Below are 72089 nucleotides of genomic sequence, written 5' to 3'. Positions count from 1 at the left end.
CCTGGAAATTAGCACAGTGCCTGCTGTTCTCCATGAGTGACCCGGCCTCCGGAGCTTTCCCCATCCCTCCAGGAAGGTTCTGTGACCACCTCATGGTCACTGCACTAATGGCAACAATTACAGAATGGCCCTTTCAGCAAGACCCGTGTGCATCAGCTAGGGACTAATTTCATTTGAGCAATGACAGGACTCCCAGGAATGTCCATTGAGTGACCAGCACCTCAACGTGGTTGGCTGGATGTGGGTTGCACATCTCGTGGAAGCAGAAGGATGCAGAGGAGGACGTAATGCTGTGCCTGGCTGCAGAAACCAAGTTTGGGATGGCAAGTGAACATCCAAGCAGACAGCCCAGGACAGTCAAGGCCCTTTTGTGCTTCTGACTTCCAGTTTACAATCTACAAATACTTGAGGAGGAAGCACAAAGGGACAAAAGACAGAAGAACATCAAGGAGTTGGGAGTCCGCGGAAGGCTGGTGAGTAAGACTTAAACCCAATTCCTGGGTCTGGAGGTGTATCTCGGTGTTAGAGTGTTTGTCCAGAGTGCCCAATGCCCCAGATTCCATTCCCAGCACTACAAAAATAAAATGAGACTAAAGATATCTTGAGGAAGTGAAGTGTGGGTCAATGACCTTGATCTGATCATTAAACATCGTATGCATGTATTGAAACGTCACTGTGTCTTCTGCCTATGCACAATTATTATGAACCAATTAAAAATTTAAAAAATACTTTAAAAATAATAACTATTTTGCTACCACAGGTCTCAGAACACATGTGGCAGCGTGGGTGTAGTTAGCTCTTGCCTGGGAAATCTTATTTTATTTTATTGTTTTGCTTTTTCGAGACAGGGTTTCTCTGTAGCTTTGGAGCCTGTCCTGGAAATAGCTCTTGTAGACCAGGTTGGCCTCGAACTCACAGAGATCCGACTGCCTCTGCCTCCTGGGTGCTGGGATTAAATGCGTGCGCCACCACTGCCCAGCTGGAAATCCTATTTTAAAGTGACAGGAAGGCTCCTGGTGACCCATGCAGTGTGACTTGACTTTATTTCATGTGTTAGAATTAACCAATCCTGTTCACTCATGGCAACAGTGACTGAACCCCAGAAGGGCATGACTCAGGTGACTGGAAAGGCAACCCACGTACAAAGAGTGAGGGACTCTCTTAGGGATGTATATGCAGGTGGTGGATCCCTGAGAGGGGGCCTCTTAGATCCTGCACCTTGATATCTCCCTGGCCTCATCCTCGTCTTGACACTAGGAAGAATCTTGCATTATTTATCTACCAGAATCATTTCTTTAATGGTGTGTTTAAATTATTTTTCACTGAGTTTAACATACTACTACATTTAGCATAACAATGGACACATAGACTGTCTTCTGTGTGGAAAGATAGAGGTAGGTGAATGAATTGCAATGCATGCAAGTGTATTTCTCTCTCTCCCCCCCTCTCTCTCTGTCTCTCTCTCTGTCTCTCTCTCTGTCTCTCTCTCTCTCTCCTCTCTCCTCTTCCTCTCCCTCTCTCTCTGTCTCTCTCTCTCCCTCTCTCCTCTCTCCTCCTCTCTCTCTCTCTCTTTCCTCTCTCTGTCCTCTGTCTCTCTCTTCTCTCTCCCTCCTCTCCCCTCCTCCTCTCTCTCTCCATTCCGCTCTCTCCACTCGTCTCCTCTCTCTCTCTCTCTCTCTCTCTCTCTCTCTCTCTCTCTCTCTCTCTCTCTGTGTGTGTGTGTGTGTGTGTGTGTGTGTGTGTGTATTTTTTCTTACTGTGCCAGGATTGATCCAAGGGCCCTTTGAATGCCAAGCAAGTATTCTACTACTGAGTACCCAGGCATACAAAAAATATTTCTGAGTAAAAACTGCAATAGGAACAAAGTTAAGACAATTAGGTGGAGTCTAAACTAAGCTGTCTTTATTTTAATATTTTTAGTTTGATAATTTCATACTATGTTTGCATCATTTCACTCTCACTCATCTGCTGTCTCTTCCAACTCCTCCTGTGTCCTCCCCAACTCACTTCCAAATTCTGTCATTATCTCTTCTTCTATAGTGTTACTGTAGCACACCTACTGAGATAACTTAGTGTTACTCGTACGCACAAGTGTATAGGGCTGACCAATTGGGGCTGGACATCTTATCAGGGTGGGATAGGACCATTTATGGGAGGGCAGGCTCAGCCCAGCAGAAGACTGATTCTCTTTCTCTCAGGGTGCATTGATTGCCTGGAGCTTGTCATCTAGGGGTGGGGGCTTGTGTGAAATTTCCAGCCTGTCAACTGGTGTCATTATACAAGTCTGGTTTAAGCAACCGTATTGAGATTCCATGGGGGTAGTGTTCCTGCTGCATACGGAAGTCACTATTATTTATTGCCACAGCATTCTCCAGGCCCTTCCAGTCTGCCTGCCCCCCCTGTGACGCTCTCAGAGCTTTAGGTGTTGGGGTCATATTGCAGATGTACCAGATGGCATTGGGCACCCTGTGGCCATTTATTCTCTGCATTCTGACCAGCTGTGAACCTCTGTGGCAAAAAGGAGCTTTTTTGATGAGGGTAAACAAAGTCTCACCCATTACAATAGTGTTTTTCTTTGAGAATAATTGACTGGCTCAACAGATTTGGAGTCAGCAGAAGAAACAAGAAAAGTTGTTTGGAATCTATATGTATGATTGATGTTGATTTACAGTCTTAGGAGGGTAAAGATTAAAATTGGAAGGTGAAGAATCAGATGCATTTAGTGTCCTCGATTTGCTTCGGTTTTTCCACAGTTCGAGGGTCCAACCCAGGGCTTTGTATGTCCTAGGTAAGCACTCTGCCACTGGGCGACAGTCCCGATCCTACTGCCCTGAATGTTAAAGAAAACTTTTGCGGTCATTTGTTGTATTAAACGTTTGTCTCAGCTAAGGTTTGCAGACGCAGAAATTGCTTGTAAAATATAATTTCGCTAGAAAATGATCCCTTATTCGTTCAAAATGAGGAGCCAGTGCTGGATTCAGCTCACAAATGACCAATTTAATGTATATTATCAGTGCATGGAAATAATTGTAGGTGTAAAAAGGGAGTCACCCTTTTCAGCAGCTGCCTCAGGTATCCCGGGCCAACAGTGCCCAGTCAAGTTGGGTCCTGTAACATTTGCCCTCTGCTTCGGCTGCCCTCTCTGTGGTGTGGAGCTTTAAGAGGAGGGCGGACAACACCAGCCTCTCCTTATTTCTAGGAAGAGCTCTCCCCTGACTGTGTCACTCTTATATCACTGTTTAGAGACAGCAAACAGTTCCTGAGGTACCCATTTCAAGTGTCAGGTGTGGGTTATAATTTCCTGCTCATTTGCTGTGTATATCTTTAAGTCTTGTTGCCTAAGAATTGGAAAATGCTTGTTTAGGGGGGTTAAATTCTTTTTTTTTTCTTTTTGTGGAACTAATTTTTCTCCCCAACTTGAATGAGAGTTTGCTTAAGATTGTCGAGGATACCTTTGATAATACATCAATCACAAGTAGATTCAGGGAGCCAAGTCTGTCGCTTTTGCTTGATTTCTAGGTTAAGAAGCAAATTGTGGGGCTGCAGAGGTGGCTTGGTGGTTCAGAATATTGGTTGCTCTTTCAGAGGACCTGGGTTCGGTTCTCAGCGCTCATGGCAGCTCACAACTGTCTGGAACTCAGTTCCAGGAAATCTGAGGTCCTCTTCTGGCCTTCAAGGACCCTGCATGCACTTGGTAATCTACATACCTGCAGGCAAAACAGTCAGATGCATAAACATAAATAAAAATAAGTATTTTTTTAAATGAAGCAAACTGCTCACTTTGAGACCTCAAATGGAAACATTTCTTTGGAAAAATACAGAAAAAGTCAATGGTTTTGGTAAAAGTTCCCAGCCAGCCCTCACGCAGAGAGTAGAATTGTTCTGTAATTTTAATGGCACCAGTGTGAGGTGATGCAGGGAGTTGAGGACCATGGTCCATTGGAAACTTCAGCATTTTGAGTTGGATAGTGACTCCTGGCAGCCACCATCTATGAGAACATTGCGCCAGTTACTGGGACAAACAAACAGCAGTTTCTATACCCCCATCAGGAGATATGAAAACCAGAGAGTATACATTTTTTAATTTAGTGCATTTTTGCTACTCAATAAATGTATAATAATAATAACCATCACATTTTTATTAGACACCACACATTTATGAGCAAGCTTGGTGGTCTTGTTGGGCCTCTGCCAAGTTCTAATGGAGCCTTCATAGTTGTTCAGATTTCTCTGTTAGGGTTCTCTCATTTTTGCATAATTTAAAGAACAATGGCAACCTTACCCAAAATCTGGAGAAAATGGACGAGGTGACATTTATCTTATCTGAGAGTCAATCTACTCTCATGTCTCCAAGCCAAGGACATTCTTCTAGAGAGCTCGGTGCTGTTAATACAAAGTTGAGCAGAAGATAACCACTCACAATGAAAAATAAAAAATGTTAGCTTAGCCCTTAGTTCAAAAATTGGTCTCTGATCCAAGACTTAATAGTCATTGACCTCTGAAGCCAAATCGTATGCTTACTCATCAATAATAGCCCAGCTGGGACTTGGCACAAAAACAGTGCCTAGCTTTTTAGAAACCAGAAATGAAATGTGGTTGAAGGCAGAGTTATTGCCATAACATCAAGGCTCATGAATATAAAATGTCTTGAGAGTGAGAAGGATTTGGAAAGTAGCCACACAAATTGTTTTATAGAACTTGAAATTTTTCTCCTTGTTCTCCAGCAGAAAACTCTGAGGTGTAGTCACACATCCTGATAGCCATCGAAATTGGGATTCATTTTCTGGCTTTTCACCTTAATTGGTACACTCATCAGGTAATCTGATTTCAGACATCAAAGGGCGATGCAAGGACGTTCTGTTCGTTTAGTCTATTGACAAATCCTCGCGGAGCACCTAAGGAGACTTGGCGTATCAGTGAGCAGGACGAAACCCGGTCCTGGCAGCTCTGCTGCTCCAGGCCTGTTGAGGAGCACATCCTGCTGCGTGTAAGTTACAGGAAATCTGCAGCACAATTCAGGTTGAAAGGTGAAGAAAATTCAGTTGAAACAAGGAAATCGGTGTCACTCTGCTCGGAAAGACAGTTGACATGAGACCCATCGGTGACACTCAAGTCTCTGAAGAGTTCTTACCCACTCGAGGAAAAGTACAAAATAAACCAAGTCAAATATGGGTGAGTGTGGGGGGAGAATCTACATTTAAATAGGTGGCAGGGTAACTGTGGGAACTGGAAGGCAATGTTGATGGAAGAGAAAGCAATTCAATGAATTATTGTCTTGCTTGACAGTGGCAGTGCGCTGTCTTCCCCAGAGGATGAAAGTGAGCAGGGTTAGTGCTTACGTCAGTCACTCTCCTGATTGCCGTAACAGAACACAGGGCAAGTGCAGCCTGAGAGACGGGCTTATTTCAGCCACAGTTAAAGGGCACTCTTCACCATGGCAGGGCAGTCATGGCAGCAGGTGGACACGTGGTATCCACAGAGAGTCACGGACACCGATGCTCAGTTGCTTTCTCCTATGTCTGGTCTACCACGTAGAATGGGTCTTCCCACCTCAGTTAACTGAACCTGGAGCATCCCTCACTAACATTCCCAGAAGCTTGCCTTCTTCCTGATGCCAAATCCTGTCAAGTGGATATTGTCTGTCAATGTTCCTTATACCTGAAATTTGGGGAGCAGAAAGGTTATGGATTTTGTAGTATTTTCATATATACTTCATATATGTATATCACCTATATAATATATAGTTAGTTAATATTTCATATATATAGAATATATCTTAATACCTAATATAGATGTGTATGGTATAACTATTTCACATATATAGTATTTTAATATATGTACATATATACAGCATGAATATATATTCACACACATATTATTTATATATTATATAGTATATATCATATATTTCATATGTACAGAATATCTATCTATCTATCTATCTATCTATCTATCTATCTATCTATAATCTATCTATCTATCTATGGGGTGGTATCCAAGTATAAACACTAAATTCATCTATGTTTCATACATATCTTATACAAATATCTTGAAGGTAATTTAAAAACAGCATTTACAATAATTTTATGGAGAAAATAAGGTGTCACAGATTTTCTACTTGGGCATCATTTTGGGATCAGAAAGTTTCAGATTTTGGAACACCATGGATTTAAGATTTTCGGTTGTGGGGTGTTTAATCCTCCTCGCCTTACAGCGTATTCTTTACCATTCGTGTACCACTGGCTTGTGTGGTTACAGGGTCTGAGCAGTCTTACAGCGTATTCTTTACCATCCATTTGTGCACCACTGGCTCTGGCTCATGTGGTTACGGGGTCTGAGCAGTCTTAAAAGCTGCATGTGGGGTAGTGGTTCGAGGGAGCTGGCATTACAGTTCCAGCATGAACCAGAGGACTGGGGATTCTCACATTTGAGTTCCCAGGCAGGACAGCAATGCCAACTCAAGCCTGGTAGTCAGTCAGCCAGAGGGAAATCTTTCTTCCTCAACTTTTTGTTCTGTCTAGGCCTTCCTTCAATACATGAATCCCACCCACATAAGGGAGGGCAATCTGTTTTCTTCTGAACACCAATTAAAATGTCAAATTTATCCAGAAACACCCTTAAAACATATGTAGGAACAGTGTCTGACCAAATATCTAGGTACTTCATGGTTCAGTCAAATTAATACATAAAATTCATCATCATAGTTATGGAGAATATCTTTAAACCTTGTAGCAGTCATAAATGTATTTAATATAAGTAAATCATAAATCTTTGTTTTAGTTAGATACGGGTAGAATAGCACACAGCCTTGGGTGTCTAGGAAGTGAATGAGTTTATCTGACTTGCAGGCTGATGGGGAACTTATACAGAAGTAATTTTTGTTGTCTGATGTTAATTGATTTAACATTCTTTTATGAAGCTGATTCATAACTTCTAGGTATGTTGCATGTGCACACACACAATGTGTAAGTATTTTCCATATATATAGCTAATATATATACATATATACAATATTTTCCATATATATAGCTAATGTATTTTTCCAGAAGAAATGCTCTTGAATGTCTTCAAGTTACTTTATCTTTTAAAAGTTAGTCAGGTATTGAGAGAGCAGCCACGTTGGTTAGGGACAAAGCTGGCGAAAGTGGAAGCATAGGCTTACAGCGTGGCTTAGAGAGGTATTCCATACACCTGAATCCACACTGATGATTGACACTTGGCATATAAAGTTAGGGTGAGGAAGCTGAGGGCAGTGACTGTATCCCAGGCAGCACTGAGTCCTTCTGACTGAGCTCTAAATAGGAACTCAATCTGTGGCTTTATTTTTCCATCTGAACTAAGTATTATAAACAGGTAAGAAGCATCTCCTTATGCAGAATGATGTCATGACCAGTCATTGTCAAGGTGGCTGATTTAGAATCATCACAGACCCATACTTCTGGGTCTATTTATGGGGGTGTTTCTGGAAAGGTCCAGTTGTGTAGGGAAGACTGTCCTTGAATGTGAGCATCACCGTTCCAAAATGTGGGCCTCAGAATGAGTAACAAGGAGAATGGAGCCGAGCAGCCGCTTTCGTCACTGTTTCGAGATTGTGGTCTCAATATGACCAATGGCCTGTTGTCATGCCTTCCCTGACATCAAGGACCGCATCCGCAGACTGAGTGCTGCTCTTATTTTCTGTACTTCTGATTGCTGGGGTGTTGTACAATTAGCTTATATTGCTTTTCAAAAGATTTATGCTTACATATGTGTATGTGTATTGATTAAAAAAAGGGGAAACCCTTTCCACTATAAGAACTGTTCTGGTTTAGGTAACCAAGGGTAAAATGGTAAACAAAGAAAAGAGCATCTGAAACATTCATTGTGCTTTAAATAGTAAATGTACCTCATAGGCTCATGTGTTTGAACACTTGGACTCCAGCCAGTTGTACTGTTTTGGAAGGTTGTGGAACTTTTAGGAGGTGGAACCATGACGGAGGAAGTGAGTCACTGCAAACAGGCATTAAGGTTTTATAGAGTGACCCTTCTTCCTGTCCACACACTGCTTCTTGTTCTACCAAGGAACTTAAGAGGCCAGCTGTACACTCCTTCCACCACCTGCTTCTACACCTTTCCTTCCATGATGAAGGAAAACCCCTCGAAGTGTAAATGAAAATAAACCCTCTGCCCTCTATGTTGCTTCTTGGCAGGTATTTGGTCATAGCAAAAGAAAAGTTACACAGACAAGTGACCCTGAAGAAAGGGACTATGGCTGTGATGAGCTGGCCATGTGGCTCATGGACATTTGATTTCGTTTTGCCGGAGGAATGAAAAAGAGTTTGGGGCTGCAAGCTTGAGAAATTCTAGAATGACAACAGCAGAGCCTACTGGGTCATCCTAGTGCGAGTTGGAAGACTATGATGCTTAGTGAAATATGAATAGTAGTTTCAGTGGGGAGTCAGAACTCTTTGGGGAACTGGATTGGAGGCCATTTATGTTAAACTCTGGCAAAAGTCTGAATTTATTCTGCCTGTGTCCTGAGAACTTGTGTGAAGCCAAGCTAAGAGTAATAGACTAATTTGTTTGGCAGAAGGAATTTCAATATAGGATAATATGAATTCTGTGTCATGATTGTTGCTTCCTACTCTTATCCAGTAAGAGATCCTAACAGCTAGAGCAGAAACATATGGAAACTATGTATCTTGGTGAAGGAAGAAACAGGAACATGTTAAAAAAAAGATCTGCAGTTGTTACAGATTAACACCTTTAAAAAGAAACATCTTGCTCTGATTGAAACAATGGGAAAGGTTCTTTGAGGGTAAGGCCTCCCACCCTTGAAATAGTCAGCTTGTTGAAATGCATATTCACTGGAAGGGACAAGACAAGAGCTTGCCTGAGAGTGGTATTGAAGGGATCCTCCTCGAGGAGGGAGACACTTAGAGAAAGCATTTCCCAGAAAAACACACAGGGCCTCTTGCAGCTATTCCACAGGGTTCAGATGACATCCCAAGTTGTCAGTAGAAGTTGTCAATATTGTCTACAGGGTGCTGTTTTTTTTTCTTCCAATAATGAAAGATGTAAGAGTGTGTGGATCGTGGAAAGTTGCACCAAGGTCTAAAGAACAGGTGATGGACGGGCAACGTGTGGCAAGGTTGGGTTTTCTGAAAGGAGGCCTTGACAGGTCACTGCATGAAGATGGGAAAGAGGAGCTTATGTTGCAATGCACGCCCTGGAATGTTGGAGAGACCTGGACCACCAGGCATTTACTGAGGAAAACTGCAGGTTGCAGAGTAGAGCTACCCCAAGAGAAAGTGTACTTGTGTTGCAACTGGAAGAAGCTGAGGAGTGGGACCATCCAAAGCTGTGGAGCCCGGATGCTGGACACAGAGCTATAGGAATTGGTATTTGCCCCACTGGGTTCCAGTCTTTCTTTGACCCAATGTTTCCTTGCTATGCCTCCATTCTTCCCTTCTGGAGTAGGAATGTTTACTCTGCAGCATTGTATACTGCAAGCTTATAACTAGGTTTTGCTCATTTTATTTTACTTTATCAGGGACTCAGGGTTGAGATATTGCCTCCATCTTCAGAAAAGACTTTGGACTTTTAAGCAGTGTTGGAACTGGCAAAAATCATGGAACTTTGAAGTTGAAATGACTATATTTTGCATAATAAGGGGGCTGTGACCTTATGGGGGCCAGAGGTGGAATGTCGTGGTTTCGGTGTGAAATTCCCTCTACAGACTCATGTGTTTCAACACTTGTTTCCTGAAGCTCAGCTCTAGTTTCTGGTCACTTTCTGCTTCTTGATGGTCACTGCAGTGTGACCCGCCACCTCATGCTTCTGCCACCTGTCTTCCTTCCCACGATGGACTGTATTCACCCTCCTTAAAGGCATTTTGTCACACCCGAAGAAAAGTAACACATACATTTATTAAATATTTAGTGTCTATGAATTTATTTACTATTTATCTACTATTGGCTTACTAAAGCAAAGCATTTTTTCTTGAGTGAGTCAGCCCCTTCTTAGTGGGAAAAACACATGTTCTGTGACGGAAAGCCCTTCACTGCTTTGAGCTTGTATTATTCTTCCAGGGAGCATCTTAGGGTTTTATTGTTGTGAAGAGACACCGTGACTAGCACAACTCATAAATGAAAACATTTAATGGGGGCTGGCTTACAGTTCAGAGGTTTAGTCCATCATCATCATGGTGGGTGCAGTACTCCATTCAGGCAGACGTGGTGCTGGAGAGGTGTCTGAGAGTGCTACGTCTGGATCCACAGGCAGCAGGAAGTGACAGTGTCACTCACCAGGCTTGAGCTTCTGAGACCTCAAAACCTACCCCCCTAGTGATACACTGCCTCCATCAAAGCCACACCTACTCCAACAAAGCCACATGTCCTTATAGCGCCACTCCTATGGGCCTATGGGCACTATTTTTATTCAAACCGCTATAGGGAGTAAGGGACAGGTTTCCTTCCCAGCTTTTCAGCTTCTCTGAGAACCAGTTCAGGATGAAAATGCTTCAGTTCAGAAGGACTTCCTTCTACTTAGCACCAAAGTTCTCAATCTCTATGACCTCATTGTCCTCTGGAGTTGGAATTCTGGCCGTGGGCTCCAAAGGTGGTGCTGAAGTAGCTGAGTGGACGGGAGGCTGCCTACAGTTGACTTAAGCCAGTGGTCACCTGGGAAGGTAGGTTGGGCCTGAGCCCGTCTACACAGCATCTTTGAGCATGGGGTCTGGTAACCAGATAACTCAAGTGTAGCCAAATTCGAAAACCCCTGAGTTAAGAAGAGAAGATAAATCCTGCTCAGGCAATAAAACGGCGACATACTGAGTACAATTGTTGCTTACACATCATGTGTGTCAGGAACCTTCAAACCCTTCTAGTGCTTTATAAAATAGAGGCGCTATTCTGAACTGGAGACCCCCCCCCCCCACCGCCGCACTGGGGAATGTGTATTTTCGCTTTTTTTGAGATTCCTGTTTATTTTTATTTTATGTATATGAGTATTTTGCCTGCATATATGCCTGTGCACCACGCACGTGCCTGGTACCCACAGAGGCCGGAAGAGGGTATTGGGGTCCCCAGAACTGTAGTTGTAGATGGTTGTGAGCCACCATGTGGGTGCTGGGAATTGAACCAGGATCATCTGGAAGAGCAACCAGTGCTCTTAACTATAGTACTTTTCTCTAGCACTAAAATGTGCATTTTAAATAAAGTTTATAAGTGGGTGCTCAGAGAGCTCAGTGAGGCTCCAGAATTCCCTGCCCATGCACCATTGATCTAGTAGCAGCAGCACATTTGCCCGGTGGTTAGTGATGGGGGTGTTTTTGTGGTCCTTGTTCAAGAACAACGGATTCATCCCCTCGACCCCATAGACACGCCTTTTGGTGCCTGACAATTGTGTCAGTGTTGACTTCCTCCAGCTGCTGTAACTCAGAGTCTTCAGGGTTTGTGGTTATTTGGTTCCTTTCTTTCTGTTTTTGTGTGGTGGTGAGTTGAGCCAGGGTCTCACTATTCATCCCATGATGGTTTTGAGCTCCTGGTGTTTCTCCTGCCTGAGGCTCCTGAGTGCCGGGATTCCTAGTGTTTTTTTTCTGTTTTGGCATTTTAGCCTGTTTTGCAGGCGCTCTTCTTACAGTGGCTCTGTTGGGGTTTGTCCTGGCCTCAGTCTCTAGAAGAGGGACTGCTTCATAAGCAAAGCTTAGATCCTGAAAATAATCAGGACTTCTTTACATTTTGGAGCAGGTCACACATTAATGTGGTATACAATATATATACAAAAATGTCATTAATATCAGAGAGGTAAGCTCAATGAAATAGTACTTAAGAATGTGTGTATCATTAGCAGATAGATGGATTGTAAATGGATAACCAAATTCTGAAAATCTTTTCCTAGACATTGATGAAATTAAAATTATTACTACATATTTTTGCTTGATGATTACCTTGAAAAATAACATTAGTAAGACTTTGTTTGATTCAAAACTTTATTTTGAATCAGAGCAGAGAAAATACTTATGGAAACCTTGCCTTTGAAATTATAGCCTTATTATTATTATTATTATTTTATTAACCATACTTTACATGTCTTGTACTTTTTTTTTTACTGTTTATTTGGGACTATTTAAATAAAACAAGCCAACAGTTGAGTAAAAGTCTAGGTCAGCACTCTGCACTTTAGTTTATTGTTTGAGAATCTCATGCACGTGCTTTGATGGAAACCTAACCTCTACTGCTTCTCTTTCAACCTTTCTTGTGTTCTCCATTTCTCCTTCCCAGCTTGTTGCGCTCTTATTGACCCACTGAGTCCTTTTAGCACTGCCAGTTTGTTTACAGGTGTAAGGCCATTCACTGCAGCACGGGCAACCAGCCTACCAGGGACTGTGTCCCTGAAGAAAACTGTTTCCCCTCCACTAGTAGACATCAGCTTCCAGTGGCTCATCAGATAGGAACTGGACTCCATGAGCCCTTCTGCCGCTCCTGCGGGATTTTCCTGGCTTGACTATGTCCAGGTCTTGTGCAGTCAACCACAGTGCAATGAGTTCATGTGCAATAACACTGTCATATCTGGAACATACCGGTTTGCAGTGGTCTTCTCTAAACTGGCGCTTACATTTTGTTCTTTTGTCTTCTCGCCTGAGATAATCCCTGCATCGCAGGAGGAAATAAATGATTACCCTCACTGGAAGGGAAGGGTCACCAACCACTCTGATTGGATGTAAGGCAGAACTCGTGCCCAGTGCTGTTAACTGGGTCAAGAGTCGTGGATGGGTAGGTAACAGGCCCTAGAGGAAAACCTACTATTATCTTCTAATCAGACATGGTATCAAACTGCCCACCACGTGCTTTTCTTTACCCTCATGGATTAGAAGAGCTCTCAACTCTCGTCAGAGCAGCTCTTTTTGTAGTAGGTGGAGAATAATTCAGAGATTTACAACTGATCAGAGGACAGAGAGTAAGAGGCTATAAAGTGGGACCATGGGATTAGTGTTCTTAACCAAAAGGGAAGAAAGTTCTAGCAATAACCCTGAGATGCAGTCCCAAGCAACTGTATTATGTTGCCAGTCTACAACAGAATCCTGAAGTACAGCCAGGACCAGCCCCTCTTCCCAGGGTTCCATTTGATAGTGGCAATCAGAACATCAATCAATCAATCAGTCTCTCCTAAGCACTCTTGACTTTCAGTAAAAACAGCCGAAGGGGAACATCATTTTACTAGCATAGGTTTGAACTTTCTCCATTCCTCTTAGTGGTTAACGTGGAATCCTAGCTTGCTATTTAATTGCTCAATATTTTGAGTGTCTAAATAAAATGAAGGTTTCTTAAATAATTTAGAATGTCTTTTTTTTTAGAGGATATATAGTTTGCAATTGTGAATTTCGCAAGTTAATCTGTTCTCCCCCCCTCCCCCCAGTGACAGAGCTCAAACCATGGCTCAGGCATGATAGGCAAATGCTCTGCCCTGAGCTTCACATCCAGCCCTGCTGGTTTTCACTCTTAGGGTCTTGCATTATTTTGATCACAAAGGTTCCTTCCACACTCTTGATTTGGCTTCTTGGTTCTGGCAAAGAAAGGCACGAGAGCCCTAAGTGATTATGAATTCTGATGTGAAGTGTGTTACAGTTCAAGGTTCTAGAAGAATCATGCATATGACTCCAGAGCCTTGACCAGAAACCTTCCTGTAGCATTAACTGATTATCTTCCACGATAAAAGTAATAATTGATAATATTTTAGCATCAGTCTTTCGATTCCTTGTTTATTAGACATTTAAAAGAACTGAGGCAGAGTCATGCTATTCAGCCCTGGGTGACCTGGTACTTGCTGTGCAGCTCAGATAGGCCTTGAACTCTGTCTCTTAAGTGCTGGGATTATAGGCAATTACCACCATTCCTGTATTAAACATAAACTCCTGATCTTCCTGATGTTTCCTACTGTCCTCGGGTGTGTGGTGCTTAATTTTATGTTCAGTTTGTCTGTTCCCAGAGGTTGCCTAGATATTCGATTAAATGTTACCCTGGGTATTTCTGAGAGGATGTTTTGGATGAAATTAACATTTAAAACTACAGATTGAGAACAGCAGATGGTTTTCTCGAATGTGAGTGAGCTTTATCCAATCAGTTGAAGAGAATGAAAGCCTGTCTCACAGGATCCCACCATGGTCTTTCCCAGTGACTTTCTACTATGGCTTCCTTTATTTTAAAAAAATGATAATAAAAGGCTGACCTGAGGTTGAGCAAATTTTCCTGCCTGGTGACCTTTGCACCTGCCTGGTGACCTTTGTACCTGCCTGGTGACCTTTGCACCTGCCTGGTGACCTTTTCACCTGCCTGGTGACCTTTGGAGTAGGACTCAGACTCTTCCTGGCTCGACAATTGCTTCTTGCCTAAGCCGTGAACTGGGACTCTGGCTCTAAAGATTTTGGATTTATCAACCTCTGTGATTAAAGGCCTGTTCTTTGTAGTAAATCTCTCTCTCTTCATTGTTTTGCATCTATATCTATATCTATATCTATATCTATATCTATATCTATATCTATATCTATATCTATACCTATATCTATACCTATATCTATATCTATATCTATACCATCTATCTCTATCTCTATCTATCTCTATCTCTATATCTATATCTATACCATCTATCTCTATCTCTATCTCTATCTCTCTCTCTCTCTATCTCTATCTCTATCTCTATCTCTATATCTATACCATCTATTTCTATCTATCTCTATCTATCTCTATCTCTATCTCTATATCTATATCGTATTGATTCTCTTCATGTAACAAAACCAATGAGTACAGGTAAAAACCCCCATGATGTTCATTATCCTTCCAGCCTTTTTAATTATAACTTCCTTCATAGATCTAGAGTTAGAAAGTAATTGAAGTTTGTGAGAGATGTCTCAAATTTGTGGTCTATATTAGAGTGTCTCAGGATGAGCACTACAGACATTTTAGGGAACAGTGGTCTGTCCTGTGCACCAGAGGACGTTTGGTGTCACCGCTGGCCTCTATCTTCATGATGCTCCCAGTCGTGAGACCAAATGTACCATCTAGTCAGTGGTTGGATTTCCTTGGGGGGGGGGTGGGTAAAGTAGCCCTGGTTAAGAACATTGGCAAACAGCCGATGGCACAAATGAGGTCAGTTATGTAAATCAGGAGGGGCTGAAGATAAAATAACTTTAAACAAGAGAATGACCCATGAAAACAAGGGTCACAAAGAATTTGGAATCCATAGTGTGAAAATCAAGGCCACGCTCCACACTTTGCCTCCTCCCCTTTGAGGTTACAGTCAATAGGACGCAAAGCTTGACTCTGCTGTCACCTTTTCCAGCATCTGTTATGGATTCTCTTTCTAAAACCAGGATTAAAAAAAAAGCCTGCGCAAATAAGGAATGCTGCCCTCATTTAAGGTGTTCTCTGCCAAGGGAGGTTTTTGTTGTGGTGGTTGTTGTTGTTGTTTGCTTTTAATGATGGAATATTGTGTCAGGCTGCCCTTAGGAGGAAAGAAAAAGCTGAGTAAGCATGGCGTCTATCCCGAGAGGACTGTATTCAGTGTGGCCTGAAACGAAGTGCGACATGGGTGGCTTTCATTGGTGTTTTCTGACCTTTCGAGTTAGGGTCTTGCCATGTAGCCCTGGCTGACTCTTGCCTCAGCCGCCTGAATACTAGGCTTAAAGATTTATGCTACCATTTCTGACTTTAGATAAACCAGGAAACAGGAGAAAATAATGAAGAGACATTGAGTGGCTATCAGGATTTATTTGATGTGTCTTCCAGTAAAATGGCAACCCCAGTGATCCAATCAAACGCATGCTTAGTTGGGGGCAATCAACATGGATAATCAATTGGCTTTAGGTAAGGTAGATCATTCTGGATCAGTGGTTCCCAGCTTTCCTAATGCTTTGACCCTTTATTACAGTTCATGTTGTAGTGACCCCTAACCATAAAATTATTTTCATTGTTAGTTTATAACTATAATTTTGCTATTGTTATGAATGGTAGTGTAAATACCTATGTTTTCGGATAGTCTTAGGCAAACCCTGTGAAAGAGTCATTTGACTCCCCACAAGGGGTTGAGATCCACAGGTTGAGAACCAATGTTCTAGATAAACTTCTGGGCACATCTTCTCACTTGAAAGATATTCTGCTTAGCTTTCTTTCATAAACACAAGATCTCTAAGAAAAACAGTTTCAAGTAACAAATCTTTATGTTTGGCTCATGGCTTCAGAGTTTTCAGTTCGGGGTCATTAAGGCTAACTTGTTTCTGAGCCTATGGTGAGGCATAACACAGTGGCAGCGAGCAAGCTGTTCTCAGGGCCTGGGAGAGGGTGGGGCTGGAATCCTGAGAGCCAGTTACTCCCTTTCAAGGACTTGCCTGCAGTGATGCACTTCTTCCAACTAGACTTCTGTGGTGTCTCGACGAAGAATGTCGCCCACGGGCTCAGTTACTTGGAACACATGGTCCCCAGTCTGTGGTGCTGTTTGGCTTAGGAGGCTTAGGTAGTGTGGCCTTGCTGGGGGGGCTTATGTCACTGGGGGTGGGCTTTGCGAGTGAGAACCTGGGGACAACTGTCAGTTCTTTCTGAGAGCTCCTGCCATCCTGCTCCGCTTGCTGTGTCCCCTGCTTGCTGCCATGCTCTCCTTCCATGATGGACTCTTAGCCCTCTGGACCCAGACACTGAAAACAGACTGCTTTATCTAGAACGCCTCGATTATCAGCCGTTTGGCCCTGGTATTTTATTACAGCAACAGAAAAGCAACAGCCACAACTTTCTTCACCTGTAATAGTGTCACCAGCTTTAACTGATACATTGTTGCGGGGGACAATCTGCTTTCAAAGGACACCACAAAGAGAATGGGAGGTTTTCTGAGGAAGGAGAAATTCCACCCGTGGATGGCAGGATAGGGTCCTGTCTCCAGTTGCCAACCCTCAGACTGACCCTATGGACATTAGATCTACCTAGTCAGGACTGCCTTCAGCAAATCTGACTCACTTGCCCTTCCCTTGCCCCTGTCCCTGCTACCCTGGTAGAAGTCCTGATGCAGTCACCCTAAATATTCAAAGGGGCTTAAGCTCACATCGATGTGAGCGCTTCCACCATCCTTATGGTCACGGGACATAATGAGGGCAGGACCCTCTCATTTGTTTTGCTTTCCTTCTGGAGGCAGGCTCTTGGCTCTTCAAAAATGATGAGTTGAATAAAATCATTGTTTCGGGTCATTGCGAACAGCTCTAGAGGATACGCAGCAGGATCTTTCTACTAGGAAGTGGGTAAATTACTATGAAAAAGGTACCACGTAGTTTCAGAAACGCTATTATCACCCTATTGAAAAATCTAGGAGATGGGGGGACAAACGCAGCAATAAATTCATGATCTGTTGTCTCCTTTGGACTTGAGTCCTGAACTATATCCCAGGCTTCCGTGGGATTTGTGTAGTGTTATTTGTACTGTATTCAAATGACTTCTCTACTTTCTTCCCCGTTATTAGTTCATCTTCATAAATAACATTCCCTCTTTTCTCTACTAAAACTGTTTACTGTTTTGGTAAAATTAACGTGTGCTTATTAATAAGTTGTGTCTTCACAAAACATTTTTGGAACAAATTTGGGACTAGACACTTTAGTTTATACTCATTTTCTTTCTAATCCTGGAAACAACCCATTTTACAGGAGGGGAAATGGTTTTGGGACTATTTCCCTTCATTTACACTTTTGTAGTGCCAGGGATGGAGTTCAGGCTTTGAGCACATCTCTGGGCTAGCCCTGGTTCCCACGTTCCTTGGGGCTAGTTTAGTCTGCCTGGTGGGAGGCTTTCTGAAGGACACAATCCAGTTCACTCTCCTCTTTTTACTGATTTCCCTCCCTGCCCTTCATTATCTTCCTCTTCTCCTCCTCCTCCTCTTCCTCCTCACTCACGGTTATTTTTCTTTTGAGACAGGGTTTCACTATGAAGCCAAGGCTGGTCTCAAGCTCTGTCCTTCTGCTTCAGCCTCCTAGGGTTAGAGTTAGAGGTGTATCCTCCATTCCTACCTGCAGGGTCTTTCCTTTCTCCGAGCCTTCGGACTGCGGAGGCCATTCTATTTCATCTTGTTTTGTTGCTGTTGTTTTTCTTCAACTCAGCACAGTGGATCATGTTTTTTTTTTTTAAATCTCCTAGGTACAGTTTAATTGACATTGTGCTGCTGTTTCCATTTATTTCAGAGGACACTAATTTTTGTTGGGGAAAAGGTCATGGAGTTTGATTCTTTGCTTTGGCCGTTGGTTACTGTAATGTCTGAAATCCACAGAAGTGAGTACTTGGACACAGGTCACCTAACCCAAGCTGAAAGGCGCATCCACGCAAGCAGCTGAGCCATCATCAGGGAAGTATTTAAGGATTAATAATGGGCACGGCCTCTTGGATCTTACAGCTTTTTTTGGGGGGGGAGGATGACTCAAAATGCACACTTTCCGTCACATTTAGGTGGACTTAGGAGCACTGGGAATATCTTGATGCCTTTTCATTGTGTAGTCAACACAACGAAGCACACAGTGTCGCACCAAGGTCAATTAGTGACAGGCCATTTACATCATGTAGGGTCAGGCTGCAATACTGTGGAGAACAGGAGAAGGGGCATCACTGTTGGCATTTCCAATCCCGTGTCACTTCTTCACCTTCCAGAGGTCCCTGTGCACTGCAAATAGCAATATCCTGGTGGCGTCTGTCCGCCATGGAACAGTACACTGGGCATGGTGTGTTTTCTCACATGTCTCTGAGTCCATGCTACTCAGTAATTCCTGACCGGATACTGTAAATGGCTCACTAGGTAGCTCCCTGGTCTGAAGAGACTCCCTTCCTTTCCCCTTGACTCCCGTTTCCTCTCTTTAAATCATAGCCAACTTCAGGGAGTTTGGAGGACAGGCACTTTCTAGATCTTTTCCTGGCTACCATATACATTGTGGTGACCAGTAGAATGAAGGCCATATGGGACAGATAGAGCTGCCTTTCCCCAGCCAAATGGGATTCGTTAAATTATAAAAGCTATTTAGAAGAAGATACAGAAAGGTGTTATATGTTCTTAGTGGGGTGCTGCGCACACCAGAAATCCATACTTCCTGGTGATCAGGATGCAGAAGTTTTAAGAAAGAATTCCAGATGAGCTTGAGCTGTGTAGTGAGACTCTGTGTCAAAAAACCCAGCCCGACCCAAACAACAAAGTTGTGCAGTCTCTTTAAAAGACCACCTTGGTAAACCGTGCAATAGTTCTGTAACACCGAGAGGCTGGGATAGTTATTGAACTGAGTTACCATGATAGCATAATTAATAGAATTAATGTACTACTTTCATTAGGCAGCCACGCAGTACAAAATGGTGCCCGAGGTCGTGTGGCTCTGTCTTTGTCACATTCTAAAGTGGCTCCCCCACTGTGACTTTATTTCTCCACTCGGTATTCATGAGCTTCTCCAAGATAAGGCTGGAGAGCGCAAGCGTGCTGAAGCCTGTGTTGTGTGGCCTGATGAGTAATTTTCTACTTATTTTTATGTCTTTAAGTTAGGGGGAGTGTAGAGACATATCAGGCCCTGGGAGAACTCAGAAGGGTTCTCCCAGCTCTCTGGAGCACATCGTGTTCAGATGACTTGGGGTCAGGGAATCTCTGCTGATTCAGGTGCCCCAGTTCACCCAAGCCCCTTGCGGGGAATGGAATAAATTTGATAGAGAGTGAAGTACAAGTCCTTTAACACCATGGCAGCACTGCACAATGGCGTAGAAGGCTGACTCTAGAGGACAACAGTACACGACACATTGGGAAAAGCTTGAAGAAAGACTTCTTTTTGACGTCAGCCTGGTGATGGAACCGAGGGCCATGTACGTGTGGGCTGAGCCCTCCACCACAAAGTTATACCTCCTAGTTTCAAGGCCTCCGTAAGGTTTTACTGTACAGAAATGCCCGGGGTGATGCCGGGTTGTAGCTGTGCACGTGTTCACAGAGACACCGATCACAAAACCAAGACCTGACATAGGAATCTTCAAAGGCTGCCCCTGCTGTCATGCTTCTGCGAAGGACTCACTTCCTCACCGTTTCATGGCCTCTCCACAACTTCCAGCTGTAGAGGGGACATTTCAGATTCAGACGGGTGTCATTAAGCTTAGGACGTCATTACAGTGTTAGCAACACCCAGAGTTGGAAACAAATGAAGAAAATACTATTAAATATGTCAGTGGGGCCTGAGAGGAGATTAATGTTCTGTTGGGGAAAGACGAGAATGGAAGGAAACAGGGATGAGGTGTTTTCTTTGGGAAGGAAGCATCCAGAGGGTAAAAAGCACTTCTTCCAAGGAGTTGCTGGAGTTTCAGACATGGGGCTCCGCTGCTGTTAAAGGCTGCTCAGCGTTTGCTGGGTTTGAGAAGCGAGGTGGCTGCATTGTGCAGACTGCGGGGGGTTTCTTTTTATGTCGTCAGCGTTACTAATACCTACTCTCTAGACCTCATTTCATATAGGACTCGAATCTAGATTGCGTTACACTGATGATTACAACTAGCCATCCCAGGCATGGAGGAGGGATGTCTTCAGTATTGCTACGGTGAGGCCTGTCTGTTTAATGAGTCTGATGTGGGGATTTGGAGAGCAGGGGGTGTTAGCATTGGGTGTCTCCCTTCCCAGCTGAGGTAGGCTGGGGTCAAACAGTTTCCCCAGACACAGAAAACTGGAGATCCGGGTATATTCCAAAATGGGCTCTCTCTCCTCCAAGGCAAGCAAGAAGGATTCTTTTTCCAACCTCCACAGTGGGAACCTGCGAGAGCATCTGGAAATAAGGAAAAGGGGGTGGGTCCTCTGAGACTAGGCCCCATACGATGTCTTAACTCTCACACGTATATTCATACTGAGCCTTCGGGAATTACAGTTTGAAGTAACTCTACTTATCTTGGCTCCAGGTGTAGGTTGCTTCCCTCTCTTCTGCTTTGGAAGTATTGACTCTATGTTTGCCTGGCTCCCAGCAGTCTGTCTCAGGACCTCAGTTCTCTGGGGCCTTAAGATGAGTTCTTGATTTTTAGTCTGCTCATCCTTTTTCCTCTGTGGATGGGAGTGATGACTTCCGGATTCATGTATCACACACACACCAGCCCATCATTGTCATTACCACCTCCACCACCACCACCATCTTCACACCAGACGTCATTGTTATTACCACCTCCACCACCACCACCACCATCTTCACACCAGACGTCATTGTCATTACCACCTCCACCACCACCACCATCTTCACACCAGACGTCATTGTTATTACCACCTCCACCACCACCACCACCATCTTCACACCAGACGTCATTGTTATTACCACCTCCCCCACCATCGCTGTTACTATTATTAGCCTTTGAAGAAAGGGTCTCATCTGTCCATCTGGTCTTGAACTGCTATGTCAGGCCTTGAACTCCTGATCCCTTTACCTCCACCTCCCATGTGCTGGGATTCCAGGCAAGTGCCACTGTGCCCAGCAGAGGCTGCTTGCTTCTTAATCATTTTTAGGTCGTTCATAGAGAGGAAAATCAGTTCTTAAACTTAATATGCACAGTTTGTTCTATTCTACCTATTTTATTTATTTATTTATTTATTTATTTATTTATTTATTTATTTATTTTTGGTTTTTTTGAGACAGCGTTTCTTTGGATCTTTGGAGCTTGTCCTGGAACTACAGACCTCTTATAGACCTCAAACTGGCCTCGAACTCACAGAGATCTGCCTGCCTCTGCCTCCCTAGTGCTGGGATTAAAGGCGTGCACCGCCACTGCCGGGCTCTATTCCACCTTTTAACTTCTGAATTTGGTTTCCTCTTGTGGAGCTATGTTTTTTTGTGTGGTTGTATTTTTCAGCATTCTTTTTTGGGCATTTGAATTCTGCAATTCAATTAGAAAGGCTTTCCCACTCGGAGTGTAAAGGGATTTCTCCATTGTTTCTTTAGTACTTGTTACAATTTAAATTTCCACTTAAGCATTTGATCCATTTGAACTCTAGCCTCATTTCAAGTGTGAAGGAAAACTCTCTTTCTCCCAGACACCTCTTCAGTTCTTTTAGAACCAGTTACTAACGAGTTCATTTGCTTCATTAATTGTCTTATATTAAATTCTAACGTGTACTCAGATTTTTAAGAAATTTATAGAATATTGCTGCTCTCTCCAGTTATTTATAAGGTAATGCTCTGTTTTCTTTACTGGAATTTAAAAGTACTTGAAATTATTGCATGACTAGTTAACCTCAGTTAACTTCTTTTTTTTTTTGTCAAAAATTTGCCAGTTGAATTTTCAATATTATCTTTAGCATCAATGTGGCTAATAAAACAATGTGTTGACATTTTTTATTGTAATCATGGTAAGCCTTTAAATTAGGAAGGATTATATATTTTCAAAATTGGGATTTTTTTCTATTTAAGAATACCATGTCCTTTTATTTATTCAAGTCTTTTGTGTCCACGGGGAGATTTGAAAACATTCTTCAGATGGTTCCTGCACATTTTTAAAAACATTGTTTCTGGGGCTCTTCTCGCTCTTATCCTTTCCCTCCTGTTGCAACTGGGTCTGTTTGTTTGTTTGTTTTTCTTTCTGTAGCCCTGGCTGTCCTGGCACTCACTCTGTAGACCAGACTGGCCTCGAACTCACAGAGATCGGTCTGCCTCTGCTTTCTGAGCACTGGGATTATAGTTGTGTGCCACCACGCCTGGCTGTAACTGTATGTATATATATATATTATATATTATATATAATTTATCTAAGTGTGTTATATATATTCAGAATAACAGGTTGTTAAGTACATATACTCATTATTTATGCCTGTATATTTACTTTGTTACTCACAAGGTCTGATTTTTGTTCTTTTTAAGATATAGGGTGGCTTTGAAGTCACAATGATCTAGTTTCAGCCTCCTGACTGCTGCGATTATAGGTGTGCACCATTATGCCCAGGAAGTCATCTCTTATCATATATGGTAGTGTTGTGCCGTGGGGCTCTAAGGTGTATGAACTTGGCTTGACCATTTGTTAGCAATGGGATGATATATTACTCAATCTTCATAAATCACAACCTCATTAGGAAAAATTTGACAAAGCCAGGCATAGTGGAACATGCCTTTAATTCCAGCAACTGGAAGGCAGAGACAGGCAGATCTTTGTGAGCTCAAGGCTAGTATGGTGTACAAACTGAGTTCTAGGATAGTTAGGGCTTCACAGAGAAACTCTGTCTTGAAAAACCAAACAAAAAAGTGAGAAAATAGTATTGACATTACAAAGTCAGTTTTGAGAGTAAAATGGCTAAGGCATGAGAGCACTTGGAGTGTCTGTTCCCCTGGAAGCAAGCCAGGGCTTGTTGCAATGGTTCCAGGCCCTACCAAGTTCAAACTTTCCCATGAGGTCAGTCCAGGAACCCAAAGCACCTGCCTTTCACCCCATGCCATGAGTAGATGGCAGGGTTGGAGGCTGGGGATGAGAGAATGGAGGAAATAGAAAGTGAAGGCTTGTGGCCTGGATATGCATTTACTGTTACTGGAAGGGAATGAGAGATTCTGTGCTGATTGGGCGTGTGTGTGTGTGTGTGTGTGTGTGTGTGTGTGTGTGTATGTGTGTATGCAGGTGTGCACAAAAGCAATATAGGACACACAGATTAATGAACAAAACAAGAGCAGGTGAAGAGGACAAATGGCCACTTGAAATGTGTGGAGCACTTACAGCACATAGGCCATGTTTCCATGCATGCCAGGGTGCACAGCAGCAGTGAGGGGAGGTGTGTTGGATACCGGTAGTGTTAGAGATCTGTGGACTCTTGGGGTGCTCATTCATTGTCATAGTCCCCCTGACTTCTTCTCATCACTTACTCCAGTCTGGGCCCAGGCGCTACAGTGATAGCAGAAAGGCAAATGCCAAACCTGATAGAGTACAAGGTAAGGGGATGAGGGGTGGGGGAAGAAACGACAAAGGGGAGGGATTAAGGCCCTTGGAGGAGAGAGAGCATCAGAGAGTTTGGGGTTTAGAACTGACTCTGTGTGCAGAAATGCACGGAGGGCTATAGGAGGCACAGAACGAGGGCACCCGTCTTGAGTATCTGTTGTCTGTGCCTGCTTTATAACAAGTGTGCCTAGAAAGCCACAGCACCATTTTATTGTAACGATTGAAGAGTGCTGGTAAAACATTCTAGAACCTGAATGCAGCTATGGTGTAACTCTGAAGCAACCTTGAAGAGGTTAGCCACGGGCGTGGGGTGAGTGCCTGGAAAAAAAATGTAATAAGGTCAGGGAGATAGCAAGGTCATCCTTTCTATTACTAGTCAGGGAAAGGACCGAATGTAAGCCGATGGTCAAGCGAAGGGGCAGGGGGCCAAGAAAGGGCTTGCCGCCCAGAGGTAGGAGGTAGGGATGCAGATGAGAAGGGTGAAAAGGGGACTAAATGACTGCAGTGGGAACGAGAAGGAAAGAGCACACTGCAAAAGTGCTGGGTCAGCTTCTTTACTCTTTCTCACTGCTGCATCACTGTTAAAGGGACAGGATGCTTCAGGACCCAGAGGCGGAAATGGTCTTTGCGGGTAGGAGAACAGGCTAAATTCAGACAGAAAGAACGTGGTTGGAGACAGCTGGTGGAAAGCGACCCAGTTCAGTCCTCTGCAAATGCCTGCTCCCTGTTCTCCAGCCCTTTACACAACAGCACCTTCTTGCATTTCATTCTCTCGACCTCGATCTCTCCCACCACTTTTTTTTTTTTTTAAATCAACCTGGCACTTTGTACCCAAGGGGTCTAGCAGAGTCCCTGCTTAACACAAGACTGTTGGCGACCTGGGGTGATTAATGCAAGCTACTCTAATAGTTTATGAGAAGTGTCACTTCCTCCCAGCTTCTTGTATCCACCACCGAGCAGTTAACGTTACAGTCAGCTCTCAAACACCGAGGAAGAGACTGCTGTAAATACCACACAGCAGGGTTCTTCTGCAGTGGAAACTTGCAAGCCAGACGCACGAAGCCAGTGCCGGGATTCCGGGTGACCCCGGTCTGCGGCAAAGAGGTGTGGGAGTGGACAGAAGGGAGGGTCACCTGGCTCCTCTCTTCTCCTTCGGGGGGCCCTGCGCGAGCGCCTTCTACCCCGGGGGCAGGGGAAGGTCGCTCCAGGGACGGGCACCTCCAGCATCTGCGAAATCTGCAAATTCATTGCTACCTTCGTCTTTGGGGCGAAATCCTCTGGTCCCAGTAGGACCTGCCCTAGGGCTTCGCCGCCTTAGGTTGACTTTTCCCACAGAAAAAGCCTTTTATTTGCTTCCCTACTGCTGGGCTGCAGTCTTTGGACTTTGCATCTCTCTGGCACGCCGTCAGGAGCTGCGCTCAAGTCTTAGCAACTTTCACCATCTTGACCTGAGAGTCTAAGACAATGTGAACAAAGAGGAGCAGGGGGAGAGAGACCGGGCATTCGGGCGGGCTGCGGGGGCAGAGCTTGTGTTGGGGACGCCGCGCTCGCGGTACGGGGCGCTTGTGGGTGGCAGGGCGCGGACAGCGCCACCGGTGGGCCCTGCCCCTGGTGGCCCCGGGCAGTGCGTTTCTTTGTCCCTGCCTGGAGCTGGGCTCGAAGGCCGTTGGCCGCGAGCAAAAGCCTTGGCCCGGAACCAGAGCTCAGCTTCCAAGTGCACCCGCGGCGGCGAGCGAGCACTGAGCAGCGAGCAGCGCGGGTACCGGGCCGGCGGCTCCCGCCCTGCTCTATGGCTATGCAGAGAGCTTCGGGCCATGGAGAGAGACCGTGGAACTTGTGCCTTTCGCTTCTCCCACGCAAAGTAGAGCTCAGGATGGCAAAGACCTTCTTGAGTAGCTTGGCTTGGGAGCGAGAGGGAACTCAGTGGAACCTTCTCCCAGAAGATGCACACTCAGATCTGGGGCGTGAGTCGAACTCAAGGACAGAGGAGCCCCGGGTGCCCTTTGCTCCTAGCCGCGGGACCCTGGGAGGCAGAGGCAGGACCTAAAGCACCCGAAGACGCGAGTCAGAAAGACCCTGAAAATCCAAGTGTGGGTGCACCAGTGTGTGTGTGTGTGTGTGTGTGTGTGTGTGTGTGTGTGTGGAGAGAGAGAGAGAGAGAGAGAGAGAGAGAGAGAGAGAGAGAGAGAGAGAAGAATATGACTCCACACCTAACTGTCTTACCTGCAATATAGTTTGCTCTTCTCTGAGTCTGCCTGAAGAATGAAAGAGAAACTGCCCTGTCCAACCAAGCTCCTTGCACCAACCCTTCCCTCCAAGTCTATTTTATAATGCGATGCAAGGTTACAGAGTCCATGCGAAAATTGCTCTCCCAGTTCCCCTCTGCCCTTGCGTCTCTAGCGAGCTAGATTTCAGGGGACCGAACGTCTCCCAGCTGCTGATTCTCGCCTGTGGCACCGCGTCTCTGGCTTTCTCTCAGAAAGCCGGATTTCCTAGGTCTTCCACCCGGAGAAGTCCCGCGCTCTGCCTGCCTGTGCCCGGCCTGCGGCAGAGCGGTTCGGGCGTCAGGGCGGGCGCTAGGACCGGGCGGAGCGGGGCGGCCGCCGCGCTACCTTAAACCCGGCCCAATGCCGCCGCCTGCGCCACTCTGCGCGCCGGCGGGGGCTGCGCAGGAGGAGCGCTCCGCGGCCACGGCGCTGCGCGGCCCGCGCGGCGACACCTGTTCGCGGCAGCCCGGGCAGCACGCGAGCTCCGGGACGCGGTCCTCGCCCGCCGCTTGCCGCTCGCCTCATTGCAAGCCGCTGGACCTCCGCAGAGCCTCTGCAGCGTTCTGGATACTAGCTTTGGACGCCGAAAGTTTTTTTCTTCTTTTTGTTATATTATCCTTATTTTTTAGAGGAGGGACTGGGAGGAGAGATTTGTCGCCGCCGCCAACGTGAGGTTTTTTTTCCTCCCCCTTGAAGGATTCATGCTGATGTCTGCAGAGTCGGTTAGAGAGTAAAAACAGCGCATGCCTTTCTGGAGTCAGGATCCGTAAATTCTGACGTAGCCCGAGCATCTTAAAAATCCCTGTAATATCGCCCAAGCACTTACGTTGCTATGGTCATTCTGATCTCTAAGCAAATGGAGAAACTACGGATTTTTTTCCCTTATTACGGTCGGATGGGGTGAAGACCTTTCTGCCTGCTGAGAGCCGAGGCTCCATATGTAGCGATGCATAGCTGTGTTGATCAGTGTCAGTGTGTGAGTATAAAGTGGTGGCTTCTTAGACTATCAGTGGTTTGACCTTGAACCTGTGCCAGAAAAACAGCAGATTACTTTTATTTATGCATTGGATGGATTGAAGAAAAGAATCCCTTTTTCCCTCTCTCTCTGCAACTACGGCAAGGGAGGGGAGTTGGATATACCTCGCCTAGTGTCTCCTGGTTGATACGATCATTATTGTTTATTCTTGTGCTTAAAAGCCGAGTCCTCTGATGGCTCCCTTAGGTGAAGTTGGGAGCTATTTCGGTGTGCAGGACGCGGTACCGTTCGGGAACGTACCGGTGTTGCCGGTGGACAGTCCGGTGTTGCTAAGTGACCACCTGGGTCAGTCTGAAGCAGGGGGGCTGCCCCGGGGACCCGCAGTCACGGACTTGGATCATTTAAAAGGGATTCTCAGGCGGAGGCAGCTGTACTGCAGGACTGGATTTCACTTAGAAATCTTCCCCAACGGTACTATCCAGGGAACCAGGAAAGACCACAGCCGATTCGGTAGGTATGCCTTTAACCCTTCCGTGTCCACGCGGTGACATTTCAGATTGTTAACTACTAGGAAGGCGGTGGCTAGGCGGGGATGCTGGAAGGGATATAGTCTCATATTCTTGCCCCCCTCCCCCCCCCGCCCGGTCTCTGTGCGTGTCTTGCCAGCCCAGGGAGGGAAAAAGCCTCCGGAATTGCAGATCTGTGGCTGGCACTGGTGCGAGTCTACACTGAAAGGCCTTTCTTCTTTTTTTTTTTTAACGGGGGGGGGAGGGATGAGTTATTAATATAACCCGAATCCCAAGTTTTGTTTTATCAGATACGTGAAAAGATCAGGTTTAAGAAGTTTCTTTTTAATGGATCTATTCCACGAGTTTTAAGCTTCAATCACTAAGAACTTCAAAATGCACCCAGTTCGCTGTAGGTAGTCGGTATCTTGCTCTGATTAAGTTTTCCCCCTTCCCTTTTCCTCTAATAAGTATTCTGCTCGAATTGTAAATTAAGCATGTTGTTTTTTTCCTGGGGCCAGTCTGAAAGATTGCTGGCTGTTCTGTGGGGAACAGTAAAGTCGTGTTTTATACCTGAAGCATCCAGGGCAGGAGCTCCTGGGGAAAATGACCTGGGAAGGGGCCGAAATTCCATTAGGGGTGCTGGATCTTCCAGCCGTCGACTCTCGACCTCGGTCTTTTAATTTCCACAGTGTGCAACCTTGTATGGGTTTCCCGAGTGGCTTTCTGGTGTGAGTGTTTGCGTGCGCTTGCAAAAGCTGCAGGCTCATTTGAAAAGGCCATTCCGAAGATTTCCTGCTCGGAGCAGAGTACTTGTGACTCAGCAGCGAAGGCTGCAGACTCAGGTGGGGACTCTGCCCACTTTCATGCCTGCACACACGTGCCTAGCAGGGCACCTTCAGCAGTGCGGTGCTAAGTCAGCGAGCACAGTTCTGCCTGGGGATGGGGAGGGGGGCGGGGTGTGTGGAACTAGGTTTCCCCCTTACTTACTTACAAAAAAATAATCGACAGTTTGGGCAACCAGACTGTTGGAAAGAGTTAACTCCTGAGTGAACCCACCTGACGACACTTAGACTAGGTCGTAAAACCAAGTCCTGTGGTGATTTTTCTTCCTCATGCTTTAATGCCAGATGTTGGACTCAGTCTAAACTACGTGTTTAGCTTTGTGGACTGTGGATGTTGCCCCAAGGTGATGAGGGTTCAGGCCTGGAGGTATAGTTTAGATTCTCGAGGCCCAGGGTTTTCCCCTTAGCTCACTACTGAGGCTGGGCTCAAAACTGAACCTAGTCAATTTCTCCAGCTGACTTGCGTCCCCTCCCTGATTAAAAACCAAGTGTAGCTGTCTCCGCGATTATTCCTTTGAAACCTAACTATCTTCTCACCGCTGCTGACTGTCGCGGAGGGAAGACTAAACTTTGCTAGAGTGCTTGCTTGTCTTGCTGGCCACCTTAAATTTAGGTTGCTACCGAGCCCAGCTTTCGGAGCAAGACAGGAGGCGGGTAGTGGCGGGGATTGAGTGTCCCGGGGCGCCGGGCTGTCCGCCTGAAGCTCCGGGCAGCGGGAGTCGGGTCCTCCCGCGCTCTGGGCTGGCAGGTGCGGGCTCAGCCCCCGGCCCCGCGTTGCTTTCGCTCCGCGCGGTCCTAAGCACGCTCGGGTTTTAACTCCCTTTCCACCCTGCTCCAGTGCGACCCTCGGTGCTGCGGGGACCGCTCCGGGCTAGGGGGAGGGAGGACAGGGGCCGACAACCTTCTGGCCGCGTGAAGGGTGTCCGATTTTTCCTTTTTGCCCGTGTTAAGTCTTGTAGCTTTCTCTTTGTGTGAGAGTGCGGGTCTGGTGGCGCTGACAGCCGCCGCCCGAGGCAGCGCAGTGGTGGTGTGCGGTATGGGAACCGCCGGAGGCGCGCACCGCAGCCGGAGAGTTGGTGGCGGGGCTGAGGACAGACTAGAGGTCGGAACTGAGCTTCGTGGTCTTACGCAGGGTCCCTCCCCACTTCTTTCTGGAGCGTGCAGCGGGGTTTGGGAGAGTCGTGGGGCTTCGCTGGGCCAGGGAGGTGGGTCGGGGGCTCCCGGCCTGGCGAGGCCACCGCCGCAGGGGAAGGGGTGGGGGTGGAGGTGACAAAGGGCTGCGCAGGCGGTGCAGGGGGTGGCATGCTATTGTTAACTGCTGCCCCTGGAAGGGCCTTGGAGCTGGCCTCGCAGTAGCAGAAGGCCGGCTGCTCTCGGAGCGCACGGCTGCAGAGGCGCTGCGGCCAGCCAGGGCCACCTTCATTGTGTGAATTTCCCGGTCCCAACCCTGGGCGCTCCACAACTGGGCCCAGGTCAATGGATGGCCCTTACTTTCCAGGCCTCTCCACGTACCTTCCCCCAACGGCGTTCTTTCTTTCTTTTTTAAAAATGCAGTCACCTTTAAGATAGGACGTTTGCCACGCGCACTTGAGACATCAGATATCTGTGCTAAGATGCAGGGCCAGGGAGCGCGCGCGTTCAGGGGTCAGCGGACAAGGACTGCAGGTACCGGCAGAACCTAGACTATCAAACAAAAAGCCCCAGCTCCTCACCCCGCCTCGATCCTAGAGGTTGGAGAAGGTGTCGCCAAGGAAGTGACATCTCTACTTTCTGGTTCCGCACTGTGTGTGTGTGTGTGTGTGTGTGTGTGTACGCGTGAGCCTGTGAGAGGGTGTTGATAGCAGACAAGCGGAAGACCCGGTCCTTGCTGGGGACCCCGGGTGCGGGTATTACAGGTCTGCCGGGTGTCTGCCGCGAGAGGGGTGGGGGGGAAGGGCGCGCCTGGCTCTTGGCGGTGCCACTCACCCTGGTTTGGATGAAGCTGAGTGGGCGGTTGTGCGCAGTGGGGGTGGGGAAGGAGGGTTATTTAAGTCTTTCATCCGGTTGCAGTGAGAAGCGGGCCCCCGGGGTGACAGCAGTGCCGCGGTCTCCCGCTGCTGCTGCTGCGGCAGGTCCCAATATTAGCAACCTCTGCAGCGCTGTGCGTGTGCCGGGAGCCTCCGCGCCCTGCCTCCCCAGCCCCGCCCGCTGGGAGTCGACTCGGCGCTAGGACCCGGCGGCGCGGGCCCGGGCTGGGCGGAGGGGCTGCGGGGCGCACCTGGCGTCCGCACCACCCCGGCTTCACCTTCCACTCCCTCCCCGCAGCCGAGGCCTCGGCGCCTCCTTGGCTCCTCCCAGGGGACTTCATCTTCTCCCTGGGTTTCAGAGTAGCTGTAGGTGGGGTGGGTTTACACCTCGATTAAAATAGAAGGTGCATTTTTCTACCTGGAAGGGAACGGCAAAAGGAAACGTGCTGGGCGAACGCTTTCAGCCGCCCCCGGGCCGCCGCAGGTGACGGCAGCTGCTGGCAAGCTCGGTGGGGACGTGGCCTCGGTGGTGTAAGGGATGTGAGGGTGAGGGAGTCTCAGCGCGGCAGGGGCTGCAGCCGGGCCAGGGAATTGAAGGTGGGACTTTGCGGAGTCCTTTGTTTTTCCTTGGGAGTGATGGGAGTTGGGAGAAGGGCAGCTGGGGGTCGTGTCTCTGAGGGATGGACTGGAAAGCAAGAGTGTGTTTTTCACTTGGAAGGGCGTTCTGGTCTTGCTAGACAATGAGCAAAAATTAAGTAGGCAAAGGAAAAAAAGTGAACTCTGGGCCTGCTGAAGCAGGCCTACCTCCCGGCTTGGGAGTGGTGACTCTAAAGGTCATCAGAACCCGAGATGGATACCCCTGCTGATAAGCCATTCTAGGGGCAGGAGTCAAGTCAGATGGTAGTGGAACTAGATGAGGACAGATAATGATGTGATTTTTTAAAAAATTAATAAAATGAAGTTAAAAACTTAACTTGTAGGGTTTTTGCATATATGTATACAAAGAATCTTGATCTTATCTGCTCTTTATTCCCCCCTCCAATTGCACCTGGACACCTCGAACAGGTCCCCTAACTTCATGGCTGCTGCTAACTCCTCTTATCCTTGTGAGTCCAGTCAGAACAGCCCATATACGCACATGGGTGTGGGGCTATCTACCGGAGCATGGGCAACCTACCAGTAGCCACACCCCCAAGGAAAAATGGCTCTCCTCCACTAGTAGCTGTCAGCTGCTGCCAGAGGCTCCTCCACTATGGGTGGGAGCGCATTAGCCCCCCTCCCATCCATGCTGGAATGCTGACTGGTTTGATCTTGTGCCAGTCTTGTGCAGGGAACCAGAGCTGTGGAGAGGTCACCGCAGCGTGGCAGGTCTAGAAGACAGCACTCAGGGCGTTCCTCCCTGTCTTCTGGCTCTTATATTCTTCCTACCCTTTCTTCCCAGGCCTTCTCTGAGCCTAGGGCTGGTGGCGGTGATACAGATGTCCCAGTTAGGGCTGAGGACTCACTGTCCCGTATTCTAAGCACTTGAACTAATTTAGGAGTCTCTGCATTAACAGCTGCCCATTGCAAAAAGCAGCTTTGGTTAGAAAACAAAGTTGAGAGAAGCATAGACCTTTGAGTATAAATATTTAGAAGGCAGCTTGACAAATATTTAGAAGGTAACATGATGGTTTAGCAAAGTCACGACGGCAGATTCTGCACTAGGGCCCGTGAGATCAGCAGCCACAGGCTTTTGAGCTGATTTACAGTGCCAGGTCTGAACACTGTGCTATGGATCATGCCTCAAATCCAATCAGAAAGTGGTTGGTTACCCACCTAACAGTCATACCACTATATTACCAGCGGGCACATCTTACCCGGTGGAGACCCAGCGTGTACTGCAGCATGCAGAGGGATACCAATTATAGCTCTTCTCCAACGGTCTGCGTAGCCCTTTCTGGCGCTGTGAAAATTATCCAGCAGAGAGGAAGTTTCCTGGTTAGTTTGAGATTGGTGTCTCTATGTCCTGCAGCCAAATTGTGTGGTGAAAGGACTTTATCATCTTGTCACGGCGTTCAACGAAGCTGACAAATACTGGCTTCTTCGGCTTTTGCCGTTTGGTCTGAAGAGGGCACAGGGGGAGGCGCCGCAGTGTCTGTCTGCCAGCTCTCTCATTTCCTACGGCTGGCTCTAGAGGTGAGGCACAGAAAAGCGTCCAGACTCTGGGAGGGTGGACTAACCTGGGGTTAGTGAAACAATTGAACAGAACTAGACACTTGGATCACTAGTCGTCGGTGAGACTGGGAAGGAGCCCGGTGATCCTTGGTCTCAGCAGTCTCCATGAGGCTCCCAGTGGGTCCTGATAGGAAGGGTTGTCTGTGATGGAAGAGAGACAAATGTCACTAGTCTACCTGCCAGCTCGTTACCACTCCCCACTGTGGCCTTTCTGAGCCCATGTTATCTAGGTTGTGTGTCCTAGGAGAGATGGGTGGCAATGCCAGCTTTAGGCCAACCATTATTCTCTTTGCTTCTTGCCTTGTTTCTATTCCCTCCCTTTCCTCTTCCTTTGGTCATGAGACATCCTGTCTGTGGGACAGTGTCCTTCTGGGCTGTCACTCTCTTCAGTGCTGTCCAGGTTGCTCCCTCAGCTCTGCACAGGTTAACAGATGAGTGTCAGGAATTTTCGGTCCTCCAGGAAGACAGTTGGAGGAACCAGCTCTGGCCACTGAGGGCTTGGTTGCTCTGGTGGAGGTTGTAGAGTTCACCGTGGACAAGGTGGTACCAGGAAAGATAAAGAGCCTCCTAGCCTGCACAGGGTGGTATCTGGCCACTGTCTTGCCGGGTCTCCCTGACCTGACCACGCTGGCATTTTCTGGGTGTGGGAGAAGGGCTGTGACTCACATATCTGGATGTTTTGCTTGCCCTTGGGTCATGGGGAAGACCTCATAAAAATCTGGAATTTTTTTTTTTTTTTTTTTTTTTGTTCCCTACTCTGAAGGAACTTCAGGGATTTGGATAATGGTTTGAGGTGATGAAATATTCTCACCTGGGGTCACTGTGTCCTGCTGCTTCTTGCTAGGAGAGCTCCCCAGATTCATTTCAGACTTTTTTTTAATGTGCCCCCCCGACTTGCTTTTCTGTAACTAAACAAACCACTGGTCTGCAGATGCATCTGTTTTACACATCTGCCTCCCGCTGTGTGTGCCACAGTGTATCATAGTTCTGTTTGTTTGTCCTTCCTGTTCTAGTAGCCCCTTCCCCTGTTAGCTTCACTTTTTACCATGCCTGAAAATGTTAAATGGAATATTCCAGAAATAATTCAAAACTTTCAAACACTTTGTATTTAAACTATCCTGTACTAGTTTTAGTTCATTATTAGTTATTAAACTCTTAGGGGGCCAAATTTGCAAATTAAATTTGTCATGAGTGGATATGTACATTAAAAGACAGTATGAATAGGGCTTGGGGTGCTGTGGCTTCAGGCATTGAAGGAATGTCTCTCCACAGATAACAAAGGGCTACTACTGAGCAGGAGGCTGGGCCTAGGTTGTATATTTCTGTCATATTTTTATATTTAATCAGTGGTATGGTGCTTGGTTAATAGTTGCTCCATAATAGCTCATTGATGGAATAAGTGATTATATATGGATTTTAGACATTTTCCTAATAATTAGAAAAAACAAGATAAATATATTAATACTCTTCTTCCCATATTATATAACAAAGTCTCAGAAGTTAAGTGTACGAAATGGCAAGAAATTGCAGATAGGAAACCCAAAAAGTTAGTGCCTACTGTGCAGTGTGTGGGGTATTCAAGGAAGCAGGCCTTACATTCTGATTGACTTGGATGATTGAAATTTCAGTTGCCCTATTAAACACTGTGGCTGAAGACATTGCAGTGCCTAGGATTGTCCTACAGACTGGAGGAGAGAAGGCCTCTCGTGCTTAAGCACATTCCTTGTGGCCATTGCTGTTACTTCTGCTATTCTTCGGACCAGCCAGTCAGGTAGTTTTGTGAAATGGTATTCTCTGTCGGATCAGGTAGAACTGTGGGTGGGTTATTCATTCTCAGAGCTGCCTTGTGTGTTGAGGAAGTGGAGCATCACGTGGCCTCTCAGAGGACATGAATGGATTTTAGTTTTATGGCTAACCCTGTCCTCATTGACCTGGTAAAAATTAAACTGCACAGACTTCAAGGTGAATGAGATGTTTCCTGCTTTTCATTTTATAGTGAAAGTTGACAACAAAGTAAATTCTTATGCTGATTTCGGGATTTCCATGACCTTCCTTAGGGCGTACTTTCTTGGTACAAAGAGGAGAGTCTTGTATAGGTGGCCCCTAATAGCTATAAAGTGTTCCAGGTCTAATTGTTTTGAGTCATAAGGGTTTTAGGAATGGTACCGTGAAGGAAAATGACTGCATCAAAAAGGAAGTGTATCTCCTATGCATTGAACCCTGAGGAGAAATGGCCTCTTTGATCTTCTCATTTGCTCTGTGAAGGAGGGAAGTCTAGTCACATTGGCTGTGTCAGGTGGATGATCCAGGAAAGTTACAGGTTAGTAGTTCAGATGTAATCTGTAATTTTCCTCTTTACCATTCCTGATCTCACTTTAGAGTAAGTTTTTGTATGTGGGCACATAATCTGTAAGCCATAAACGTGAGGGTCTGTGTCACATTTCATGAGTGTGCAGGAATTGAGTGAGACTGTATCAGTGAGGGTGGGTGACCCCTTGCAACTGAGTTTCCTATGGACTTAATCCTTTACTTTATTAGATTCATGGATTCAGAGTCTGCACTTGATGGCAGCCCGGTCCAGTCCGTAAGAGATGGAAAATTAATTGCTTAAAAATCCATATAAGTGCTTTTTCATTAGTCACAGGAGACTGACTTTAGCACACACACACACACACACACACACAGACACACACGCTCTTTTTCTTTCTCTTTCCTATATATATGGAGACTCATTTTAGCGCGCGTGCTAAACACACACACACACACACACACACACACACACACACACACACAAATTACTGTTTTCATAGACTTTCCCCCCTCCTTTTACATTCTTAGATATAAGTATACTTTGTCAATAATTTAAGATATTTTCGAAATAAGAGCTCATTATTTGGTGTGCACTGATATAAGACCTACAAAAAGTGTACTACTTTAATTTATAACCGAAGTGGGAGCGTGGCCAAGTACAGAGATGATTAGCAGCATCTGTGTATCCTGTGGGATGAGCATCTTAAAGCAACAGTAGACTCAGGGAGACTGAAGCTGCTGATGTGTGGTCATAAAATTCTGGACTGATGCCCAGCTTAGGTGCTGTTATTTTTAGTGAGGTAAGCAAGGCAAAAGAAGGAAGTGAACAAGATCATTATATTGATTTACTTTGGGGATAGAGTATTCCGTGCCTATTTTAATCAGGAGCATTTTTTTAAACCAACATTTTCCCTTCCAGAATATTAGGCTATTTTAATTGTTTAACTATTTCTTTGAGGTTTAGATAATAACAGAAAAAGAATCAATACTCTGTTGAAGCCCAAATATTTTAGGGGTGTGTGTGTCTGTATGGTACCTTAGTTTTTCAAATGGAGCTCAATAAAGTTATACAATTGAGAGCTAGATCATTCTCTGCAATGCAATGAAAGCTTTAATTAGCATTCCACACTATTAGCTTTAGATACATAAGACAATAGAATTTTTAAAAGTTATTTGTGCACATATACATATACATTTACATATTAACATACACACACTTATATATACAATATTCATATTGCATGTGTTTCTTTCTCCCAGTCCCAGAGGATGGTAAGTACAAATGCGAGATAACCATACATAAATACTTAATTTTACATATGTAAAATGGAAATATATCATTTCCCTCTCCAAATACACTCTTAGCTCATTATATTGGTTTCATTAGACTTATCATTTGCAATGTTTATATAGTTATGAGTTCTAAAATTCTTAAGCTGTATTAGTTATTATGTAAGTCATGTCCCAGTATGATAATTTAGTGTCTGAAGATGATAAGACAGCATTTAGTTGGAACATCTCATACAAGTCTTAACTTGTATGAAATGCTCCAACTCGGAAGCCGGGCCCAGTTTCCTCTCTGGAGCCCCTGGGAATGCTGTGGCTCTGGGGACATACTCTGGGCTCTAACTCTTCTCCGTCTGCTCTTGTTCTCGCAGGCATTCTGGAATTTATCAGTATAGCAGTTGGCCTGGTCAGCATTCGTGGCGTGGACAGTGGACTCTACCTCGGCATGAATGAGAAGGGAGAGCTGTACGGATCAGTAAGTGGCAGCCCACACTTTGTTAGTCCCCATGTCCCCACCTTCGATTTGAGCTGTATGTCTGCTAGGTTGACCAAGAAGAGAAACTGAGTCTGGACGTCAAATGGGAGCTTTTCAATCTCTGAGGCACGCTCTTTCATTGCAATCCCGCATCTTTACCAGACCAAATTTGCCAAGAAAATGCTTTATTTATATGCCAAGCCACCTTCATTATCAAGCAAATAAAGATTCACAAGTGTGAAAAATCCATCGTCTTGTATTGAATGGGGAGCTATTTTTGAAATGAATTGAAATGGTCCCCAAGCTTTGCCAAGCATTGTAATTAAAACTAGAAATAGGCCATGCAGTGAGAGTCTAAACCCTCTCTCTGAATAACATAAGATTTTCATTATGCAGGAGAGATGGAGGTGGAAATTATTGTCGGACAGTCTTGTGTGCGAATAGGATCCAGCAGCATTGTGGTTTATTTGCAAGTGTTATGAATTCCTTTCTCTCTAGTCTCGCTTTCCATCCTTACTAACTTGGAAGGTCCTGATGGTGATGGAGCATTTGCTGTAATTTGCCAGTTGATGGGAACTGGACCTGGTCCTGGGGTCTAGCTGTCCCTGGTTCTGCACCACAGGAAGCTGGTTGGTTTTACCCTCTTGCATCTCTTCAGTTCCAGCATAGGAGCCCATCACAGTGCATGGAACACAGTCGGGGTTTAGCTTTTCCTGAACATGGGAACATGGCGGATGGACTATAGTTGCTGTGTGGAGCTAAGTTCAACAGGAATGTTTTGAACAAAATAACCTTGAGTTTTTCATTGTAGTTTTTGGTGGCCAAGTGATCATTTAATCCAAGTTACTTGAGCTATGAAAACTTGGATTGATGCTTACAAGAAGTTGAGATTTAAAGGAAACCCAGAAGAGGAAGAGTTCTGAGATTCTCAGTTGCATTGAAAGACATCCTTTCCCTAGATACACTTCTTTATTGTCCGTATCCTAGCTTTGTCTTTTAGATTTTTTTTTTACTTTTTGTATAAATGTTTTGTCTGCATGTATGTATGTACACCGTGTGTATGCAGTGACTTCAGAGATTTGAAAAGGGCATCAGATCCTCTGGAACTGGAGTTACAGATAGTTGTGAACCAGCAAGTGCTCTTAACTGCCCAGCCATTTCTCTAGCCCCATACCCTGTTTTTCAAATATGTATACCCACATATAGTGCAAAGTTTCACCCCAGTGTTACAAATGACAAGATTATTATGTCCTGTATGATTTGAATATATTACGCATTTAAACGTTTTTAGAATTATTTTTTAGTGTACAAAAGAACGTTTCCTTATTATATTTTCATGTGTGTTAAACTTTGCTTATGTCCCCTTCATTACCCTTGTCTTTCCCCTTCCTTCTCAATCCCTGTCTTCCCTTACATAGGTCTCCTGTCCACACAGGTGTGTATGATAAATACTGCTAAATCTAGATTCTGTATGTAAGAGAACACATGAGCTACTTGTCTTTTTTCCTCTGCATTATCTCTTTTTGTCTCTTTCCCTTTAGATCTCTTCAGCTTCATGAGATATATCATGTACACACACGTGAGCACACACACATATACTCGTGCCCATACAAGCATGCACACAACACATACACATGTACACATACACATGCATATACAAACACGCACACATGCAAGCATGCACACAGCACACATACATACATGCATGCATGCATGTATACAATATATACACACATGCACTCACATAACACATGTACACACATATATGCATACACACACATGACTCTATGTTCTGCATCTGAGAAAATATGTTCTTTGTCTAAGTTTGTCTTATTTAGTTTAGCATGATTTTCAGATCTATCTGTCTTTCTGCAAATGACACATCAATGCTTCTTTATAGCTAAATAAGACTCCATTGTGAATACATGCCTCATTTGCTCTGTCCATACGTATGTTGATGAGGCTCGTTCTATATCTTGGCTGCTGATAACCCATTTTTTTAATATCATAGGATGTGATTTTTCAATTTTGGAAGAATTTCCCACTACAGGTTAATTGGTTTAGATATTTTTAATACTTTTTAGAAGTGCTTCTCGAAAAAGAAAATAAATTATTTAAGTGTTTGTTAGGTATAGAATTTAATTTAGCTTTTGAAATTCAGCTCTTGGTATAGGTAAAATTGCTTATTTTCTAAATAAGTTTTGTTAGTACTTTTAAGTGCAAAGATATATATGTAATATATAAATATAAAAAGTTTTAAAATAAAAAGTTGCAAAATGACATTCTTCATTTGACATGCTATTATTTTTTTTTCATTTTTGACATGCCACTAGAATTAAGTCAATCCCAGTTGAATATAATACAGTGCATTTTTTTTGTTGTATATAGAAGGGAAATTCTGCCCTTAAATGGGTTGAAGGAACTATAGGTTTATGTCTTTCTTTATTATTATTTGTTTATTTGGAGACAGGGTCTCATTATGTAGTCCAGGATAGCCTTGAACACATGGCAGTCCTGCAGTGTCTTCCTGCACTGAGATTATAGGCATGAAACACAATCCCTGGTGGGTACTGTGTTATCACAACGGTCTCCAAACTTCTCTGAGAACACATTCCTACCTAAAAAGGTAGCTTTTCCTTCAACGTGTACTCATCTCAAGATATGAATTTTAAATTATTTTAGGTTATATATAGAAGTTATAGTTTATATATACCCTAACATAAAATATGCATCCAAGTAAGTGTTTCTGCAGAATGTAATGAATGAATTAGTTCATGTCTAGGCTGTACCATTTGATCCTTGCTCCAAGGATTGCCTTGTATGCCCCTCTGGAATGTCCTCCCCAGCTGACCAATGACTAGACTGTCAGATGCCTTGGCCAGTGTGATTGATGCTCCTGAGGTTTATTGGCTGAGAAGGAGGAACACATCTAACTCCGTGTTCAACAATGTTGCCTGCAGGATTTTGCTCTGGCTTGAGTTTTCATCTGGGTGTTTCAGTGACTTCTGGAGTCATTCTCTCTCACTGTGGTTGTCTCCTTGCCTGCATGCACCCTAGTGCTAGTACAAAGCCTGGAACAGGGTGCGAAGTACCCTGAATAGGACAATATTGCAGGAAATTGAGCCCAACTGGGAAAGCTTTGTCAATCCCAGCTGCCTCCTCTAGGGCTTCTTGCAAACATACAGTAAGTGGTTAGAAGTAGGTTTGTTGGATGTGGTAGCAGATGCCGATAATCCCAGCCCTCAGAAGGGCGAGGCAAGAAGGTTGTTGCAACTTGGAGACCCACCTGGTCTACATAGACAGGTCGTGTTATTGAGTTGTATTTTTATTAAAAACAAACAAACAGTCCACCAAAACATTAAACCAAAAACCAAAACCAACCAAAACAAACCCCAAGCAAGCACTAGCTGGGTATGATGGCACACACCTTTAATCCCAGCACTCGGGCTGTGAGTTTGAGGTTTACAGTTCCAGGTTAGACAGGGCTACACAGTGAGACCCTATCTGAAAACAACAAGAACCCCAACCAAAATCTAAACAAACTAAATAGTAGACTTCTACCCACCCTCACTGTGGCCACAGTCAGCTGACAGCCCCAATTATGAATCCCAGTGAGGGAAAAGCAAGGGACACATACCATCTCATGGATCAGGTATTTTCAGGTTTGGAGACTGCCCTTAGGACAGAGTGCTTTCCAATGTTCCCCTGCCTCAGCACCTCCCAGCATTAACCCCTTCTCCACAATGATGGTGGAATTACCTTCACACCTTGATCTTAGGATCCCTTCCCTGGGCTTACCTTGAAGCCTGTGGCCTTTGCTTCCTGTGCTTTTCTCTGAATACTTTGCTCTCTGGTGCCATCTTTGGTATCAATTTCTGCATGTCATTTGAATCTCTTCATTGTTCCCCAAATGTGTCATCAAGTGTCCCTTATGCATGTGGGAAAGTTAGTTCTTTTCTGGGATCCCTTTTGCTCACCTTCTCATCTTGATGACATAGCATTCTTTAAGGACCAGTGGAAATATTCCCTTTTGTGTAAAACCTTTCTCATGCTCCCATTGTAGTTCTGCTTATTCTAGTTGTGTGTCTTGTTTTTGTTCTTGGAGTCTCAAAAACACTAGTTTATGATTCCATCATTACACAAGCAGCAGGACAACTTATAGGATGGTTCAGTGTGTTTCCTTTCGAGGATCCAAAGGGCCTAAACATATTTTACTTCCTAGTGTTACCTATTGCATAGCAGTGGCCCTGGAGGTAGGAGGTGCTCAGTAAATGCTTCTCAGAGTGAAACGAGTAGCATAACGATTGGTTTCTGACTCTCTCACAAGCTGTGCAGGTGTAGATCTTTTAATTCCACCTGTGTGGGCAGCATGTTCTTGGAATTCTAGCTGTCGGAGGAACCTGCTCTCACTCCTATGCCTCATTGGGCCGTGCCTGTGCCGCCCTGGTGCGTCTAGCCCAAAGGGGATGCAGCTGTGGTTGGAACAAAGCTAGAGGTGAAGGCATGGCTGGCTCCTGTTCTGTGTCTGCTCCTGAGCAGGCCGGCGCTTGTTTGCCTTGTCTCTAAGAAGAAGAGCATGAGCTTGACTCTTGGGTTGAGGCTTGCTCTCTAGATGGACCTCCAGAATCCTGGAGTTTGTACTCTCCAGGCCTTCTCTGTCTTGCCTCTGATGCTTTCGTTCCCCACACAAAATGTTTATGCAGCAAGATCATTTCTCCTCTACTGGGCAGAGCTGGGAAGCAATCTCCCTGGGCAGCAGGGTTTTCCCTTTGGTCCGTACCTCATATGGGAGATCTGGAGAGTGAGGGAGAGGGAGTGCTCCCTTTGGACCCTCTTGTGGTTTCCATTAAGTTTGGTGGTTATTCTGAGCCCTGAGGCCATGGAAATAAGAAATGACCAAAATACCTATTCAGATTGCCAGGAGATTGAAGGAAAGAAAAGAAACAGGTGATGATGTTGTTAGAAAAGCTTTGAAAGGACAGTCGTCATCACGAAGGAAGGTGAAGAGGTCGGGAAACAGGAGTCACTTTTGTTAAATGAATTACTGTGACATGTAGTGATGTCCTTTTGTATTTGGGGGTTAACTGCCCTTTTCCTCTCTCTCTCTCTACCCTACCCCTCTGGTTTTAGGATGAGCGGGTGAGACTTCTTAGAAAAACAGAAAGGATACTATTATGATAATTTAGAAGCCAGAAAATAATCTAAAAAATTGTATTGCTAATGTGTTGCAATTCAGCTAAAAGGGGAATTTAAATAATTCTCACTCTGGCTATTTCTCGGCTATTGTACTGAAGTCTGTATTTATGTGTGTCCCTTCCACTCGTGTCTTTCATAGACATTCACATCAACTCGGTGTCTAGTCCTGTGATGAAGTGCACAACTGTGAAATGCTCTCAGAATCTGGCAGGAGAAAACATCTTTGTAAATAGCTTGGTGCAATGTGAGATTTGCTGTGATTGAAGAATGCTCAGGTGTCTTGGAGCCACAGAGGGCGTTTAAAGAACGACTTTGGAGATGTGTATTGCAGCATTTAAAGTGGATTTTGAGGGATGGCTAGAAGTCTCAGCAAAGGGTGGGATGACAGGTTAGGGCATAAAACATCTGAGATCAGAAAATCCTGTCTGATTGAAATTTAGAAAGACCATTAGATTACATGCATGTGCATACATGTGCCCCCATATAACTTGACAACTAGGACTATGAGTTTTCCCTTGTCATTTTTATTTATCTCAAAGAGACTAAAGCTGTGGCTCAGGTAGTATTTCAGGGCTTTGATCTAAAGTATCTGGTTATTATGAAGGGGCTTTAAGTCTCAGGAATAACGGACTGTAAAAAGGGTCTATTCGTATAGAATGCTGTGAAAAAAAAATGGGTCTGCTCTGAGACGCCTGGAAGTGTCTGAGCCTCTCATGGGGGAAAAGGTAGCACTCCCTAAACTGCTGATGTAGGAAGCTACAGTGTGGGCGTGCAGCTGTGAGCCAGGGGACAGCACCAGACTGAGAAATGCTGGCGTTTCTGGCTTATATCTGGCCTCACGTTTCATTCTTATTGGTCTTTTACTAGATGAAGATTCTGGAGTCAGAGACTCTCCATCAGCATTCTGTTTCCCAGAGGCTCAGTCACGCACAGTGTGTGCAGTTGGCATGTAGTGAATGTTCACTGACCCAATTTCTTAGCCTGCTCCAGCCTCACACACGGAACCTAGTGTGCTGGAGCATCAGGCGGTGATGCGGTGATTGCACTTAGAATATCCAGGATCTCCAGGGCAAGCCACTTCTTTTAAGTACCAAACTTAAATCAAGAATCTACCGCACTTGCTCTTAGGGCCAGAATTTGTAGGTGCAATGAGGACTCAGGCCAGCACCTAGAGGCAATTCCTACAACATCCTATCACAGAAGCTTGTTGAGACAGGTGTTTGCTAGTGTCTTTGGTTATATTTACAGGGATACAGTCAGACCCTGGGCTTTTAGAATTTGTATAACATGTAACCAAGGTACGATGGATTTCAATGAACATACATGTTCTTTTAATTGAATACATTCCAGCTGGGGGCTTGTTGATTCTGAATAGAGACATATGGGCCAGATAATTTGTTGCGTGATGTTTCCGTATTATAGGATCAGTGTAGGGAGCCCTGTGGTCACATCTGTCCTAGAACCGAGTAACAGATCCATCTCTTTAAAAAGGAACAACAGCAACAAACCACAAAACCCCATGAAGTACACTGTTCCATGTGGAGGCTTTGTTTCCATGACATCCACAGATAATGGTGTCTGTATATGCTCGTCTCCTTATATAAACTAGCATAACCTGCACTGAACCTGTGCACATGGCTCTGTAGACGTCAGTCACCTTCAGATTATTGCACTTGATACAGTTTACAGAAGTGCAGTTGTTCAGAATACCTAATACAGTCCAGCATTCTTTGGAAAAAATGTTTGAATTGTGTTTAGTAAACAATGACAAGAAAAATGCCTGTAGGAGGTCAGGACAAAACTTAGGTGTGTATTACTGGATATTTTTCTTTTCTCTCTTATCCCTTCCTTCTCTCTACCTTCCTGCACTTCCTCCCTTTATTCCTGGCATTTAATTTCTAAGAAGCCATTTGAAACTAAAAGAGTTGACACAGTATTTGACTGCAAGAGTCTTTTCTGGGTAGTGTTGACTAAGTGTGCAAGTGCAAGTGTACATTGTATTCACAGTCTGTGTGTATCTTCTCCTACTCACATCCTCCCTCCATCCCTCCATCCCTCTCTCTGTCCCTCTCTCCCTCTTTTCTTCCCTCCCTCCCTCCCTCCCTCCCTCTCTCCCTCCGTCCTATACTCTCTCTTCCATTCACACACTTCTCTTTACTTACACACATTCACCGGTGTGCAAAGCTCGGCTGCACACATTGGTCGCACTTTTTTACCTTCCTTCTGGCTTTCTTTCAACACTCAGTAAACATTATTGACGGCCCATCCTGCTGACACATGCCTGCAACTTCAGTGGAACTGGCATAATTACTAAATTTTCCTTATAACCCCAAATATCTACATTTATCTCACTTTCATGCTTGTTTGCAGGCGTGTGCAGAGCAGGAGGAAAAGCAGCGAGTCTCCTCCATACTCCGTTCCCAGCTGAGGTCAAAGGTCAAGCCCTGCCTTCCTGCCACAGGCCTCTCTTCAGGGCATCTGTTTAGTGTTGTGCATTTTTTTTTTTATTCTGTGCCTTTTCGTTGATGATTTTGCCTCATAAAATGTCCCTAGCAAGGGCCGAGGAGCTGCCTCGTGCTAATGGGTGTGTACAATATGTTCTGTGAAGCAAACCTGTGCTTCAGAGCAGCTTCCTTGAGGCTCGATTTTGGTGACGTTGGCTGGGTCAGGTGGTCACGAAGCTACAGTGCACATTAAGTAAGTGCCTTAAATAGAAACACATGTAACATGTGTTGGTCGCTGACAGAAGTGATGTGGCGGGAGGCTCATGGGAACCTCCCGTGATTTCCCAGGAGCAGAGGTTCAGTGTTCTGGGAGGCCTCACAGACACTAAGTCCAGATCACAAGTGTGGCCATGTTTGTACTTTGTCGTGTGGGTGATAGGCGGAACCTACAGCTTTGCTTAGGAAACAGACATGTAAACCAAGAGTGTATGGGCTGGCGAGATGGGTCAGCTGGGAAAGGCACTTGCTGGCAAGCCTTGCAGACTGCATTTTATCCCTGGAGCACACAGGGCAGGAGAGAACCAATTCTTACATGTTGTTCTCTGACCCCCACACCCATGCTACAGCACATGTGTGTCCCCAAAATAACTAAACAAAACTAACAAGACCAAGAAGAATTATGATTTGGTATACCAAGTGTTCTGATACAGTTAGACGTAAGAGCTCTTGCAGTTTTGTGGGAGGAAGTTTAGCTGTAGGAGACAATGTGGCAGAGGAGGTTGAGAGAAACAAGCGTTCCTAGCAGAGGCTAAGGGACTTGGCTGTAGGAACTGGAAATAGCAGCTGCCAACTGCGCCCCGATTCCTCTCTCCGCGTATCTCAGCTGGTGCCAGAGGCTTCTGTGTTGCGTTTTGGATGGTCCTCCCTGTCAACATCATGTTGCCTCTGTGTGATCCTGTGGCCCCTCCAGGGAACACCTTCAAGCCTCACAAAAAATTAACTCCACTGGAGTCAAGTGGGAGCCATGGCCCTGGGGCGGCCTCTGAAGTGCTGGGCCACATGTCCCTGCTGTGCCTCCAGGAGGAACCACCTTGAAGTTGTGAGAAAACATCATGTGTCAGCCTGTTGGCCTGGTGTGCCTCAGAGGCACTGTGACAACCAACTGAAAAAAAAAAGCCTGCATTTTTGAGAGTCTTTGCTGTGGAGGGTTTCCCCAGGACCACAGGGTTTCCCCAGGACCGCAGGGTTAGGGCATTGGCTATAAGGGGTACACTCAGAGCTGTCATCTCTTTTTACTTTCTATAAATGCTTAAAATCCAGATAGCAGTTGATTCTCTCTTAATCAGTTTTGGAAAAAATTATTCACTGAAATATCCATTGTGTGTCCTTTGTAAGGAAGTGCTGGAAAGTCAATCCAGTATTCAAAGAACTGGCTGGCCAAGGTCATTCCAAGGACATGCCTGTCCTCGTGGCACATGTGATTGCCAGGTGACTGCAGCCTGCCTGGCTGCCCTGTGGCACCGGCCTTCCTCATGTCACCTGCAGCCACCTGAAGGAAGCTCTGGGTTTCTCCTCATTCTCCCACCTTCCTCCTTGTCTCCCCGTCCCTTCCTTCCTGTTCCTGCCATTCTTTCACTTTCCACATTAGTGTTTCGTACACTGTAGCCCAGTTATGCTAAGTGTTTCTTTCTTGTTTATATCGTTCAAACTGATTTCTGTTTGCTGTGCTTTCTGGGAGACTCTGGCCTTTCTTTGCTTTCATTTATGAGCATCTAGAATATGGATACTAAGCCCGGAGGAGTGGAAACCTAAGGCCAAAGTCTTAGTGTTGCTGTTCACCAGCTGTGCAAATAGGGGTCATGTTCTATTATTCATTCATTCGTTCATTCGTTCATTCATTCATTCATTCATTCATCCATTCATCCATTCATTCCCTCTTTGACAGTTTCACGCATGCATATAACATATCTGATCATATTTATCCCATTATCCTCTCTTGTTCCCCTGAACTTTCTCTTCCCCAACGTGTCTCTTTCTTACGCCCATATTTTACGTGACCTCCCGAGTTTAGCAGAGTTAGTTGTATGAACATGGATGGGACACTATTCACGGGAGCATGGCCTCCTCCCAGTGGCTCTACCCCTGGAGAAAGTGACTCCCGCTGCCCCAGCAACCGTCAACTGCCCATTAACTCCTAGGCAATGTTCTTTTTTTTTCTTATTTTTTTATTAAAAATTTCCATCTCCTTCCCACCTCCTCCTCCTTCCCTCCCCTCCCTTCCACCCATACCCCCACTCCGCCCCTCTCCAAGCCAGAGAGCCATCAGGGTTCCCTTCACTATGTTAAGTCCAAGGTCCTCCCAGCTCCCCCGAAGTCCAGGAAGGTGAGCAACCAAACTGACAAGGCTCACAGTGAGCCCGTCCATGCTGTAGAGTTCATGCTCATCGCCGTTGTCCTTGGTTTCTCAGTCTTCCTCCACCGTCAGCCACATTCAAAGAGCCCGGTTTGGTCCCCTGTTCCATCAGTCCCATTCCAACTGGACTTGGTGGTCTCCCGTTAGATCTGTCCCACCGTCTCAATGGGTAAACGCACTCCTCACGGTCCTGACTTCCTTGCTCATGATCTCCCTCCTTTTGCTCCTCATCAGGACCTTGGTAGCTCAATCCGGTGCTTCTATGTGGGGCTCTGTCATTTTCTCCATCCAATGCCAGGTGAAGGTTCTATGGTGATATGCAAGATATTCATGAGTATGGCAATAGGATCTGGACATTTCTGGCACCCTCTCCTCAGCTCTAGGCAATGTTCTTAACCTGAGCAGAGGCCTATGACAAGGGCTGATGATAGTGACTCAATAGCACTGTTTTGACCATGGGAAAAGATAAGGCCTGTGATGTGTAGCACTTGTTCCCTAATGTCCCTCAAGAACCACATGGCAGTACTGTGTGTGTGCCCTTTGATGCTTCTGGCTGCATGGAAGACATGATAGATACCTTGTGTTTATCAAAAGTTGAATTCTGAAGTTAAGACTCAAGACTTAGTCAAATTATTCTTTAAACATCAGCCATAACACCAGTGTTTAAAGATGCTCTAAACAGCAATTTTTAAGAATGTTAGTTTAATAATGTACACACACACATGCACACACACACACAGTTTGACATCTGGTGTCGTCTTTATTGGTTTCCATTTTAGTTTGTAGACAGGATCTCTCATTGAACTTGGACCTCAGTGATTTGGCTAGACCGCTACCCAGGAAGCATCAGGGATCCTCCTCTTTCTGTCTGTGCAGTGCTTGGGTAATAGGCGTGCGTCATGCCTGTCTGTCACATGAATGCTGGGGACTGAACTCAGGTTCTCATGCTTACACGACAAGAACTTTTATCAACTAAGTCATCTACCTTGCCCAATACTTTATTCTCATATGTAGCTATTATTATTTTATCTACTTAAATAAAGACATTTCTTTCCTTAGGGATTTCATTTACTTTGTAAATTTCTTTGCATTTTTAAAAAATATTTATATGCTGGTGAAGACACTGGATTCCCAGAGTAACCAGAATAACTACCAGAATCGTTTTTTTTTTTTTCTGGGTTAAAGTAACGTTTAATCTATTTAAAATTTTTATTTATTTATTTATTTGCTTGCTTTTTGTTTTAAGACATGTTAGCTTCAAACTCATGATAATCTTCCTGCCTCTCAAGTGCTGGAATTATAGGCACCTTGCTCTTTAGATGAACTTTTTGGGGGGAGCACTAGCTCACAAATATTGACAGAGAGATATACTATCAATTTTGAAAGCTCGGCCAATAACTTAGGCTTGTTTCTAACTAGCTCTTATAACTTAAATTAACCCATGCTTTAAAATCTACATTCTTTTACATGGCTCACTTACGTTTACTCGGCATTGCCCATGCTGCTTCCTCTGTGTCCCCTGGCATCTTCTCCCTTCTCCTTTCCAGCATCCTCTGTGCCTCGAAATGCTGCCTAGCTACTAGACGGTCAGCTTTTTGTTAAACTAGTCAGAGTGTCGTATCTTTACACAGTGTAATCAGTTATCTCATAATACTGCTCAGCACAGCACATTTTTAAAAGGCCCCCCATGGCTTCCTAACAGTGGAAAGAGGGTGTTCCTGACTCTTTTGCCTGCTCTCGGGACCCTTTTCCTCCCACTGGGCTGCCTTGTGCAGCACTGATATGAGAGTTTGTGCCCAGTCTTGTTGTGACTTGTTCTACCATGTTTGTTTGGGGGAGGCCTGCTCTTTTCTCAAAGGAAACAGAGGAGTGGATCTGGGGGTAAGATGAGGTGTGTGGTGGGGAAGTTAGGAGTGGAGGGAGGGGAAACTGTGGTTGGGATATATTGTGTGAGAGAAGAGTAAATTTTTTTTTTAAAAAAAGAAGAAAATAAAGTAGGCTGAGAAAGCCTTGAGGAGCAAGCCGGTGACCAGCGCCCCTTCCTCCATGGCCTCCTTCCTCCTGCACCATTCTCTGTCTCCAGGTTCCTTCCCTGATTGAGTCCCTGTCCTGTCTGTCTTTGATGATGAACTGTAATATGGAAGTCTAAGGGAATAAATCCCCTCCCCCACATAAAAAGGGTCCCTGTGAGAGTATGTGTTTGGGTCTTGGAATAATAGGGTGACTAGTTAGTGTTAGGAGCACCAACCAGATCTGGATGTAGGCTTAGTCGTTCTATAGAAGACAGAGGGGTCCCATGAGAATCAGACACAGTCCTGCAAGTGTGGAGATAAGGGCAGCCATTTATGCGCCACAAATGAGGCTGGGTAGAAGGATTTGGTTCCAAAGGAACTGGACTGACCTGAGCACTGTGGAAATGAGGAGTTAGGGATTCAAGGAGTAGAGAGAATGCTGGGTACAGGCTCCCATCCCTTCCAGTCTGAGGAGGAGTCTCTGTGAGTGTGGGTGGGATGGCAGAGCCAGAGGTGCCCAGTCTCCAGTTAGAGGTGCTGGAAAAATCCAAGCGTTCCATGGAGATCCTGCAGAATGACCTAGGGTCCTTGGCATCTTCAAATCTCTTTGGTGGTCTCTTTTCTATGCCTTGTGCCCACACCCCACATTTACATATTGCTAGCCTTTTACTCTCTCGTGGGCTTAAGTTCTCTTAGGAAGTTCTTGCTAGCGGGAGGTTCATGGGCCAGGAGGAGAACTCCTTTGGGAGCCTTGTTCCTTGAGGCTAGTGTGGAAAGAACATGGAACATGCATGGGAAGTCCCAGCAGTCACAAGAAGCTTCCCAGGGAGAAATCTGGTGTGTTCTTTGTGACAAAGTGGCTACCTCCTTTTCTGCCCTTGGCTCATCTCTGAGGTAGCAGCCCCATTCTCCAGCCTGCTTTCAGCCAACACTTCTGGGCTGCAGCCACCCCCCCTCCAATGGACACTTGAGGCAGCACCTTTTATTTGGTTGCTTTGCCTGTTTTCTAGTCCCTTGGAAGTTTCTCTTCATTTCCTATTTATTATGTTCCTTCAGAGTTATCGTGAAAGCGTTCTGACGTTCCTAAGACTCCATCATTAGAGTTTTAGACTCAGAGGGGTCTTTCCGAGCTGGGGTGTAGGTATGGCTGGTGGAGCTTGCACCTAGCATTGTGGGAGGCACTGGCTTCCATCCCCAGTACTGGGCCTTAGAAGTTTCTTTGCACAATGCCTGTCTTTTACAGAGAAATAAGTTGAAGCCTCATTGGTCAGCCCTATGCTAATATGTTTCTGGAAGGTATATGTCTCTGCTGGGGGAAATTCTGTGTATTTTTTTAGTTCTTCAGAATTTATCTTTGGGCTTATACTGTCATTAAATCTGCCGATCTTGCAAGCCCTTTCCTTTTATTTCTGCAGAGTGTGTGCTGAATTTAAACTGCTTTGTTTATCTTGGAAAGCCTCTTCATTTTTCATTTTTTGAGTCTACCTTCCAGCAAAATATCTGATGGTTATCACAGAAGCCGAGTAGTTGCTGGATTCATCTGTCTTTGTCTAGTGTCCTCCTTGAATCTTTCACTCACCTTTCAGCCTCTTAGCTTTGTTTTTCTTCCTTGTCCATCAACCTGGCCCTGCAAGGGCACCTGGGCTCACTTCTCACCAAGAACATTTCACTGATGTGTGTGTAGCTTTTGCCTGTCTTTTGTGTGTTTTAAATGGCCATTGTATGATGTCGTCCCTCATACCTGGTGTAGTCTCCAGTGAAAAATGTGTCCTGTGATTTGTTTTTCAACTTAGTGTTCAAAGATCTTTCTAAAAAAATGGATCAACTTTTTCTACAGGCGCGTTTATAGAAGAATGAGGAGCATCCGCTGTGCATTCGCTTTAAGTCTAAATGCTCCTTAAAGCAAAAACTAAAATTTCTAAATTCATACTCTCTTCTGTGTGGAGCGAGGCTTTCTCTGTGCGAACACCTCCTCGAAAATGTGCAGAAAGTTTATGAGCTGTGTGATTTGCTAAACAAAGATTCATTTTTATAAGCAGCTCCTAAGGAAGGCCCCTGAACAATCTCACTCATCCTATTTGGCAGAGCAGATCTGTTCTTGGCAGCTTATTTATTGCCACATGGCGGGTGAGCCCGACACATGGAAGATGAGTGTGTGTTTGTGTGCGTATGTGCGTTCAGTGTCTCTGTATACATGTGTGCTTGTATCCAGATTCAGACTAGGACCTTGATTGCTTCCTAAATACTGGAGTAACTTGATTCTGAGGAGAAGGTTTATTTTTGTTTTGTTTTTTAAAATTACATTTTAATATTATTTTTAAAATTTTTCATAAAATATATTCTGATCATATTCTTTCCCCTCCCCCAAATCATTCCAGATCCTACAGACTTCCTTACCTCTTTCTCTTTCTCTCAGCACAACTCAGAAAAACAAAGAAAGCAAAGCCAAACAAAACCCAAAACCCCACAAGACAAAAATACATCAAACCAGAGCAAAAAAAAAAAAAAGGAAGAAAAACACACAAAAATCATGGAGTCTGTTTTGTGTTGGGAAACTACTTATGGACTTGGGGCCTGCTGCCCTAGAGGGTGGTTGTTATCCCTAGGCTCCCCTCATTGGAGAAAACTGTTTTCCCTCTCCCAGCAGGTACCAATTGCAAATAGCTTCTTGGTCAGGGTGGGGCTTTCTACTCGATTCTCTGGAGAGTTTAATGCTGGACTGTACAAGGTTTGATTACCTTTTTCTTTCTTTTTTTTTAGGTATGGGAAGAATGCAGAGATCATAGTAATTTTTAATTTTATATGTATCTAATAGAATTAAAACACACGAATCTTTTACTTAATTAAGCTTTAATTAAACGCCCTGAGATGGGACTCTCATTGTATTGTCCAGGTTGACTAGATCTCTTTGGAGGAAGCCATGCTTTCCCCTCAGTTTCCCAAGTGACTGTCATTGTAGGTGTAGACCCCTGTGCTTGGCTTAAGTTTATATTTTAATCAATACATAAAAGAATAAAAATTGTACACATTTAAGGGTTACCATGAATATATTGTGTGCTATCTGTTTTATTATTTTTGTGTGTGTGTGTGTAATTGAGTTTAAACCCAGGACTTTGTACATGCTAAGAACTCCCCCACTGTACTTTCTCTCTAGACTGTTGTTGTGCAATGTTTAAATCAGGTAAAACAAACATGTATCTCAAGCATGATCATTTCTAGTGGTAAAGACCCTTGCTTCTTGCTTTTTGAAATCTACAGTATATTCAGACTGTCTGACCACCTGACTATACATAGCCTTCTTTCTACGTATCTGTGGTTTATACTCATTGGTCAGCAATCTCCCCATTCTTCTTCCTCATGTATTTCTGGTCTATTTTGATAAGGCAAAATGAAAAATTGGCTATTTGCGTTGACCTGTGTGCCACCAAGTCTATTGTTCCCCTAATTCCAGAGGTAACAGAGATGGTCAGGAATATGGTCCAGGCAGGTCCGTCCAGAATGGTGGGGAATTCAGAGGTTTTGAGAAACTAGACTTAGGGTGAGGTGTGTTGTGGGCACAAGGGGTTGGATCTGAATCAGAGCATCTGACTACATAAGAGGAGGCATCTGCCCACTCTTCTTTCTGCGTGTTACTTTCTTTCTAGTTGGGGATTTGTCCCAGGAGAGAACAGTTAAAAGACCTGGCTTCTTATTAATGATCCTTTTGTCGTTATATTTAATCACCCTGGTCCCTGCAACAGCTTCCATTAAGGCTTTACTGCTGTATTATTAATGAGAAAGAGTCATTGTGGTTAGGGGAGGTTTAAATACCTCGACTGTAACAAACAGTAGATATGAGAATGAATGACTACAGCTAAGTCATTAACTCTGGAAACGTTCAGGAGCTTTGTAATTAAGTCCTTGTCACGCATTTCCCTGCTCTGGTGGTTTATATCCTAGTAGCCAGCTGTTTAAGGGACCATCGAGTTGAGTAAATGCCATCATTTACATAGCGTGGTTAGAGCTATGCCATACATTCATGTGGAAACCATGTTTTAAAATAGCACAATGTGAGGCAAGTCTGTCTATTTGCAACAAGAGCTGTTATTCTGTTTCAGACGCTGTAACCTCTCTCTCTCTCTCTCTCTCTCTCTCTCTCTCTCTCTCTCTCTTAAAGCAGCAGAGATTTGAGCGTAGTAATGTTATGTGGGTTACCTAGCTTCACGTTGTCTAATTTTTTAGATTGGTCTCGAGATGAGCCTGTGTCTTAAAGGTGCTTAGGCGTCCTCTGGGCTGTGCTATAATTTTCACTGTAGTCTCTCATGCTTTGCTTTAAACAGGAATGGTAAAAGTTTTGAAGTTTTAATTTTAGTTTTTCCCATTGCTCAGAATTTGATGACATAAAATGAAAAGAGGTTTCCATAGCTGCTAACATTCACCAGATTTTCTTCCAAAGCATGGACTTTAGTAGACTTTTGAATTAAATCCACATTCTCCACCCAAGTCCAGTGATAAAATCCAATAGTTCAAAGATAGGTATGCCATAAACAGCTATAGTTAAATAATCTAAAAAAATTTAAAACATGGAAATACAATAAAACAAGAATTGATCACTTTATAGTGGAATACTCTATAAACCGTCTGCATTGGAAACATGTGGTGAGCTTTAAAACATCTGCGTCCTATAATTCTAAAAAGTGTATAGTTTATTTGAAGGCCCACGCTCCCCTTCTGCGCACATATAAAGAGACAGGTTAATACATTTTCTCTAATGTTCCAATTTGCATTTGTTTATCTATTTTTAATTAAAGATAATTTTGGAATAGGAATACATAACTTAGAAGTGAAGTGTGCTCATGAAGAAGTGAACTATAAATCTTGCTAGTCTGTCTAAAACAAAGATCGCACACTGACATAATCCCCGCCGAAAGGGAGAAGCCATTTGTGATATGTACGTGGCGTAGAGAAGTGCCGTGGTCTTTTATTTTCAATGGAAATCTTAATTTTGATGGAAATCTGCTTGATAGAGCGGTATAGCCCGTGTGGTTACAGCAGTCGGGGTGCACTGCTGGTGTTAGTGTCAGGCCAACCTCCATCACTTAGCTGAAGATCCCGCTGATCAGACCGCCAGGAAATGTTGTCTGAGGGGTCGGAGTGTTTTAAAGTTGAGCAAACACCATGTTTTCTGGGTTGCCCAGAAAGTTCTGTGTATATAAACAACCCTAAGCAGCCTGTGACGGAGAGAGCCACCCCGTCTCAGCTGTGCAAATGTCAGCTCCTCTTCCTAGCTTACCTTGCGTTTTTAAGGACTTTTTCATAGTTTTAAAAGTGCAGGAGGAATCTTCTGGCCATGTAGAAATTTGTTCATGCTCTTTGCTTTCTTTTCCTCTCCTCCTCTTTCTCCTGCAAAACTAATGGTGTGTGTTTAAAGTTCCACATGGTTTTACAAAGGGAAGAGTTTGTACTCCATTCCTGAACACAGCCTGCTGCCGCTAGCTCTTTCCTCAGGTGACATCCCTAGCGGTTGGCGGCCTTTTGGGAAATGGCACCCCATGTCTCACGAGTGAACAAAGCTGGGGGAGCCCCGGGCTGTCAGCAAGAAGCAGAGCCAGGTCCTGAGTAGGAAGTGGCTGAGCAGGGCTTCTGGAAATGTCCTGTGTCTATGCCTTCACCACCATAGTGACAAGAGGCCGTGGTCCAGAAGGGGATGCATCACCCCACCTTTGAACTTTCTCCCCCCCCCCCCCACATTTAACTGGAAAATAACACAAGCTGTGTTCCATTTGCTCCATTTCTGAGAGGTTCTGATGAGAGGTCCCTCATAACATCAGGGGTGCTCTTGGTCTCCAGAGTCCTCACTACAGATTGAGCATCTGTAATGAACGTTGGAAATTCTTAGGGTCAAAAGTTTTTGTGGAGTATTTGTAGAGATTACTTTCTTTCTTTTCTTTTTTTCTAGAGATTTCTTTCTTTCTTTTCTTTTTTTCTGAGACAGTGTTTCACTGTGTAATAGTTCTGGCTGTCATGGAACTCACCTGTTGACCAGGCTGGCCTTGAACTCATAGAGATCCTCATGCCTCTCTAGTGCTGGAATTAAAGGTGCACACTGCCACACCTGGTCAGTGGAGCATTCCTAGTGAGAAAGTATGAAGCATTCTGAAATATGAAACTTCATGAAGGCCAACACCATCTCCCCAAAATTCAGGCACTAGAAGCATGTTAGATTTTCAGTTAGGGCTGCCTATTTTTGCCTAACCTTTTAAAGACAAGGCCACGAGACTTGGGGAAGAACAAAAATGACTGTCAGTGTCTCCTTAGTGAGTGAGGGGTGAGGTATGAGACAAGCCTTCTCCTGGGGTGTGAACCACCCTTAGCAGCTGACCTGTCTCTGCCATAAGAAGGCTTTGCCCATATGCCCAAGGGCAAAGAGGGCAGGAGCTGCTCCCAACAAGGAGAAATCATCCTATATTTTTAAAATAAAGATTTATTTTGCAATATTGGTCTGGCTATATAATTTCCAATGGAGAGAAAGAACCCTTAATCTGAAACGATACTTCCCATCTTCCCATGTTATCTTTTCCAAAACTGGAGTCTTGGCATCCAGTTCTACATTTTTATTTCATTTTGTCAACAACAACAACAATAAAAATTCACATAATTGTTTAGAAAATTTCCTGAATTTGTTTTTAGCCAGGGATTAACTTGCTTGGGAGGATACTGTTACACAGAAGGAAGTAAAGCCTGAACTACTGATTGTGTGAGGGCTTGGACTCACCCTTTGGTTGTGTCTCAAGGACTTTCATAGAGATGAGCGGGAAAACCATCAGACTCAGGCCATCTCCACAGTGCAGGAGTGGCTGCGTTTGCCCAGTAGCCCCTTCTAGACTTCCAGGCAGAGAGTGGAGGATTGCCCTTTGCTGTGCACCCCATGCTCCTTCGAGGGCGAGCTTCCTCAGCTGTGCTGGCAGGAGCAGCCCACGTGCAAGTGGTATTCCGGGCTCACTTCCTGCCGTTCATTTTGTCTCCATGAATCCCGTATGGGTGGGTTGACCCTTTTACTCCCTTGTTTCAACTTACACAATACATGTTTGCCTAATGGGGTGTGATACTTTGTTAAAACCTTAGAACTCAGGGCGCTCTCAGCGGTAGAACACACTTGTCTAGGATGTCCAAGGCCCAGCAATTGACCTCCAACATCACGAAACCCAAATAACCAAACCTAAACAACATCAAAAACATTGCTGGTGCTGTTTTGGCCACTTGGAAGAGTACTTAGGAGGAAGCTGGTAAGGGCTATTCGCTGATGTTTCAGGCCTTTGGGTTAAGAAAGAGCCCAGGGGCCAGTAAGATAGGCTCCGTGGGTAAAGGCACTTGCTTCCAAGGATGACCACCTGAGCCTAGTCTCCGGGACCCACACGGTGGAGAGCGAGAATGCAGATTGTTTTCTGACCTCCACACATGGGTCATGACACGAGCCCCCCAAAGACATGTAAGTAAAAAAACCAAAAAGACAAGGCAAAGCATGACTTACTGTTGGACTGCTGATTGGGTTATACAATTCTGTCCTTTGCTCTTCGGCCCTCTTGGCTTTCTAACAGTAGGAGATGATGACTCTATCCAGTTGGCTCTTCCTAAACTTAAGTATTAAGTCATATGCTTAATATGTGAATACAGAAGGGCAGCAGTGTTTTGGTGATATGTAAAGTATGCTGGGTGCCCTCACTTCTGAAGGACAGGAACAGGAGAATACGCCCTTATCAGGTTTTGATGCCGGTTGTTCCTCAGTATCTGCAAGGGATTCGTTTTAGAAGCCCCTTGACATACCCGAAGTCTGCCCGTGCTCGTCTCTTACGTGTTCGTAGTACTGTATGGAAACTGCACGTATCTTCCTGTACGTCATCCTTGCACGGCACTCCGGAAACACCGATTGTAACGTGTTTGAGAAACAGTGACGGGAAAGCCAGTCCACGCTTGGTTCTCACACAACTGACACACACACTCGGTGAGATCTGTGACTGCAGGACCCATGGGCCTGGCTTCTTTCTTTTTTTCACTTAAGGTGCCAAATGGAAAGGGGAAAGCAATTATTTTTTAAAACTCACACCCCCCCATTTTTAATGATGGAAACAGAAATACACCTAAAACTTACGCTTCGAGAAGAACCATTTGTTCCTATTCATCTTGTATCACGTCTCAGGGTTGACCGTGGCCTCCCGTCTGGTCTTGTGTTTTAGAGCTGGTCTCTGAAGACATCCTTGTGGTGACAGTTTTGTCCAAGGGGACAGTCTCATGGTTCTCTGGGGGAGGTATGAGGCGATGGTGGTCATACACTTTTGTGAAAGCCTTCATCTTTGGCCTTTGGTGATTTCCTTCTTGCCCATGCACCTGTCAGTTTGGTGAGGGAGCAGTCAATTCCAGCTACCAGAGTGTGGCTGTAGGGAGAGTCTGAGGTGCCATCGTCACTATCCTTCACCATGACGGTGCTGCATCTGGAGCAGTGTCCAGCCAGGACCAATGCTCCTTTCCCACTTGGACAGCAGCCAGCAGATGCCCAGAAGGACAGATGTAAGAGCACTCTTAGTTTGAAGATAACTAGCTAGAAAGGTGTTGATTTGAAAGGTTTCAGTCGTGTGGTGATAGCCGCCAGAGGTGGACAGTCCCTTTTCCTCCCTTCACCAGGAACAGCCTTGGCACACACACTTCAGCCCAGAGTGTGGTCATACCTCTAGAATGCTGGCCTGACAGCATGACGTCCACATTGTGAGGTCACAGAGCTCAGGGAGAGAGGAAGGGGAAGATACTGGAGAAGGCAGAGAGCTGTTCTTAGGGTGGGAATGTAAAACTGAGACTAGCTTTCATCTTGGAGTCTCTGCCCCTGAGCCCGGCTTATGAAATAAGGGTGTGCTTCTCCTACTTAAATTCAAGAACTAGGGGGCTAGGGGACTTGTTTTTATTCCACTGTGTTTGGAAGTATTCCCCTCGTCAAGACAGAAAGCTTTATGGCGATCCCCCCTGATCCCCAGGGCACTTCTGAAGATCTCCCCACCATGGACTGAAAACCCTCCACACACATCCCTCTTGTCTGTGTTCTCTTAACCAGAACTTTCCACTTACCATGCTCACAGATGCCTTGTGCTCCTGGGTATACAGGTAGATAAAACAGGTGCACCAATCAAGCACTTGCTAATAATAAATCACAAGACATTTTGAAACAGTTCTTTGGCCTGTATGTCAAGATGAAACCAGTCTGTGTCCCAGTGAAGCGGATGTGCTTATTTATGTTTGCGCAGAGAATTAAATCTTGACTGAATATTTGTTGTGCAGACAGTGAACTTTCAGTGCTTTTCAGAGTTGACCAAGATTTTGGTTTTTAATGGTCTGTGCTCAGAATGCAGCTTGCATAAATACATAGCACAAAATCTCAGAAGTGTGTTTAGGCCATTTCACAAATGGTTGGAAATTCTATTCTCATCTCAAGCCAAAATTTATCTTTTAATAAAACTCAGGTCAGCAACTCAGGTTTTATGAAACTCAAATAAACGATTTGTAAAATCAATCATTCTAATATAATAAATATAATCCAAAGATGTTCTAATTTGAAAAACTTACACGTTAAGGTGGAAAATATGAAAAGTCTTTGTTTCTCATAATTAAATGGTTTTGCTTTTACAAGAGCAGAAAAGTTTTTATGTATGGTGAAAACATTACAATTCACCGAACTTAACAGTCTCCAGTCTGAGCCAAGGTGCTTCAGGCCATGCTGGTTGACTGTGTGGCTAACAGCGCAAGCAGTACAGAGCATGCGTGATGTGGTGTTCGGCGCAAGGCTGCAGTGAAGCCCTATGATGCAACGTGGGCGAGCGCTGCCAGAAGCGCCTCAGATTTAATTTGAATTTGAGTTTCAATTAGTCTTGGTTGTTGCACATTTGGAGACCTCCTCTGGTTGCCAATTCTTTTTGTGACCCCCATGTTCAGTTGCACAATCCCAATGGGACCACACCCCATAGTTTAAGAATCTGCGTCTTCGATGATGCCGTGAAACTGCCTACACTGTTTACTCTGTATCAGGTATCATTAGCTATCCGGAGATAGTTTAAAGTCTGAGGGAGGGTGTGGTAGGTTCTAGGCAAGCACATCGTTTTTATGTAAAGGGGCTTGAATGGTCACAGATTTGGTGAAAAATTCTCCCAGGGACTTGTCTGTCTGTCTGTCTGTTTTTAAGACAGGGTTTCTCTGTGTAGCCGTGGCTGTCTTGGAGCTTACTCTGTAAACCAGGCTGAACTTGAACTCAGAGATCCACTTGCATCTGCCTACAGAGTCTAGGATTAAAGGCACACTCCCCACCGCCTGGCTCTCCTAGGGATTTTAGAAACAGCTGTTCCGTAAATTTTGAGCTCATAATGTTAAAGGGTAGAGGCTTCCATAATTGCATCTCAGGAATGTGCTGCACACTGAAGCTGGAGTGGGGAGGCAGTAGAGAGGAATCCGTGCAGCAGGGTGCCCATGGTGGCGTCACTCACTGCTAACACTGCAGGCATCGTTGGCTATGGCGAGTACTTTATAAAAATGTATTGACAGTGCGGTGACTCTTAGAGTCTCCACTCGGGCAGTTCCCTACCAGAGAGGTTACTATCCAAATACTGTGCTGAAAATGACAATGGCCCACTGGCCAATTGTCCTTTGTGCATATGACTGACGTGGAAGAGACTCACGAGACCGCGGCCAGACATCGTCAGCAGATTGGATGTTTTCATATTCCTCAAGGTGCTGCCTTCTTGACTTTGTCCTTGACATTTCTACATTGAATTGTGAAAAATTAGTGTGAATATTGCCTAAAAAAATTCAGTATTATGATTTTCTCCCAATCTCCAAAATGTTTAGTCTCTTTTGCGGTTTAGCCATCTTGAATAAGAAATTCAAATGTCATTAATAACCTGACAGAGTTAAAACAGTTTTTGAAAAATGCATTGAAGTAGTTAAAATGAAATTTTTATTTTTGGTGGTGGTTAAGTATATAAAATTTATTTGATAGTAGAAGTATAAAATCCAGCATGAAACCGTGCAGCTTCCATACTGACAGTAAATCTAACCGTATAGAAGTTTACGGAATCATGTCATTTTTCGTTAATTTCCACGTGTGAATTTTGTTTTACTTGCAATTTTTTTAACAATAAAGTTTAAAATAAAAAATGATTTTTTTTTATTAGGCTTACATGGCTCAAGCATCTTTGATTTGGAAGTCTGAATTCTGAAATGTCCCCACATGTAAACATTTCTTTTCAGCATTAACATGATGTCCCAAGTGGAAAATTCCATATTGTGAGAATTTTAATGAAAACATGTGATGTAAGGTTACCTTTGGACTGTGCGTAGATGGTATATTTGAAACATAAGTGAAATTTGTGTTTAGATATGGGTCCTCTATCCTACATATCTCATTATGCATATTCAAAAAAAAAACAAAATCAAATATTTCAAAATTCAGAAAAAGGGAAGTTTAAAAGTATTCTGGCCTAACGTTTCTAGGATAAAAGGGAACTGAACTTGTGTATAACAGTGGGGACTATTGCTTTTTAATGAGGCAGCTACAGTTTACAATGTATTTATTTCCTTTCTTCTTTTCTTGACAGGAAAAGCTAACACAAGAGTGTGTATTCCGAGAACAGTTTGAAGAGAATTGGTACAACACCTATTCTTCCAACCTGTACAAGCACGTGGACACCGGAAGGAGATACTATGTTGCATTAAATAAGGATGGGACTCCAAGAGAAGGGACCAGGACTAAACGGCACCAGAAATTTACCCATTTTTTACCTAGACCAGTGGACCCCGACAGAGTACCTGAACTATATAAGGATATTCTAAGCCAAAGTTGACAAAGACAGTGTCTTCACTTGAGCCCTTAAAACATGACCACTATCAATGCTTTCCTGCGGTGGGTTCTTATTGATTAGCAGGGCCTTCACCTCAGCTCCACGGTTGCCAAACTTTGTCGCATGCATATGTATGATGGAAGCTTGGATGGGGACTTGCTGATTTGCTCTGCACTTAGGGGCTGGTCCTCCTGGAGGGCTGCCTGGGGCCACTTGCTTGATTCAGTGTGAAAGCAGGGGAGAGGCTGCGTGAGGGGGTGAGAGTACCTGAGCGGGTGAGGCGAAGGGGGACAGCAGTGCGCCAAGAGGACAACGGCCTGATGCATGCTGGGAAATAGACACGCTTTTACATTTTTGATCAGTTGAACTTCATCCTATATCAGCACAGCTGCCATACTTCAACTCATCAGGATTTTTGGCTGGTGGCCTGCTCAAGGGAGCGCGCCTTTCCACGGGCGTGGAGGGGGGGGGGGCGCAGCCTCACCGAAAAGACTGCCAGTTCATTCTCACTGATATCATACAGTGAACTCAAAGCAAAGACCTCTTAGTTTAAAAGAAAAAAAAAAAGAAAGAAGAAAAGAGAAAAAAAGAAAAAAAGAAAAAAGGTGAAATTTATTTATAGAGATTCCAAAGGCAACATTTTATTTATTTTATATATTTATTTATTATATAGAGTTTATTTTTAATGAAATATGTACAGGCCAGATAGGCATTTTGGAAGCTTTTAGGCTCTGTAGGTGTTAAATGGCAAAGTCTGCTATGAACCTGTGGTAACTTCATGCAAGTAGGTATCCAAGAAATTCTAATGGCCCTAATGTACTAAAGGCGACAATCTATTTTGTGCCCGTATTATTGTAAGCTTGTGCACACCGCTCATGACACTGAGTACTCACTCTTCAGATGGCTTTGTTTCATAGCTTCCCCCAGAGGATTAAAGATAAAACTGGGTCTCAACCCTGCATCTGTGTCTGTACTTTTCCTGTCTCGTATCTCAGTGGAACCGGGGCTTGGAGCGGACCAAGGCTGGCACATGTCTTTCTTGTTTCGGTCCTACTGCAGAGTGTACCAAAGCTAAGCAATAACTATGCCTTCCAATTTCAGACCACGTCCATGACGACAAGACTAACATCAAACATGGCACTGATTTAAAGTTACCAAGGGAGTGGAAAAACATTTACGTAGTACAGATTTTTCTTCTTCTTCTTCCTCCTCTTCCTCTCCCCCCCCTCTCTCTTTTGAGGCAAAAGTCAGATGAACAGGATCATTCTTGTAAACTTTTTATTTGTGTCTTGGCTATCAAATATGGAATTATACAAGGACCTTAGGGCCCATTACAACATCTTTTATGGAGATTGCATTTGGTACGAACTGTCGTAATTACACAGGGCTAGTACCCTTCAAGTAAAACTTGCAACATGAAACCAATAAATCTTTATCAGTAATGACATTAGAGGGGTACTGTACTCATTGCCTTTGCTTTCTTTTCTGAATCGGTCTTCAACAGTGCTCAGAGAGGAGGTTGCTGTGTAGAACACTGTTTACAAAATCTTTTCTTACATTCTATACTGAAAAGCTTGAGAATACAGCTTTATTTGAGAGCAAAAATTCTAGAACTTGTTGTTGGGCAAGGGAGACCATTTCTCACGCTGTAGTAAGGTGAAATGAGCCAAATTCCTAAAGCGATATTTAAGAGAAAGAAGCCTATGACACACTTTCACTTCCCAGCCAGTTGATATTGGGGAATTGCAAGCGACAGTTCGAAAATGTGTTCAAATTCCCGCAGCTAATTTTAAGATGCGATATCCTGGCTTTGTTTTGCTTGGATGCACATTCTTGATGGGACGTGAAAGCATGTCACTGGCAAGCCGGAGCTGTTGTGAACGTGAAGTGCCTGACTTCCTGTCGTGAGCAAATCCATGTAGCCCTTTGTGGTCCAAGCTGGAGCCCGTGGTGACGGACCCTGCTGGCGAGCATTAGGGAAGAGCTGAAGGTCTTTGGAACTGAAAGACGTCTCAGAGAGAGGACCCTGAAGCTCTGTGAAGTAGTTGGTAGGATAAAGAGCAGAATGTCCTCCTTATGCACACTCTTTGGATCCCCCTTTCAGTTTCTAAACAGGTGCTGTATCGAGTTTTGAGCAGTGTTCTTCTTTGTTATTTAACTCTTTGCTGCTAAGATGTATACATATTCAGACTTCCATTTCCCAAAAGCATTTATTTTATTTTTGCTGAAAAGGATTCAGTGTTTTGACCACAGGAAAGAACTAGGTTCATAGGAAGTCATAGCTGTAATATCGGAAGAGATTTTAAAAGAGAGCCATTGATAGTCACACCCTAGTAGGCGTTCCAGAAAATCAACTCAGAAGAAAGAAAAATAATTGTGCAAAAACTAAAAATTTATTTGCATTCCCAGCAAATGCTACTCTAATGTCTATTTTTGAACTTTGTTTTGGTACTTTTTTTTTTTTAAAGCAAACTATTGTGTGCTTTTGGTAACCAGTACAATAAACTGTAATGGTCTGTAAATAAATAAATATTGATGTATGCAATTTATGTAAACAGGCACTGTGGGAGAGAAGATGGCTCAGGGTTTCTATGTGAGTACCACCCTGGGAAGGAGACAAATCATTCCCAGTGTTGGGTTCATATCCCGTTCGGTTCCTCCTATAAGAGCTGCAAAGCCTGTTGGATGGCAGCCCCAAGCCACTGTGGGCTGGGTGATTCCAGCCCACAAACAGATGCTCAGATAGCCAAACGACTCTCTTGTTGGTGCCAACACTGGCATCATGGTCAAAGATTTAGCCAGGGTGGACTGAACCACCTTCCCATCTGTCATGCAAATGTCCCCAAGCAGCACTGAAGGACATGCCAGGTCAGCACTGGGGAACCTGCCCTACCAGGTCCTGCTTTGCGGATAAAATATGGCTTTAGTGGGTGGCGTTTACATCATTTCATCTCATTAACACGACAATATTGTGTTATTTACGCGATAATCTGTAATTGTATGTAAACACATACAGGATTGTGTACTCTGTGTAAATACATAATTTCAGACTTTGGAAAACTGGTAGTTTTTACTTGATGTCCGTTTGGGAGGTGCCTCAGATTCTTTGCCTGTGTGAGCCAGAGAAAGTTTAACAGTCTCTCTGCCTTTACAGCTTGATTATGCAGTGAAAATGAATTGAGGGGTTGGGGGAGTGTGGAGAGCCGGGAGGGAAAAAAAACCACATTCAGTTCCTCCCATCCCCACCCTGTGAGCAATTGATGAAACAGCCAGGAATCTTCCGGGGTGAATATGAACTTGGAGTGAGCACAGGCAGCGTGCCTGCACTTTTTTTTTTTTTTTTTTTTTTTTTTTTTTTGGACAGATGAATGGACAATGGTGATTGGGTGATTGTTTGAGGTTAGATTCTGTTCGCTGCATCACTTGACCTTGAAATGTGCCAAATTTAGATTTGCACTGCCTGTGGTCACGTGCACAGAAGAGCAATAAAATGGTGGAAGTGGGGGGGGGGGGAGGGTAAAATGCCAGCTGAGTTCAAAGGATGCATGAGCCACCAAAGGCCCCGCCAGGGTGTGTGTGCCTGTGCAGTCTGCATACCTACAGGGACTGATAGTTTATACCTGAAAGTAGAGTGGGGAAGGATTATAACAACACAGTCTCTGCCTTCTTCAGGAGACAACCCAAAATCCAGGGATTCAGGCTTGTGGAGTGGACCCCGATCACAGAAAGTTAGGTCGAAAGTGTGTGGACAGACTCTCAAAGCTGATTTTTACACCCCCCACTTAAAACAACAAACCTCCTAGCGTCCTTCTGTGCTTGCCCTTAGATCTTTAGAAAGCTGTTTGACAATGCAATCTAATCTTCATGAGGACAGAAGTTACAGAAACAACAACAACAACAACAACAAATAGATCCCGCTAGATTTTCCTCTGGGAAGAGAGTGGTGATCAGCACCCGAACAAGGTCCACGGTCATGGCTGTCAGGTCTTGAGACAGCTGTACCGCCCTTAGGTCAGACAAGTGGTGGTGAGCCTTCTTGGCTATTTTGGTTAATAGTTAGGGCATTCTAAGAATTCCCGTTGTTCTCCTTAGGAATACTTACTGAATATCTGAAAAGCCAGTGGCAAAGGGTGGTTGGAGTTGGCCTCTGTCCTGTGTACTCCCCTGAAATCTTTATATTCTGTTTGTGGTTATGGTTGGTTCCCATTGGTATATGTAAACTTAGGCAAGAAAATTAGCCAACAGGAGCTGAGGAGTTAAAACAAGAGATTGTATAATGAGAGTATCTAGAACTCAGGGCTGCTTTTCCCTCCTTACACAGGGAAGGACAGCTTTATTGATAATGCTCATGGCGTACATCGGAGGGACCTACTTTTATTTTTGAGCATTTATGCAGACTTTTTCCTAACCATTTTTTTTCTGGGATGTTGCAAAAACATTCTGTAGGCTCCACCTGGCCATTGCCTCTGGCTTTTAGCCCAGACATATGACAGCTTTGTGTGATTTCTTCTGCTTACCACTAGGGGCTTTACCTTGTCTGTGAGGCTGGTGTCCTGCTCTTTCAGAGGCAAGCAATACTCCAAATGTTCCTGTGCTCTCTAGCTGAGAAACTCTTTCTCCCTCCAGTTTTCTTCCCTTCCGTTCTTCTCCCTCACTCCTATCTCTCCACTCTGTGGAGTGGCACCGGGGATAAGATACAGTCACTGATGGCACCCACAGAGACTAAGAAGAGATCATGGCGCCGCGTTTGTTCTGAATCCTGGGATAAAGGAGGTTCAGGACTGTGGACAGTGAAGGGCACATGATCCAGACCTAGAGGCCTCTGGGATGGTAAGGTGAAAGGTGAAATGTGAGGGTTGAGCAGGAGTTACAGGAGAGGTCACTGCAATGTTCTCTTGTGTCTTATGTTGCAAAGGTATCTTGTCTGTTGGGAACAGGGGCTAGTTGCATCTCTTCCTGATAGACAGTGACTGAGTTGGGGACTCTCACAGGGTTTCATCAATCTTGTGGAGGACTGTGGATTCCTGGAGAAGAAGGCCCCAGTGTTGGCCTCTGACCATCCCCACCTCCAGGACTTACCTATGTCTCTCATTCTTGGTGTTAATTTGTTACTCATGGTTTCTTTCCAGACAAAGGTAGTACAACTATACTGATCAATACTGCTCATTTAAAATTTCTTGTCACATTGACTTACTATCACAGGAAGAATTGTAATGCAAGAAAGATTTAAAAACAAAAGAGGTGAAAATATAGCAAATCTTTCAGATATTCAGTCCATTCTTTAAATATGCATTGAGTAATAGCTACATGATACAATGTGGTACAAGGTATGGAAAATAATAACAAGCTGGGTGTTGTGCCTGGATTTTACCTGCCATTTTAGTGCCCTTGAGACTGAAGCAAGAGGATTTCTGTGAGTTGGAGGCCAGCCTGGGCTAATGAGTTCCAGGATAGTCTTGACTATATCATGAGACTGTCTCAAAACCCTCAAACTAAAAACCAAATCCACGAAATATCTATTAACAAAACCACGACAATAAACAAACAAAAAGCCTCAAACCTCAAGGGCCAGAGGAGGCTCAGTCGGCAAAGTCACTTGCCAGAGGTGGCTCAGCGGGTAAAGTCACTTGCCACCAGGCCTGAAACCCTGAGTTTGGTCCCTGGGACTGAAATGATGGAAGGAGAGAACCAGCTTCCACCAGTTGTCATCTGACCTCCACAAGTGTACTGTGGCATGTTCATGACCACACACATACATGTACATACACACAAACTAATGTAATTTAAAAAAAACACCCAAGGGCTGGAGAATTGGCTCGGTGACTAAGAGCCATTGTTTTTCTTCCAGAGGACCCAGGTTATGTTCCCAGTACCCTTCTTGGGTGGTTCACAGCTATCTGTAACTCTAGCTTCAGGAGATATGACATTGTTTTTGGCTTCTGAAGGCAATTGCACATATGTGGGGAGCACACACGTGCATGCTCATGCGTATGTGCGCACACACACACACGAGTTGGGGGGCAGAGACAGACAGAGAGAGAAATACAGATATACATAAAATAAAAATAAAATCTTAAAACATCCCCCAACAACAAAACAGCCAAGCAGCCCTCTGAGCAGACTCAGAAATGCCCAGCTGGACTCTGCTTTGTGGTTAGACACATTAGACTGGGATGCCCACAGGACGAGGCAATGACAACAACAGCAATAATTTTCCAAAACTCATTCTCCTTCAATGATGCATTTAATTTGCAGACTCATGGCAACTCAGGAGCAGCCCTGTTCAAGCTCTGCTGCTTTAACTGGGACATTTGTCCTCCAATAGAATGATCTAGACTGTTGGGTAGGTGGGCTCTTTCTTAGAGGGTAGCTCCTTTAGAAATCAGAGGAATGGAGACCATCCTGTTCCCCCCTCCTTGGAAGACCCAAAGGGAAAAGGCAATGGACTTCCAGAACTTTCTTAAGTGTAGATTTGTGATGCTCTCTGAGGATGTGAGAGCCATACAACATGTTGACCTGAAATGACAAAGTTTGAACAGACCCTATCTCACTACAACACAAATGGGCAGGCACGTGACCCTAATACTGGAGAGATAAAATTGCACATCTGAATTTTAGGGACAAAACCATTCATTTTGTCTGTTTCACCAGAATTACAAATCTGTGTTTAATCAGTTTCTCCTTCTCTTTATTTTTCTTTTATAGTTCAAGGGGTACCACGGATTCCCACACTCTTGGGACTCTCTTCCCCATACCCCTTTTTGAAAGGGCAAACACGTTTGGTCATCTATTACAGAATTAGCAGAATGGGCACAGTGTGGCAGATGAGTTCTGCAGTCCCCTCAGGAGAACTTTAGGATCTTGAATTTGGCTGAGAAATGAGAGCTAATTGAATTAGAGCAGTGGTCAGGGAAGGGCATACTTGCAAAAAATAAACTTTTTGTGTCTTTCATGATGCAGCCTGATTGGGGGAGTCTGGTGTGTGTGTGTGTGTGTGTGTGTGTGTGTGTGTGTAATACTCATGAGACCATACACACCATAATCTCAAGTGCCATCTAAGAATGGATGAGGACTATGGTGACCTTTGGTAAGTGGGTCCAGAGTTAGAAGCCATGCCACTCTTGGTGATTCACTTTGAAGCCACAATGTCATATTTTATGTAATGTGTCTAAATAAACACTTCCTGTTTCTTTCTCTTGACATATTTCCCACACAAGCAGGCTGAGTTCTCCTCTTCCCACGTCATTGCCTTTCTCTTATTGCAGATGTAAAGTGCTTATTCTTCTAAACAGGAGCACTGTATCTGCCATCCACCTGTTGACAGACATGAACAAATGTTCCTGGAGGCAAAGTCTAATCCCATCTACTCTATATCTGGATTTCCACAAAGACATTTCAGTGTTCAATCCTACTCTGTAGCCCATGTGGTTCTAAATGTGTTTCAAGTGGGTCACTGCCTTGGCATGGCCAACATGGATTTCATTTTTTTTTTTTTTTGGTTTTGCGGCCTAAGGAGCTAGTTTCAACAAACCACATACATAAAATTATGCATAAAATTAAACATAAGACCCTCAGCTTATAAGAAAATAAAAAAATGAAATGCAGGGTGGTGAGACTGCCCAGTGAGTAACGAAGCTTGCTTCTCGAGCCTAGTGATCTGAATTTGGTCTCTGGAACCCACGTGTCTTAGCTACTTCTCCATTGCTGTGATAAAGCACCATCACCAAGGTGTCTTACAAGAGAAAGTGTTTGATTGGGGGGTTAGAGTCCATGACGGTAGGGCAAAGGTATGGTGGAAGAACATCTGAGAGCTCATATCGTGATCTACAAGTAGGATGCTGAGAGAGCACACTGAGAATAGCAGAAGCCTTTTGAAACCTTCAGCCTCTTCCCCAACAAGGCCACACCTCCTAATCCTTCCCAAACAGTTCCACCAACTTGGGACCAAGCATTCAAGCTATGAACCTACAGGGCTGTACTCATTCAGACCACCACACCATGTAAAGCTGGGAGGAGAGAAGCAACTACAGAGTTTTCCTCTGACCTTCACAGATGTACAGTGGTATACCCACTCCCTCTGTCTCTGCCCTCTCTCCCCTGTGTCTCTCTTACACACTAATAATAATAAATAAACTACAAATAACATTTTACTGAAACTTGGATAATGAAAATAATTATTTGTAATTATTGATTACCCTTGACACATTACATGAAAATTCATCAATAACTGAGTCTTAAGGTTTAGATCATTACCCAACATGTATATTATATTCAATGTATGGCTTATATTCAGATCAAAGATCAAGTAAAGGGAAGTTTTTGTTAAAATTTATTATTTTGTTTAGCAAGAAATACATACACACATGCTTACACATACACTTTATACTCAAGGATTATGCAAGTAAAAAAGTTATTAAATTTATTTTCAGTGCAATGTAAATATCCACTCATGCACATGACTTGTGCAAGTGTCATGTGATAACATCATGAGTTTCCTGCCTCTTTTACGCTAAATCCACTGCTGTCCTGGGCACAGTCCTGGCCTGGAGTATAATTTAAAGTCTAGCAATCCCAGTCAAATGAATGACCATCCTGGATGATTGTCTTGGTCCTTTGGGAGTCTTCTTTGGGTTGCCATTCAGCTGAGGGTGTGCTGCTGTCCCCAAGAAGTTACTTCTTGGTTGGACTTGGAATTGTAATATTTCTCTGACAAATGAAGCATCCGTGAAGTCAGCATGGTGTGCTTTACCTTCTGGGTATTTGTAACGATTGGCTCTGTATTTTTAGTTCCGAACAACAGTTAAGTTTTAGGATTCCTGTGTGACTGTTTTTATCCCAGAAACATGTGACAGCTTGTCATGAGGCTGTCTTTTCGGGCACCACACCCCATGGCCCAAAGCATACTCAAAGGGCTATATTAGGGACACATGACAAATGTCTGGCAATTTATAAATATGTTTGATTAGTTAACTACTTTCTAGAAAGGGGCTCTGTACTGATTGGTGTACGACTATTATAAAAGTGTCTGAGGATTGAGACAGAACCGCCATCCAGGAATAGTTCCTGTTCCTACCAGACAAGCTGGGAAACTTCAAAAGTCACAGAGTACTAGGTGGAGGGGAGGTCATGCCCCAGCTGTGGGGTGTCATCAGCCCTAGACTAAGCCCTGTGGCAGTCTCACCCGAAGGTATTTTTAAAGCAATACTAAAAAAGATCAAACTATTTTGAAGTCACATATTCATCTTCAAACAAAGCTCAATAATATTTATAGAAATCAAAAGATACACAGCACCCAGGAGGCACACACAAATACACAGTCTGGCAGCCAGTAAAAAGTTACCAGCCATGCAAAGAGATAAGAAAACACAAACCACAACGAGGAACAGACAGAAACACCAGAAGTCAATCCAACCTGACTTACAACTACGAAGACATTAGAATAAGCAGGAAAAAAAGCATAAAAACAGAACCAAGTGCATTTCACGTTTCTAAAATATCAGAGGTATGAAAGTCCAGGAACAGATCCAAGTTAGATTTCCAGAGATGAGAACAACAGTGTGTGTGTGCATATGTGTGTGTGTATGTACGTGTATGTGTGTGTGCGTGTGTGTGTGCATGTGCATGTGTGTGTGTGTGTGAGAGAGAGATGAAGAGGAAAAAGAGAGAAAGAGAGACTAACAGAATGTCAGCAATTGAGGTATAGTATAAGAAAGCAGAATGTTCTCAAAATTTCAACAATAGATTATATAAAATGAAAAGACAGAGAAAATGAATTTCTATGGGACAGAACAGAACTAAACAAGTGATATGAACTTCAAGTGGCTTAATGTATATGTATTTTGAGCCCCCAGGAAAAGAAAGAAGAGAAGGGAGAGAATGAGAGAGGAGAGAGAAATGACAAGAGATGACACTTCAAATCTAAGTACACTGATAGTTTTACTATGAAAGGGTGAAAGACACGTTAGCATCCACCCAAAGAGAGCAGCCATGGCTGTATTAACACAAACGTGGTTGATTTCATGGTGAAAAGCATTACTAGGGGTAAGCAAGGTGATGTGTGGTGGTACATGGCTTTGCTCAGCAGATGCACCTGACAAACAGAAATAGGTGAACTTTAAGATTCCACAACCTTCCAGGAATTGCTAGGATGAGGTGATAATAACAAATCATTAAGAACACAGAAGGCTTGCACAACCCCGTCAGAGACATCACCCACCTAACATTTCTAGAGCATTCCACCAAGTGAAGGCAAAACATTTGCCAACATACTGTGAGCCATAACACACCTTGCCGCATATTTAAAGGGATTCGGGTCTTGACAATAGAATTCAATGATCAGAAAGATGGATGGGTAATTCCAGGAAAACAAGAAGACACATATTACAAATACAAAATAAAGCCAGAGGCGATGACCTGACGTAAGATGAAAGAATAAAGGAATATGAAGGGTAACTGACACCCATGTGTCATATTTAGCAATTCAACAAACTGGATAAACGGAGATTTCTTCAAAACCCACAAGCTACCAAATACCAAAGCTCATTCAAAGAGAAGTGTTTAGCATGAATATGAAAATAATTTTATTACAGAATCAAATTTTAATTAAAATAATCCCCACAAACTCCTCTAAGTTTAGAAGGCAAAGTTGGCAACATTCTCTAAACATTTAAGGAAAAGAAATGGTTGGCTGGAGGGACAGCTCAGAGGTTAAGAGCACTGGCGGCTGTTTCAGAGGCTCTGGGTTCCATTCCCAGCACCTACATAGCAGCCGTAACTGGGGTTGCCGGAGAGCCGCCACCATTTTCCAGACTCCTCAGGCTCTGAGCATGTGCACGGTGCACAGATATAAGTTCAGGCATAGTTATTCATATGCATAAAATAAAATAGAAGTAAAAAATTTAAAAAATGTTATTCTAAGATAAACTCAGGAAATTTAAGAGAATATTTTTAAAATTAAATGAGACATTGTAAAATTAGAAAACCATATTCCAACATAGTTAAGACACAGAGATATAAAGATTCTGTAAATAATTTTAGCAAGTTAAGTCTAACAATATTTACGGAGAAGAAAAAAAATCCAAATGGAATTTACCTTAAGAATTTACCATTGGCTTAATAAAAAATTAATGTAATTTGCTTTGTTGCTAAACAAATACCATATTATCATCACAGTAAAGTTGTAAAAAAAAGCATTCAATACAATCCAACTAATTTCTGATCAAACTCCCACAGATTAGGAATAGAAAAAAGCTTCTGTAATCCATAAAGGCATCTGTGAGCAGACTCTGGCAACATCCTGATTAGGAAATGCTGAGGGCCCTCATCCAAACCTCAGGAACAAGGCGGGATGGCTACTCTCAACACTGCTGCTTGGCTGGAGATG

At 44.3% G+C, this 72089-nt stretch overlaps 1 protein-coding gene across 1 annotated transcript; it reads left to right on the top strand.

Moving 5' to 3' along the window:
• Window positions 1-27379: 27379 nt before the first annotated feature.
• On the top strand, window positions 27380-60709 carry Fgf9 (fibroblast growth factor 9). The gene is made up of 3 exons (XM_038310559.1): window positions 27380-27656; window positions 36686-36789; window positions 60464-60709. The coding sequence occupies exons 1-3, from the start codon at window positions 27380-27382 to the stop codon at window positions 60707-60709; spliced, it is 627 nt and encodes a 208-aa protein (XP_038166487.1).
• Window positions 60710-72089: the final 11380 nt, after the last annotated feature.

Source organism: Arvicola amphibius, chromosome 13 (genome assembly GCF_903992535.2).
Source record: "Arvicola amphibius chromosome 13, mArvAmp1.2, whole genome shotgun sequence".
In the NCBI taxonomy this organism is placed as follows: domain Eukaryota; kingdom Metazoa; phylum Chordata; class Mammalia; order Rodentia; family Cricetidae; genus Arvicola; species Arvicola amphibius.
Note: the sequence above shows the minus strand (reverse complement) of the source record. Positions and strands in the feature narration are given on the sequence as shown.

Excerpts from the sequence above, each read along its gene's own strand:
- Fgf9 (XM_038310559.1), top strand. The coding sequence starts at position 27,380 with ATGGCTCCCTTAGGTGAAGTTGGGAGCTATTTCGGTGTGCAGGACGCG. Across the intron at positions 27,657-36,685 it reads GAAAGACCACAGCCGATTCG|GCATTCTGGAATTTATCAGT; the intron begins GTAGGTATGCCT and ends TTGTTCTCGCAG. Across the intron at positions 36,790-60,463 it reads AGGGAGAGCTGTACGGATCA|GAAAAGCTAACACAAGAGTG; the intron begins GTAAGTGGCAGC and ends TTTTCTTGACAG.